Source organism: Eutrigla gurnardus, assembly GCF_963514095.1.
Source record: "Eutrigla gurnardus genome assembly, chromosome: 6".
Taxonomy (NCBI): domain Eukaryota; kingdom Metazoa; phylum Chordata; class Actinopteri; order Perciformes; family Triglidae; genus Eutrigla; species Eutrigla gurnardus.
The window spans coordinates 16074204-16133112 of record NC_139920.1 but is presented as its reverse complement, the minus strand read 5'-3'; the positions used below and the strand labels follow the sequence as shown (position 1 = coordinate 16133112).

Sequence of the window (58909 nt, the reverse complement as noted above, 5' to 3'; positions counted from 1 at the left end):
GCATTTGTTTCCACATAACAAGAGTTCAGCAGGCCCGCATTTAAACAAACCTTCATGACATTTTGACGACAAAAGTGTCAACGATTAAGGCGATGCATGACGTCAATCATTCATATCAGTAAGTCATTCGGTTTACAGGGTAGGGCGTTTCCCAATTAGACCCACATTTGCTAGCTCTTATTATAATAATAAAACAATAATCATAATAATAAAATAATAATAAACTATAATAATTTTAGAAATGGCTGTATCTAATAGATTTACTTTTTAATTGCTACTGTAGAACTTGAACAGTTTGTAAAAACAGGATATTTGTTCATTGTTCCAAGGCAACCCCCGAGGTTACCACAGCTCTATCCAAAGACGATGAGTCAATGATTTACTTAGTTGATCTTACATTCATTATACAAGCTCCTCAAAGTGTATCACCAATGAATTTGACATATTTCTGCTTTCACAAACTCATATGAGACTAAATTTCTCCTTCGTCTACGAGTAGCTTTTGGATAATATAAATATATAAACAAGTAATAATATATATAAATACACAAGGAAAGAGGGGAGGAGTGAGTTTCAGGAATGTTTTTACTTCCTGGATTGTTACACCACTGTTAAAGAAATTACATATTTAGAAACTCCTGGGAGTTTCAGAAAAGATGATGGGGAGAGTTTTTTTTTTTTTTGAGAACAAAATATATGACATATTGAATGTGCAGGTAAACAACAGTCTCTACACTAACACAAAATAAGGGAAACGATGGACGGGGAGAGATGCTTCTTCTCTGTGAACATGTTTCCGGGTAAGTAACAGATATAACACTACACAGTCACCCACTTATTTCAAAATTATTTTTCAACTTCATGCACTTTTGACGGCCAAGCATCTACATCTATATCTAGTAATTTAAAATTGCAGTATGTAGTCTTTTTCCTCAAGTGGTTAAATTAAATAAACTATTGGTTGCACATTTTTATTTTGTCAACTAAATGTGCTATATTTTTAGGTAATAAATAGAGCCCTTTGTGAGCCCTTTGAAAGTTGTACAAAAGCCTCTCAGAAGGAAGAGAGGCGACCCCCCCCCCCCCCCCCAAAAAAAAAGAAAGTTTGGTGTGAGCTACTTTGAATTGTTTTTGATCATTTTGTGAGACAATGTTTCTTCATATGCCAAGTGTACAGCATTAAGCTGTTTCTTTCCCCCCATGTGAGTGAGTGTGTGTGTTTCTGCCTATGTTGGTCATTTTCTATGGCTGATTAAGTGCAAATTACTGGCTAGTGACGTTGTGAGTGCAGGCTCATAGGGCCGGCATGACCGAAACACTCAAACACCAGCCCCTCTGTCTCACAAACATTATCCACGTGACACATGGGCTCCATCCTCCTCCAGTAAGCCAACCAGAAAGCCCGCCTGGAGGCCTGGTGCTCTGTGGTCCAACAGACCTAATCCCTGGGTTTACTCCCTCTCATCTCACTAAAGTCACTCTTTTGTAGGGAACACAACTCATCTGGCCAATGAGGCTCACTGGTTGTGCACGCACACACCAACATATCCATTCTAATCCCTCCCCATTCTTTCTTTTTATCTCTGTCTCCCAGTCTCTCGCTTTCATAAACACACTGTACAGTATAGACATGGGTAACCACGCGAATACCGACATTTGTGTGCGCAAACAATTGTCCCCATTCTCTTAGTCTGTCATCCTTTCTCTCACCCACTCAGCCATCAGTCGCACACAAGCAGTGGATATTTCTTTGTTCCTTGCTATTTTTATCTTCGAAAATGTGAAAGGATGGAGAGTAGTGGGAAGAAGGAAGTACAGAACAGCAGATATACAGTAAACATCAGGCAGAAAGTATAAAAAGTGACATGTGACATTTAATTGAGTATATGGATTTTAGCATATATAACTATAAGTCATAAACCACTGCAGACTTCACACAATGAGGATTTTGGACATCCGACTTCTGAAAGGTTAAGACCGACTCCAGTTGTTCTTCACTCTGTGTGGTCAGGTCATGATGGAAATCCCAGATGAGGAAAGGAGGAGCATCAGACTCACATTTAAGTGGACTCCACCTCTCTCTGGCACTCTAGTTAATCTGGTACTATTTGGTCTGCATATTCCTGCCCCTGTTGATGCTGATCGTATAATTCATCGTTCAGTCAGGTATTCTTTTTCACAGACCAGGAACAGAAACTCTGCGAGGAAGGTGTGCGTACGTGTGTGCGCGCATGTGAGTGTGATGGCATATCAGCAAGTGAGGGAGAGATATGGAGAATGAGGGTGAGAGAGAGAGAGGCAAATGTTGTTTTGCAAGGACATGACTTGTGATAGTTAACTCTTGAGGCTCATTTTCAGTAATACCAAAGCTGTTATGAGGATATGATATTGTTCATGTGATATTGTTATATTTAAGTCTGTGCAGGAGAAATTTGGGTCAGTCATATATGACTTTTACGGAATTAGGGAAAATGGCTATTGTCTGCCAAGTCTGGAGCACACAACTGAAAAAAGTAAGGAGATAAGAGAAGAAAAAACTGAAGAACTGTCTGATATGTTCTGTTAATCTACTCCATTCATCTCTCCTTATCCATCTCCATCCCATCCTTCTTTCCATCTTACCCTTATAGATGATATAACTGTTCTTTCTTTCTGTCACAAACATTTCCTCTCACACATGTCTTACTTCCTGTTTTCCATCCAAGCATACGTGTGATTTAGAGAGTTTCTGTGGAAATCATGGGACAAAAGAACATAGTGTTATCAGGCAAAATCTGGCCAATAATGACAGGAATAAAGGTCTGGGCCATAAATAATACAGTTGTGGTGGAGGGTTGGATGGAGGGCTCATGGGAAGTGGGAATGGAAGAGAATAAAGTATTGGCTTAGAAAAAATGGAGATAGAAGGGAGAACATTCACTACCAATGGCTGTATTACGCAATAAATACACTGTGTCCGTCTTTCTCAGTCTGGTTGTCTTCTTTTTGGATAAACCCACACACCTGCATGGAGGCAGTCCCCACTCATTCACACACACACATATGCACCAGAATATTATGAGAAAGCACACTTTATCTCCTCCGAACCCCTTTCTCAAAACATCTCCCACATCCCTCTGTAGGAACCTCTACCATAATCAGTGGATCTTGTGAGAATAAAGTCTTTCACAGCCCACAAAGTGTTCTCCTGACAAAAGGCATACTGTGTCTGCGTATACATTTATGTGTCTGTATGTAGAGGAACATAATGTCTTCAAACAGCCACCATCACAAGGAAGGGTCAGACAAAAAACACTCAAGTTACAGTAAGTCTCACTTCCCATGGCTTTGAGGAAGCTGGCTCGTGGGTGTTTATCTTACATAAGAGTACTGACTAAAATACTTAGTCTGCATGTTTGAAAACACAGGCTTTTTTATAGTTGAACAGAAACGTTATAAACAAGTTCCAGCATGTAAAATCTGTGAAACCAAGATTTCTACTAGAAAATCATGACATGAATGAATTCAATGAAAAACTTTGTTTTGATAGTTAAGCGAGGTCAGGATGTATTCCATTATGTGTGCTCTATTCCTCTATTTAGCATGTGAGTCCCAACACATATTTTCCTCCAGCCTCTCAACAGAATTGTTGCTCTGTGCAAAGCAAAATTAATATGTTCTCCAATTCAGTGTCTGCCATTATTTTTATTTTATTATTCTTAGAATTTGTCATTTTTATACTCTACCTGTAAAATGACCTCATACTCATACATAAAGACAGTTTGCCACCAAATTGTAAAACTAGGAATGAAATGTCACACAAAAGAAATGAAAGACGACTAGTAAACATCCATCCATCCATCCATCCATAGTCTACCGCTTATCCTGTATTCAGGGTCGCGGGGGGGCTGGAGCCGATCCCAGCTGTCATTGGGCGAAGGCAGGGTACACCCTGGACAGGTCGCCAGTCTATCACAGGGCCGACTAGTAAACAAAAAGTCAAAATGTTTTTTTTTAGTCTTGCATACTTCATTCTGTCTGGTTTTTTGGGCATTCTGTCTTGAACATCACATACAAAGAAAAGAAAAGAAAAGAAAGATGGCGGTGCACAGTAAAGCAAAAATTTGAAATGTTTTTTCTGTTATCAACACATCCATGGCCGAAACTATCATGGATAGGCCTAAAGGTTAAAATAAAACAATTATCGGTACAAACAATTTACCAGCTTCATTTCCATCCCCACAGGTTCTACATAAAAAAGAGTAAATATTTATCCTTGTCAATGAAAACAATATACATTCACAAAACCAAAGCAATAGTCATAATTGTCATAACATTCCCACATGTCCTCATTCGCCATATAATGTTACTGACAAATTATTTTAAATCGAAGTAGGCTATTGTTGACAAATGAGAAGAGTCAGTCACCATTATCTATGTAACTTCATGTCAAAATCACTGTAGAGGCAATCTCTTATCACTAAACACCTTATCTTTCTTTGCTTTGCTAGCCTATGCTGCATGGCAAAACTGCTTCTGTTGAAACCTTAATTAGCATACCTTATTAATGCTATTTGTTGTCAATCATAACTAGTATACAGGTGCTAATTGGTTTGGACAGATGTATAATGTGACTATTATGTTTAAGTCAGTGTGTGTTTTAAATCAAGGTTACGTACTGGTTCCATGTTCTGGAAAGTAATGTTATGTTAGCTGATTAGAATTAATAGTGAAAATATGCAAGCTGCAGTTTTTATTTCCAAATCAACTCAGTCATAGTCATTAACTATCAGCATTAATGTTTAATGACATGACATGACAAAGTATTATACGTGTTCTACGTGTCTTCATAATTGTAGTGGCAGTCTTTCACGGCCAAAAATGTCATAGCTAGCTGCACATGCTAACATGCTTGTTGTTGTCTATTACAATAAGGATACTGAAGCTACTGATTCGGACATGAATAAAGATGCAACAAACAATTATGTTAAAGGTTATATTTGACTTGAGTTTTCAAATTAGCTCACCTGCATGCATCCTTGAGGAAACCTTTAACTAATGATTGTTGCACTGCTCCGTTTGGCAGCCATAAAAATCTAGAAAACTACTACTAGTACTACTACAACTAGAAAACGAATATGGGACCTTAATAATCCTGGAAAAAAATGTCACCTCATTTAGCATATATCTGACAGGGAAATATATACATACAGAGCAAAAAATCCTGGTGAAGAGGCAGAAATTAGTTTGTTTTTATCTAACTAAACATCAATACACTAACGTGTATTAAACTGTGTGAGTGTAATGGAAAAACAAATACTATTCAATCCTAATCTCCTGTTTTCGCAAGGAAGTGATGGCAACCATAACCTGGAAAGCATGATAGTTCCAGCTGACCTCCACTGAAAACTGCAACCTGTTCTCAGCCTCAGCCCAGTGAGAACAATTTGTGTGTTTTCATTCTAACATGACAACAGCTTAGTGAGACCATTGGGTAAGCCAAAGCAAGGATTGTGATGATGTGAGTTACTGTTTTGGACCAAAACACAAGCTTGTGACCAAAATATCAACACTGCTCTTTGCTGGAATGTGATATTGAGACAAGCCACAACACAGGACTATTTTTAATGCAGCTGCTGCGTTTGAGGAGTTGTATTATTAATGCATCAACAAAAAGAGCTGTAAAATTCATCTTAAGAAGTTCACATCGCTCTCTGGCAGCGGCAACTCATCCACGGTCCTCTTTCTGATAGCTTTTAATAAAAAAAATACTTTCCTTGGACCAATAAGCATAAAACGAGTGACACATGATAAAACACTTTTTATCATGCTTCTATCTTACTGCCCTCTGAATTCATGTTTCCCACAATCCTTGCAACTTTACAGCAAAAAAATGCTAAATAATGTAATTATTTTTGCACTATATGTATGTTATCTAATATTGTTGAATTTGTTATAGATGATCATACACAAATGTGTGATTTTCCTAAAAGCAATGTTATTGTACCATGTTTATGTATATCCATGAATGCTAAATACAGCGAGACAAATAAATATTATGGTCTGGCATGGTGAATGTGCCTGCTGACATTTACAGTTGTTTGCTGGTATAACAAAAGACAGACAACAATGATAAAACAGAAGCTGCTGCAATAACACAGCAGCAGGGTGATAAAATGTTCCACAAGATATGCAGAAGGACATTATATACTTGAATGAGTACAGCTGTTTGGTCAAGGCTACCGTCTCCCTTTCTGTTTGGGCTGCTGAATTTATACAGGAGACATCAATGCCAGCTTGAACCCCTGCAGGCCTGTGTGTGTGTGTGTGTGTGTGTGTGTGTGTGTGTGTGTGTGTGTGTGTGTGTGTGTGTGTGTGTGTGTGTGTGTGTGTTTCCCTGTAATGTGTACAGTATGCAAAAGAGAGAGAACTACCACATATCCATCAACATGCATGAGCACTTCAGTCTCTCCACTCCACAATCTATTCACACGCTCAAGCATGGACTGTTACTGTCATGGCCTTTCCTGGTGCAACAATGTTCAGTAAGGAATCTGCCTGCTCTGCTTAGTTAATCCTCCATTTGAACAAATACACTGACATTGAGAAATCAGGTAATTAGCACTACATGGAAAAGTTAATCAAATGTCTAAGAGGCATACCTTATGTGTTAATGTAACTATGGTCAGATATTCTATCAAGCAAACATGAGGCATATTCAAATATGATTACATTGGTAAATAAATAAATATAAAGTTATTTCCAAAATTCACAGCCACAATGAAATCCAGCAGCCACTTTATAGAGAGTGCATATAGAAACCAGGTCAATTGCCTAATAAAGGACATGGATGCAAATGTCCAGACCTACCCTGCTTATTCTGCCACTTAGTTCCTAAGCTTTAACATCTAACTGTGACTATAGCCAGTTAGCCAGTAGCCATTTCTAGTTTATTGCGGGCCCCTCGACCCAGACATCTGAGCAGTTAAACTCCAGGGTAAACTCCAGGTAGAAATAAGATAGTAATGTGCAGCTACAGCAGTTAGATAGATTGCAATACTTACAAATCAATCTGTGTAAACAACAGGTTTGACTTGGTTTCTGTGTAAAGTCATTCTGGGGTTAAAAGTGTAGTGAGTTGTCAATAACTCCGGCTACAACTGGAAAAATGTGAATGGGGTCAAAGTGATGTAAGACTTCCTCTCAGGAGGCACACTGGTTAAAAGTTAAATATTACTGATAGCTAAACACCACTGTGTGTGTGCAGATGTCTATGAAACATGTGCTTGAGTAATGTGTCCCGGTTTCCACTAACTAAAGTTTGACCTATGATGTTATCTAGGTCATTTCATGTTTACCTGTTACCCCTTCGGTAAGAAAAAAACAAAAATATCCTATTGTGAAATTAGCAGCCCTGTTTGAAGCAGTTGTTAACTCTTCTGTGGAAAGAAGTAAAGCAACTTGCTTAAACAGTATTTAACTTTAAGTTAAAACAAAGAAAAAATAAAATAAAGGATTTAAACCCTGATTTAAGTGATACTACATTTTTTACAGTGAGTATGTTAGAGAAGAGAAATAAATGGATATATCTTTATATATCTAAAGCAACAAGTTTACCATTCACACAGCAGACTATCACTGGAAAATAAGTCGAAACAAAGAGGGTAACACTCAACAGATGATGTGAGCTTCAAGGTTGAGAGGGGAACTATTGTGTTTGCCTCCTTACTTACCTCAAAAGAAAGCATCTGCTTATAAATATCTTATATCCACAAATGTATTTTTGTGAAGAATGTTTTGATAATACATTGCCGTTGTTCTTGATTAGAAGCAGGCGTTGAGCTTTCTAAATTCAATGGTATTTAAAAAACAAAAACACAGCTCCTGGCTCTGTGTAACCTATGAGGTTTTATGAGTTCCACTGGGATAATCCTGTTTTACAATCGCGAGGAAAATACTCAGTGACAGATAGCATCAGATTCAAATAGAGGCCACTGATATCAATATACATGGATTCCTACTACCACAATTACATCAGTCAATCATTAGATGTGGATATGATATTATTTAAAGTCTTGTTTCATGTTTCTCTGAAATAGCAGTCGCTTTTTGCATGACATTTCCAGATGAACTTGAACCCCCTTGAAACTTGAATGACAAGAAGTATTTTTGCCATATTCTTATTCAGTGTGATTTATTGGTGTACTACTGCTATGACATGAGTTGAATTATAAAGAGAAGTAACATATGGAGGAAATTATGTCCATCATTTATGTGACAACATGAAAATCACTGTTTTTATGGTTTTACCCATACATCTCACCTGTCATATGCCTTAAGTGCATTATACATTGTTGACATTATTCTGAAGCTATTGTTTTTAACTCCAGCAGATGTGGTAAGTCTGTGGCCGTTCCATCCCCAGAGGGCAAGACATGATGCGGTGTTCAAGAATCATGACCTCTGGACCTATCTGTACACAAGACTTACATATCACAGTCACATGTGAGTGTCTTAAAGGTTGTGAGTATGTAGTCCCTTGAGTTGAAATTTGGTGGAAATGTGATGCTTGTGTGACTTTATATTCCAAACATATGTATTCAATGCAGAAACATTTTGCTTTTTGTGTATTTTGTATACTGTATTGGGTGCAATGGTTTGATGTTTGCTAAGATCATTAGAAAGTGAATCTGACCACAGGAGGATTCTGGCTGACCAGAGAAAAAAAAAAGAGGGTGCAGCTAATGCAGTGTTTTACTGTAATCAAAATACACAGGCCGTTGTTTCTGATTTAATTAGAGCTACTAGAAAATGCACACAAAGGCAGCATGTCCTCAGAGAAATCACACACAAAAAAAAACACTGCTGCTTACCAAGCCTTTTATTCCAACAAAATCTAGATTTGTGTGTATGTGTGTTCCATTCAAACTGAACTGACCCACTTCCTTCAGAGTGAGAGAGACCACAGGAGGGTGGAGGGTTTGAAAAGAGAGTTTGTGTACTTACATGGAACAGAGAGCTAGACTCTTGTGACACACTTGTGACTCTTCTCCTGTGGGAACGAGAGGAGAGCCGGGGCACGGATCTGTGGGAAAGATTAGAGGGTGTTTGACCATTGTGTGCCTTTGTGGGTCTGCTCGCACTTATCAGTTACAGCAGAAGGTGTTCGCTGAGTTTATAATCTAACTGTAACTGATAGCTCACTGTGCCGATTTATGCAGAAGAAGTTTGATGTCAATTTGAAAAGGTGACCTGTTTACAATGTTGTTGTTTTTAGCAAAATATGGCAAACACTGTTGCAACATAAAGTGTGTAAGGACTATAAGATGACTTTACATTGGATGAAATGAATATGAAAAAGTTATGTATAAAGTATTGTCGGATTTTTCATGAGCCACACAAATAAGGCGTTCTACTTTGGCTGCCATTCTCCTTTAAGAGACAGGGTGAAACAGAGGACCACAGATCATATCTGTGTGAACAGAACACTACGGACTGGATTATCTGAGGTCACATAAGGGTGTCCTCTCAGACCTTGCTGACCATAAAGTAGGCCACAAAAATAAAAAAGACTTAACATTCCCCTCACCTTTGAGCTGGAAGCTGAAAACCCACTGACATTGTTTCGTCATTGGTCTGTCATTAGAAGGTTAACTTGATGACTTTCACAGTTTATCATTACCTTATCAGATAACTATGTAACTCTACAGTGACGTGACTTTGTTCCATTTATCAGTGCTCCAGGGTGATTAGTCACTCCATTAAGGCACATACTGTTTTGATGATTGAAATACTGTTATTTCAATTCATTTTGGAGCAGTTTGCAGAGGCAAGTAGATTAGTAGACACTAGTAGTAGACAGTAACATGATATTTGAAACATTTAAAGAAAAAAAGTGTCACATTTTACTAAATTAAACATCCATACATAGCTGGTAAGACCATCACTTCCATTACAGGGTTGTTGTTGTTTTTTTTGCAATAGCCAAGATACAAAAGACGGTACTTGTGGCAGTTATTGAAACCAGTAAGACATCTATTGATCAGGTATGTTAAACCATGAGCAGATGTCTGCTACACACATAATTAAAAAAAAAACATGCATGTTGTTTAGGAGTGTAATGGTTCATTCGATGCATTGATGAATCGATTGTCAGTCCTATCGATTCAACTAAATCGATCTGCTAAAATAAATAAATAGAATGAATCGTTTTGGCTTCACCAATAACTGATAAATGCTTTTAATCGTATGAATCGTGATTCTTAATTATGATTAATGTTTTAATACGTTTAAGACACTCTACCAGCATGTAGTCTATTGAAAAATGATTAAAAAAAATAGCATTACATTTTTGTATTCAGCGAAAAATATTATGCAGGACTACTCTTTTTTATAGAATAAATAAGTAATTCTGTGGTCTGTTTATTATTTGACCTTTCAGAAGAATACAGATAGTCTAGCATTATTGCATGCTTATTTCATGAATATAGAATTTTGGTTACAAGTTACTGAATCTAATCGTGGTTTACAGAATCAAATCGTTACAAAAGAAATTGTCCTTGAATCGAATCACCAACTACTGTATCGTTAATCGAATCTAATCGCTGTGAAGCCAAAGATTCACACCCCTAGTGTTGTTTCATAATCCCAGCTGTTGAAAAAAACGAATCAATTATGACTCACATGCAACCAGAATGCACACGTAACCAATAAGATCACTTACAGATTATGCTTGAACACTTAGTCACGCGCTTTCCGGTGGATCACCATGCGACGTTCCATCCATCCATCCATTGTCTACCGCTTTCCCGGTATTCAGGGTCGCGGGGGGGCGAAGGCGGGGTACACCCTGGACAGGACGCCAGTCTATCACAGGGCCACCATGGGACGTTATTTCGGAAAAATATATGTAGTCAATGGCAAGAGTCTGAATTGTGACACGAGTTACACATATTATATTTCCCTAATTTAAATATATATATTTATATGTCAAGAAAGTCGCATTGTATGGCCTAACTGTTGAAGTATAAGAACATGGAAATACGTAATTAGAGAAACTACACACCCAAAAGTAGCATATAAACTACATATCTCCCTGAAACTACAATGCCTGCGTGTTTCGTATCATTATGTACTCACGCTAGCAACGGGTCTTGTTCATTATTTTGCTTCCCGGCTGATAAAAAACAAAGTCGCTGGATAAAACACAGCCGGCAAGATGACGTTACATTTGTGATGGAGCTAAGTTGTGTAGCTAGCTAGCAAGCTAAGTTTGTAGCTAGCTAGCAAGCCAAGCTAACAGCTGTGTTGCCGACCGCGATTCGAGAGGACGCGCTTTCACACAAACCCATTTTTTTAACGGCAAAAAAAACCTACCACAAAGTGCGACTCTATTGAATTCAAAAATACACGTTTGAATGGACAAATATATGTGAAATCCATGTTACTATTCAAACGGTATCAAAAAATGATCTCTCACCGTTGGCTATCAATCCCGGCCAATATGGGAGAGCGAGTTAGAGAGAGAGGACTGTAATATAGGCCTACTGTTTGTTAACAGTACAATACAGGGACTATGATCATGCCATCTTCAATTAAAGTAATTGTATCTGATACGGTTATATGATGAGTAATGAGAATGAACACATTTGTTTATTTCCCCATTGCATATGTGTTCATATTTACATTATTCTACATATTACCAAGCCAAAGACCATAGATGATATCAAGCACGTTAGTGTGCATTTATTTGGTGTTTTTTTTTTTTTTTAGGTTGTGATGCAAAAGAGAAATTTGTAAGAGATACAAAATATTTTGTGTATAATGCTTTTGTGTGGAAATTCGACAAAGAGGGCCCTAGTTTCAGAAATTACTGAAGCAATTGCAAAACGCCTAACTCTTACATCACTCTAAATTCTTCACACGATTTAAACCTCCTGCTTGCATCAACTCCATCCACACAGCAGTGCCAGCCACGTGTTACTGCTGGGCCCAGATACCTAAAATATTCATAGTGTCCTTGTCAGAACACATTTATGCAGCCTCACTGAACAAATCTCTGTAGAATGAAAGAATGGGGGGGGGCAGAATTTACAAGACAACTCAGCAAAATGAGGGCTGTATATCCTTTGTGTTGGAATCAAAGGAAGCCGACACAGACACACACAGTTTTTTTGTTTTGTTTTTTGTTTATTCAATATTTGACATAGAGAAAACCCATCAGCAAGAGAGGTTTCATGAACATGTTCGTCTTCCATATAATACCACTTGTTTTTACTGTTGCATGTCCAATAACACAGCCATACTGACTATTGTGGAGTAGAAATGCTGACTGCATTGATTCAACTGAGGGCTGGATAACTAGAATACAATTATAGTAGCCTAAGCTAACTTTAACATGTCTTTACATTATAATTACTGTAACATTTTTATATTACCATATGTGTTATTGCTATGTTTTTATTTTCTTGCATAATCATTTGATGGTATACTGTATTTGCTATTAATATGTAATGATTGTTCTAATTTGGGAAACCCCAATCAAATATTTGTAAAAAAAATAAAAATATTTTTTTGTAAAATATATAATAGTTTATACCATTCAATTCCTTTGGAAACTCCAGATGTACGTTTTTTGTTGCTATTGTAGGGTGTTGCCAGATTGTATTATATCTGATTGTGCTCTTGGCATTTTATCCACTCATATAAAAAGAAGCAGAATACCATTTACAATTTAAATACAGCTAAACAATATCACAACCTTCCACCTCAGAGTTAAATCTACACCTCCCTGCCACAGTCCCGACCAAAATTGATAACTGTAAACTGGTATTAATTCCACTTTATTTATCTGCCTATAGAATTAATCCTACTAAAGGTAATTTTTCATGTGTCATTTTTTTCATTCTCTTTCCCACTTCTTGGCCCCAATCCAATTCCTAAAAACACCTATGGAAACTAAATCAGGCTGTCGCTGGTTGACTGCACTCCATCATCTTTAATCGCCACTTCCCTGTCTATGACTCCAGACACTGCTGAGGTTATGGACTGACTCCTTGCCAGGAATTTTGATTCAGACAGCCCAATGGAGACAGCCCAATAGAGCTATTGTTAAGACAAAACTTACAATGATTAATAAATGAAAGTCACCTTGAGATGATGAAAACTGTGCTGATTTGGGGTTTGCTCTCTGTAATTTATTTAAAGCCATACATATTATAATAGGTTAGGTAATAGCTAAATGGTTTAATGTTTACATTTTTATGAGCATATTTTGCATGGCAACCACATGGAAGTTGCATAGTTAAGTGTCAGTAAGGGTATGTACTGTATCTGACTCCAATTTGAAAACATCCTTGGTGATATGACCTTAAAGCCGGTTGGTTTTCTGGCCCCTCTGTATGGTGGCTCTCCCTCTACTCCAGGCACACATATACAGCTCTTGTAATGGGAAAATGCATAAAGGCACCACATTCCTTAGGATGAACAGATGTCCTTCACCTGTTGGATGTCCATTTGAGGGCTGTGCCCTAGTGTCAGACAGACAGATAGGGAAAGATTTACGGCGTCACGACTCTCAGCCTTTACATGTAATGGGAATGGTTGTGTGTCCATCTGCAGATGTGAATAAAGCTCGGAAAGACGCTCTTGTTTGTGACTCCTCTCTTACGAAATGCCTCCACAGCTACAAAAGAGAAATAGGGGTGAAATATGATGCAGGTGACCATCCTTGGAAACCAGCCAGTCACTTTCTTGCCCATGAGCCAGCAATAACTTCTTTCACCTTGTCAGGAATGTCACCCACCCCCATGGATGGAAGCACAACGTGTCGTGGTAATAATACCACCACAAGGGCTGTTATGAAGAGATGATTACGTTGTGTTGATAAAACTAATCCGCGTTGACTGGAACCATGGCTTTGGTTGTTAACACACTGGTTTTCAACACAATGGACAGTGTGCAATGACATATGGCTAAATGCTCTTGTGCTGCTGTTCCCTGTTGGATTCTGTGCCAGGCTTTCACATACAACTTTACATACAGACAATTCAGACGTGCACATACACACACGCACACACACACACACACACACACACATGCAGGTACAGAGGCTGACACATTGGTATTGAAGCGATTCTTATCCTATAATCTAATTACTGATAAGCTCCATTAAGTCAAGGCAGGTGAATGGGTCCTTCTTCCTTCCAAGATGACGTATGTGCAGTAGTGGAGAGAGTTGAGTCTGGATGTTCCTAATTAATAGTTATCAAATGCCTTACACCGGTGTGCTGTCATGACTTACAGACACATGTAGAGGAGAATATGACATAAGTCAAGTACATGTGGAAAAGTGGCAGCATAAATTGAATGTCTAATGCTTTCAGACTCCCCTTAATAAATTACTTCCATTGTACTTCATACCTCTATTTTTACTATTTAATTATTTGACAGCTACACCACAAAATGCCCATTATAAAATATGATGTATTGTTATGGTTTTAACAATTACTACACTGCAACAGTAATGCTGATCACACACCCGCTTAAAAATTAATAACCGATAAACTGTAGGCTAAACTAACACTTACATGAATGCTAGACCTTTAATTAAGTATTTTTTTTACAATTTTATTTATAAATTAAGGATTAAATCTCACCTACCTACTTCCACCATTGACTGCCATTTGTCCTACTATATCGTCATCAATAGAAGGCTGATGAAGTATGAGAGGCTACCTGAGAATTAGATCATACAGAGGGGGATTTTTTTTTAAAAACAAAGTACGAGCTACTCACTCATCCACTATACTCTGGATTTCATCACTTTCAGAGTAGGAGTGGGCGTTGACGGACCGCCCATCGTTGTCACGTCATAGGTGGAGTGGCGGTCGCACAGTTTTTCTCGGGAGCGCGCTTTCCCGTCACCAACCGGCCATTCTGACAGAGCAAGTCCAGACTAGACGAAGAGCGGACGTGCTTCTCCTACAGAGAGGGAACAGACATCCACCACTAGCCCAACGAGCCGTGCCTGTAGTCGCGTTGCGTCTTTGCTTTAACCCGACCAAACCAACTCTGAATTCGCATTAAATATGTCTAATATCGTTTGCTGTCAAACGCCTCAGGTAAGATGTTTTCTCTCTTAAAAAAAATCAAAGAGGAAATGCTTCTGTTTGGCGTCTTTGTCAATAAACGTAGCGTTTACGTGTCTATACAAATATGGAGAAACCGTTAAATCGGTCACTGGTTAAAGCTGAAAGTGAAATGATTTTTTTTAAGCTATTGCTAGATATTTAGTTTGTACCTAGAATGAATGCTTGCCGCTGTCTTTGCTCAGATTGGGTGGAAACGGCTGTTAGTAACCATTATAATGTTACTGGCGCTTACAATGTCACAACCCGCTTTAATGACGGTTAACGTGATTTGCCTCATATCAGTTAACGAATTTGTTAAGCTAGTTATCGTGTCGAGCACGGACCCGGTCAAACGACCGAATATAATCGCCATGGCCCAATTTAATTAATTCAGACGGTGTGGCTGTCTCATGGCTTCCCATCCTAGCTAAGCAGCAGGTTGCCTAGCTAGAAGGCTAACATGCTTTAGCTTCCGAGCCTTCCAGACCTCTCCATCTCGTCAGGTTGCTAGCTGCTTGGCTCCGGCTCGGTGCCAAACGTCATACCCCCGCTTGCAAACGCATATCTGCTTTTGTAATCCGCCTAAAAGTCGAATTAAACAGATTATTGAGTGGGGCTCTCATTCTTGACCCAGTTTCTGGTGGCGGGGTGTATGTACTAGCTTTATGATTTCTGGCACACCGCCAGGCATCATGGCCTTGGTACTTTACTTTACTGGACGAGGAGGCGGGCGGATGAATGACATTGCTTTGCAGCGAATAGACAAACGACGTATTGGGGTGGCCAATTGTAAGACTTACCCACTGGGGGGGTGGCAGTGGGTGAAGTAGCATGGGTACATCCTGTCCTTTACTCACCCTCCATTTAGTGCCATATTGTGACAGATGTTATGGGCTGTGACCAGTCTTGGCATAATATTGATGCGCCACTGTTTCTGTCGACGTTGAGCATGATTGGTTGCACGGTATCGATTATCTACTAAAAGGAAATGGTCTAGCCGATTCGTAACGTTTCAGATTTCCTAAAGAGCTCCAGTGTGTAGTGTGGCTGCATTATGTCATGTTTAGTATTTGGCCTGCTGTGCTTTTAATCCGGTTCTGAAGCTAGCAACCATGTGGGAACTGTTCAAATTAGGTACTGTAGATTATTGATTTTTTTTCCCTAAGAGGTGGGGGGAATTACTATGTTCTTTAAGATTCATCCAATAGATGATTAATAAAACATTACTGTCTGAATGGTCATGCTTCTGTTGCTTCCTTTAGTTGTATTGGAATGAGTTGCTCGAGTATTTGAATGTGGGTGTTTTCTAATTTCTCAAAAAACATTTGACATCTTCCTCATTTTCATTGTTCTGTAGAGTCTGTTTCTGCATTTTGAGGGACTATAGATTTTATCTCAGTTATTCTAGTGCTCTGACCAATTTCTGTATTTTAGTAGACTCACAACCAATACACCGTTTACGGTTTGCTTTTTTTTTTGTCATACCTTTTAATAGATTTCCTTGTTCAAAATGTGCTAAATCTAAGCAGTAAATTTCCACACATTTAAACTGGGTAAAATGTCCAGCAATGCCTCTCTTCACCACTGGAGGGAGGTCTAACAAGCGTTGATTGTTCCGTGTCAGGCCTGCACTTTTGTGACTGACTAATCAGATGGAAAAATCGAGAGAGAACACATTCAGGGCTTCCCTTTCTGACAAAGTTGTGAACAATCTCACTTGTTCTCTTTGGTGCCTTTTTGTTCTTTCCTTTTGTTGCCTGGTTTGCAAGTGTAAGCCCAGATACCCACATTTACAGCCTGTCGAAGTCTGCCTGGCTTTTTTTTGTCTATGCATAAATTCCTATATGCCCAGTCACTGCCCTAATCTCATCACTCTTATTTCCGCATTCTAACTCAAGTTTTTGGACAGGAATCTTGTGTCCACATAAGAAACCAAAAGGTCAACAAATTCTCTAGAAGAAGTCAGCATGTGATATACTTAACATAGCAGTTCAGTTATTATAATCTTGCTGGTTCCAAGAGCAGTATTGACCATGGCATAAGAATTTTATTAAAAAAGTTATGAGTGAATTATTTAAACACACTTGCGATAAGGTGGCAGATCTGTATTAAAGAATGATCCAAAGAGCTGAGGGCGTGCCCTGCCTGGCAAGTGTTAGGTGGAGAAAAGTGAGGGGAACAAAGCAACAGGCGAGCATGGTGGACCCAAACATGTGGAGGAGTTGAGCTTTTGAGCCTTCACTAGGAGCTTTCTGCCAGATGTTGCATAACTCCTTAAACTGGGTCAGTTTTCCCTCCATCCATGCACAGAGAGTGAATTATAGCTTTCCATGCAATACAAGTGCCACCATGCTTGAGCATTAACCCATAAAAATCTCTTGCACACTTTCCAGCAGTCTTAGCTTGGTAGCTTAGCCTTTCATGCGTCTTTTCATAACCCCAAACAGTAGCAGGTTGTACTTGTACATGTACACTGCACATGGTTTGCATCTTTTGTAGATGGAACACTCTCCAACACAACTCACTTGATGGTGACTGTTAAATACCGTGAGGTAGTTTTTCAGAGCAAGGAAATTCAAATGTTCACTTTGTGAGCGTACGTCTGTGTATGTTTTCATAGTGGTCCTGGAGACACCTTCTCAGGAAATGAAATCAGATCCTGCCAAATACAGGGGAAATGTTGACTGTGGTAGGTAAGTATTTCACGTCACCTGCCACTACAGCAGAAAGGTTTCCCTTATATTAAGAAATATATATATATATTTTTAAAAGCATTTCCTTAAACTTAGAAATTGTGGTGGTGGTGTTTTTTATGTGTCTGTCTGTGGACATCATTTTTGTCAATGTGATAGTGTCACAACCACTCCAGATACAGTAACACATCTTTAGTTGTGTAGTTGAGATCAGTATGAAGGCAGAGTTTGAAGGTGGGTGTGGTCCAAGCAAGGGCACTGGAAATAGAGGGTAGGAAGCGGGTAAGGGGACGTTGGACCTCCCACGTTACGCCCTTAGCCCGAATTGGCATTGCGGCTGCTGTGATACCATTGCAAGATGGTCTCTAGTTTCACAGTTTGTTCCATTTATTCTTACACTACATTTTGTTTGTGTCTTTATTGCCTCCTTTACCCTTTGTATTATACTCAGTCTGTTTTCCATTATCATTTGACTACACTGACAGAGGCCAAGTAATCTGATCTTAACACAATTCCTTCTTTTGTTCCTTCTGATACTTGATTTATGGTTATTAAAGTAACTGTGTCATTTTGAGTTTAGTAGGTCACTGGATTAGAGTATTTTGTTTTTCGTGATCTAGCACAGTAGTACACACATGTGCTTTGTGTCCGGATGTAAATATAGGATTGATGTAGACGCAGTAGTCGCTTCAGATGGTTGAGCATACAAATGACGAACATCTTGCATAACGTTTATTCTGGGAAGGAAGATATGTTCTTAGTTCTAGTTCTTGGCCTAACCGGTATTGTGGTTTACTTGTTCAACAAGTTGCTTGACAGCTTTCACACATGTGGTTGTTGTTGTTGTCATGCAGTATTTACTGAAACGCATAGCTCAGGGCAGCAGAAAATGGCTCTTGCTTAATTAAAAAGTGCTGATATTTTCCACTCTAAGAATTTGTTTCAGCTGAAAACTAATGTTACACAAACATTAATTTAGTATAGTAAAGTGCCATTCATACATGACCTTGGGTTTGCAATAATGTGTTCCATCTCGACTGTGAATACGTTTGTTTGTCTATTATGCTAGCAGTAGCTGCAGTCTACCAATGGATTAGTCACAATGCAACAGTTAATAATAATGCTCCTGCAAGGCTAAACAATATTTGAAAAAATGAAGTTTGCTATGTGCCTGAGGAGCTTGTTTCTAGAGTAGAGGCCTGCTTTTATGTTGCAGGGTTTTTAGGCTTCACCACTGACAAGTACTAATGCTGTAAGTTCTGCACACTAACGAGACAATTTAACTGGAAAAATCTTGCACATTGATTCACATGAGGCTACTGAATGTGCCACTGACACCAGCTAGTCACAAGTACATTATATGTCCCAGTTGAGTAAATCACAGCTTTTTATATTAAGTTGGAATCTCTTGCAAGTTGGTTACACGGCAGTTGCAGAAAGCTGGCCTAACCAGGAAAGCCTTCTCACATGAAGTGTGGGTATAATTTCAGACTAGGCAGCTGCTGTGGTCCGTCATGTCCTCCCTCCCCATTTGGTGTAGTGATAAAACTGTTGTGACAGCAGTGCAATTTATTTATTGAGCTTCAGACTGCAGATGGCACAGTGGTGGGGGTGGTTAGGCATGGAATTACGTTCGTTGTATTTAATTTTTTCTGTGAACATTATTGGTACAAGTGATCTGTGTTTTTCATGGCTAAGTGTAGGCTGTCAGAAGCTTTAGAGGTAGTGGAATCCAAATTCTTTAATAGCAAAATAAAATATCTTGAGATAGAGATTGGATGATCTCTTTTGGATGTGACATGCATGTGGGTGGGTGTGGCCTGTGGATTACATAGTACATGTAGAACTATGATAGCCAACCACAATTCAAAGCAGCAGATAACAGACTATGACTCTCTTACTTTCTAGACTAGCTGTGGAAACGAGTAACAAGATGTACCTCCCAGCGTTTTCCTTTTATGGGTCATTGCTTGAATAAAACGCTTCCTATAGGGTGGAGCCAGTTAAAGGGGCTTGTCACATAAGAGTGGTGGGATGGACTTGCGTCAGGGACAGTGGAGGCAGAGCTCATGTCATGAGATGGATTAGTCGGTTGTGCTTGGCCTGGTGGGATGCATCAGCAGGTGTGGAGATTTAAAACGATATGAAGGCTGTTGTAGGGAGGAGTATCGAAGGCATGGGCTTGGCTACCTTTTTTGATGAGGATAACGTAATCGGATGAAGTGACCAATGGATCCTGAATCGGATGATCTATTCTTGAATTGCGTATGCATGTGGGGGGCATGGAAACATTGTGTACTGTACTGGGGGGGGGGGGCTTCCACATGGGTTGGCAGGGGGGGTAGAGTAACCCCCCCTGCCAACCCATGTGCAAGCTTTCCTTGAAACTGTAACTGACTTGATTCATGCCAGAATCTCCAAACTCATGTGCTTTTTTTCTTCTCCTTTTCTTCTAGGTTATAATGTATGACCAACACAGAATAAGTACAACTCTATAGCCAACGGGATCCCAAGGACTTGATTACAGTCGCTTCAAGCCTGATAGTTTGTCCGTGCGGCTGCTCCCCCTCTCCCTTCTGCTCACGCCTGTTTAGTCAACTGGCATTCCTTCTAACAACTTCCCGTACCTCTCCTCGGGTGAAGAAGTCTTGAGTTCCACTGTGATCTCAGTCTGCTTTGCCTGTTGCCTACCTTCAGTTCTACTCTCAGCAGTGGCGCTTCCCTGGATTTGCATTATTCTATATTAGGTAAGGCCATGACTAATGCATAGCCCAGATTATAAAACACAATGCACATTAAAGGCACCAAATCCTAATCCTCTCTCGGGTCATCAATTAATAAAAGCAGCTATTACAGTGTTGCATGGCTAATAGCATGCTGGATGGAGCATCCTGGGTATTATTGCTTTACTTTGCTAACACTTTTTTTTATTTAAACATTCCTCTACAGGCTTACCTTCACAATTTACCAAGATGATTCCAAACGGTTATCTGATCTTTGAGGATGAAAGTTTCCTGGATTCCACTGTGGCCAAAATGAATGCTCTGAGAAAGAGTGGTCAGTTCTGCGATGTTAGACTGCAGGTATGGTTAATGCAAAATATTTTTTTTTTTACATAGATACAATTACAAGGTGTAGTTCACTGGGTCTGAGTAATGTATGCTAATTATGTTGGTCAATTGTGTCACAGATGTGAGTCATGCCACCCTTAGTAACAAGGAAAAGATTGAGCATGCACTTCAGTGTTTCCTGTTATGTTTCCGTTGCCCTCATACCTCAAGTGTGAGAACCGGTTCCCACCATTTAATACAGACCTCTGAGAGAGTAGAGCCAATCAGGAATTTGATATTTAGATATTGCCATTTTGAGCAGTTGTTTCCCTTTGACAAACTCTCAGACATCCTAATTATTTTTCTCCATCTTTCCAGGTGTGTGGTCATGAGCTGATGGCTCACCGTGCTGTTCTGGCTTGCTGCAGCCCCTACCTGTTTGAGATCTTTAATAGTGACATTGAGTCTCATGGAGTCTCACATGTCACTTTTGAGGACTTGGACCCGGAGGCTGTGGAGATCTTGCTCAACTATGCCTATACAGCCCAGTTAGTAGCATTTTTCTTTTTTGGCTTTTGACCTTTTGCCTCCAATCATATCACAACAAAATTCTTCATTGATAACCTTATTATTTGTTGTCTTCTGTGTGTATCACAGGCTAAAGGCAGACAAGGAACTGGTCAAGGAAGTTTACTCTGCAGCCAAAAGGTTCAAGATGGAGCGAGTCAAACAGGTATCTTTTTACTCCTTTTGCTTTTTAACCACACTTACTTCCCCAATACTATGATTTTGGTTACACTTTTTTTTTTTTTTTTTTTTTTACAGTTACAAAGATCTTAACTTTTCATTGACTTCTCAGATTTGTGGCGACTACCTGCTGTCTAAAATGGATTCCCAGAGTGCCATCTGTTTTCGGAATTTTGCCAGCTCTATGGCAGATGCCAGAGTTTTGGCCAAGGTGGACGCCTTCATCCAGGACCATCTACTGGAAGTGTCTGAACAGGAGGACTTCCTCAAACTTCCCCGCCTCAAGGTACTATTACATTTGTGCCATTATGTTTTTTTTTTTTAGTGATAAAGTTACTATTAAAAATGAACACTACATTATTGATCATGAGTTCAAGTGGTACAAGTGAGTAATATGATTTGGCGGAGTTGGAGCTATACTATACTGATCATGAAGCTACAATGCATCTCTGATTGCTCCTGCACTAAAACCAGTCAGCGTTGGTAGTCTTCAGTTGAATAACATGTATTTTTACCTTTCTGACATGAGATTAACAATACTTATATTATGAACATGTGCCTCTTATAGATTTCCCTACTGCTAAAGCCTGCTCAGAATGTATTTAGGGCAGGGGTCTTAAAACCTGTGCAAAGGTAATACCTAGTGTAGGTGGATATGTAGGTGTACATGTCTCAGTTCAACACGAGGTGCTGTGGTGGCCACTCATGTAACTGGCGATCAAGAGCATGACGCAGCCATGAGGGAGCAAAGATGTTAATCGCTGTGCAGTCGCTTGGTGTACATGTGGAAATTTAAAAGTGATGATCCCACACCGCAGCACAATCCTACAGTGAATCTCTGACAAAGCTAGCGGGAATGTGAGAATTATTCTCCACTAACGGTGTTGTTGATCATTATGAGAAATTTTGATGATGACAGCTATTTGGCCCTTTAACTAATTGCTCCTGTCCTAATTGAGTCACTTGTTTCTACAAAGGAAATTTAAGAATTTACATAAAGATTTTTTTTTTTAAAACAGCACATTGTGGCAGGATTCGCCTCAGTATCACATTCATTCTAAGCCAGTAAGGTCAAGTGTTTCAATCAGCAATAATGGTCATGGTATGAATTTCTTCACTTAAGCAGACACTTTATTTCTACGGTCTGTATACCTAACTCTTGTGTCATCCCCTTTGTGTGTTTCTAGTTAGAAGTAATGCTAGAAGACAACCTGACCCTGCCCAGCAATGGCAAGCTCTACTCAAAGGTTCTCAGCTGGGTGCAGCGTAGCCTTTGGGAGAACGGAGACCACCTGGAACGCCTGATGGAGGAGGTCAGTACCAGGGCGTGCAGTCTACACCGACTTATCTTCATTCCTACCCTGCCCCTTCCCCCTCCCTCTGACTCCTGTTTTTGACGTTAAGAGGTCATTAAGGGGGCTGGAGTAGAAATAGCATGCCACTGTCATGCTGCCATGTCAGGATTGTTCTTTTGTTTTCCTCTGATTTGTTGAGGTTTTTGCAGTAAGAATCTCTGTACCCCTGAACCATACTACACGTTAGAGGTGAGCCGAAAAGAGCCTCTTTTTGCTCTCGTTTTTTGTTTCCACTGTTGTATTTTGGGTATGTGGTTGGTTTACATTCAACCCCATCGAAGTATTACAGTGCTCTTTTCCTCTGAAACACAAAAACGCAGGTTCTCAAAAGGTGTGACCCTTGATTCTACTGTCTCACTGCCACTTTACTTGCTGAACAGGTGCCTGTTTGTTGCTCCAGCACTAACAGACACTCCTCCCCGTTGATTTATCTCTCCTGTAGGTTTATTAGCAGCAGCAGGAGACCAGACTGAAGAGCCAGGACTGAGCCACCAGGGTAATGAGTCAGAGAAAAGAGGGAGGAGAGGAGCACTACTGCCTCTCAGCAGCCTCTCTTTGCAGCCAAGCAACACTGTGCTCCCATCTGTCCATGCCACATAAACAGATGCATCCCATTTCTGCATTTACAAGAATACATCGCTCACAAACAAATGCTTTAAGCAATTAATACATCTAATTGAATGTCCCTTCATTGCACATAGCAAAATATTCTCATGCAGGCTTACTCATCCACTGGTGCATTCAGGAACTACTCAAATTAGGCATTGGACAGAAGTCAGCATTGCAACATAAGCATAGACTTTTGCGCAGCAGAAATATTGTTTTTCACTGGACTTCAAATGAATGATTAACCATCCAGGTGAAAAAATAATTTTCAGCAACCTTTCTTAAAATAATTGGGAGCTTCTTGCTCCCCCCCTCCTTGTGTGTATGGGCAAGTGAGTGACTTCAACACATTCTCATTGAATTATTTGGTTAGATTTATTTCTTAGGTTTAATCTAATAATGGCTAATGTTAAAGATTAGCCTGATGGTTGTTACAATGTCTTTGGTCATCTGGAATTGACTGACCATTGGGGTTGCTATCACAATGCCCAACTTGTTCAGCTAGAGGACCGGTTTCCAAGCAGCAGAGGTGGAAAGAGGGCTACATGCAGCCCCTCCTCCTCCTCCACCGCCTCCTCCTCCTCCTTCTCTTCATTCTTCACAGAAGATCTTTCCAGATGCAGCCTCTCATTCTTCACCAGATCCCTTTTTTTAGATGCAAATTAAGGAAAGCCATTGTCGGACACCTTCTTGAACTCAGAAATGTATCCCACTCTATGCAGTGGCAGCAGCGTGTGTGTCTTTTTAAAGGAAGCTTTCCATCCAAGCCACTGAAGATCCAGGCTTTTCGTACCTTCCCCCTCTTCCTCTTCACAGCAATGCCCTCCCCCTCTTCCTCCTCCTCCCCCCTCCCTCCTCTCCCCCTTATGCTGGGGTTCTGAGTGTGTTGCCATGGAGACAGCCACATGGGTGTGTTGTTCCTGTTTGTCTTTCAGGTGCAAACGCTGTACTACTCACCTGACCATAAGCTGGTGGATGGAGGGCTGGTGATTGATGGGCACAGTGAGGTGTTTGGTGGCGAGGAGGACCACCTCCAGTTTGTGCAGGTACTCAACAGCTTGTGCCTGGCTTCACTGTAATCGCAGGGATCTCAACGACATTTTGCTTGGCAGTGTGTAGCTTTTATTGTACAGCTTGTGCCGGGCCATGCAAACAAATACTACACAGCCTGTGCCTAGCAAGAAGTAGATATGGCTCATTTAATACCAAAATTTAGCCCCAATGAAAAGACTAATGTGAGTAGATTAGCAAGACATAAGATACGATGCCTGCCTGGCTATGCTGTTGAGTGTTTATTAAAACCACACTTAAATTTATGATCATCTCAACCAGTTGAGTGGGCAGTAATGGCTGTCTCAGCTTTTTACACTATTTTTGAGTTGTGACTGAACTGTGTGCCGTTAGATCTGATTGTAGTGTGGTCTGAGCCTGTAGTTTGCAGTGCTGAGTTGTTGGTGTCAGATGGTGTGAGATTTCAATACATCAACATTACAACGGCTGGATCAAATCGTAGCTTGGGGTATGATTACCTGGTGTTGTGGCCACTGTTGGGCCTGTGGTGCAAGCTTGGCTTCTGTAGCTGCGCTGTGCTCTTGCAGAAGAAACCCGTACGGGAGAGCACCCAGAGACAGATGAGCTGCAGCTCCTCAGGAAGCCTGTCACCCTCCAACCAAGCAGCAAATGCCCCGAAACCGACCAGCAGGAGAGAGTGGAAGTACATCGCCTCTGAGAAGACCACAAGTAAGTGTGTGCATGGACTATCTCTTTCTTACAAGTCCCATAGATGCTGTGTGAGATTAAAGTCAGAAGTCTGGTGACTTTATGACTTTAAAACCAATCTCAAAGTAAAAGCCCATAGCGTCTGGATTCTAAGATTAATCTGAAAACTTTTACCCCCTGAAGTGGCTCAAACCATCTCTCATCTTACCTCTAGACAACACCTACCTGTGTCTGGCTGTGCTGGATGGTGTGTTGTGTGTGATCTTCTTGCACGGTCGCAGCAGCCCCCAGACCTCTCCCTCTGCTACCCCCTGCCTGATGAAGAGCCTCAGCTTCGAGGCCCAGCCCGAGGAGCTGGAGGAGCAGCCGCTCTCACCCATGCATTATGCTCGCTCTGGCCTGGGTACCGCAGCCCTGAACGGCAGACTCATCGCAGCAGGTTAGCACTAAACATGGTTGGATGGTTGGAGTAGACTACGATATCATGTGTAAAGATGGTTGGGATACATAGAAAGCCACATGCTTCTCTCTGAGTAATATTTCATGGACAAACTAACCTTGGGGCACTCAATATCTTTGTGCAGCTCACGTGCTATCAAGGCCGACATCAGATTTAGTCTTGTGGGATTTGGAACTGTTTTAGTGAGGCTGACCATGAATATTAATGGCATCTGGACAGTATCTCAAATAATCACTGTTTAATAAGGGAGTTATGTTAAAAAAAAAAAAAAAAAAGCAGCATGAAAGGGAAAAGGCATGGACTACTTGATTAATCTCAATGTCCCTGCAGGAGGCTACAACAGAGAAGAGTGTCTGAGGACTGTGGAGTGTTATGACCCCAAAGAGGACCGCTGGACCTTCATTGCTCCCATGCGGACTCCAAGGGCTCGATTCCAGATGGCTGTGCTCATGGTACACTTAACCTTTAATCTCAGATTTATGAACTCCACAGTGAATAGGAGTACACTTATCCAGTGTTTAAACAATTTTCAATTTTCGTGTCTAAACATTTGCACTTAATTTCGGTAGGTCCTTGTATTTGCAAGTTTATGAGCCAACCAACGTTCATATTTGAGTGTTTGTCAGGTTTCTATATAGTCATCTAATGAGTAGCTCATTTGCACGTCACAGGGTCAGCTGTACGTGATTGGAGGTTCAAATGGACATTCTGATGAGCTGAGCTGTGGGGAGACTTACGATCCACATGCTGATGAATGGGCTCAAGTGCCAGAGCTTAGGACAAACCGCTGCAATGCAGGTCAGTCTCTCCTGCAAGGATTTATTCCGCAATTTATTGAATTTAATGATTTTTTTTTATATCCAGAAAAAACACTTGAATAATGCATCCCCTGTTACTGCCTTTAGGCTATTTTGGCTAATTCCTATCCTCTCTGTTTAAAGGTGTCTGCTCATTGAACAACAAACTCTATGTTGTGGGAGGGTCAGACCCCTGCGGGCAGAAGGGCCTGAAGAACTGTGATGCTTTTGACCCTGTGATCAAAACCTGGTCCAACTGTGCCTCCCTTAACATCAGTATGTGTCCACACAATTTCTCACACACTCAGAACTTTCTGTTTGATATGTCTAACCTCAAGCATAAAGCAGAATAATATATTTTCCAGTGGGCAAACAAATATCTTTTTCTTATCAAGTTTTAACTATTTCCTCTGGAAAATTGGATTGTTGCAGCAGAGAGTACATTATTTTTAAGAATCCAAAAATATGATGAAGGTTAATAAGAGAAAATCTCGTCCTCTTGTGATATTTTCCAGCCAGAGGGGAAATTAGAAAGTCTTATTCATTAAGTAAATTTGTTTTCAGGGAGGCACCAGGCAGCAGTGTGTGAATTGGATGGCTTCATGTACGTGATTGGAGGGGCAGAGTCGTGGAACTGCCTGAACACTGTGGAACGCTACAACCCTGAGAACAACACATGGACCCTGATAGCCCCCATGAATGTGGCTCGCAGGGGGGCCGCCGTTGCTGTCCATGCAGGTGAGCACACAGCCACAAACCGGGGTGTGAACGGCGGAATCGGCTGCAAATCTATTGCAGCTTCTTTAGTGTCTATGTGGTGCATGAACATCATGTTGTGTGGGGAAATTCGCTTCTTATCAACATATTAAAAGGAATCAAACTTAAGTGTTCAGAATTTAAATGTTGGTGATTCAGTTTTTGTCTTTGTTTTGAAACTAATGTCTCTCGCTTGTGTCCAGGCAAACTGTTTGTCGTTGGCGGCTTCGACGGCTCCCACGCGCTCCGCTGCGTGGAGGTGTACGACCCCGCCCGCAATGAATGGAGGATGCTGGGTAGCATGACATCTTCTCGCAGCAACGCAGGCGTGGCCCTGCTGGGAGAAACCATCTACGCTGTGGGCGGCTTCGATGGCAACGAGTTCCTCAACACAATGGAGGTGTACAGCCCCGAGACGGACGAGTGGAACGACTGCACCAAGGCCCTGTCTCCCCTCTCCGACTGAAGAGGGGGGAGACAGGGAGATGAGGGAAGGGGGTTGAGGGGTTACACAGTGCTTCACCTTTTTCCAAACTAACAGGCTTAGTGACGTAATCGTGTTTCGTGATGTTCTGTATGTATGCGTGTATGTATGTGTGGGGGTGTGTATGAGCGGATATGTGTGGGTGGGATGGGGGTTGGGATGAGGGGTCTTCAGTGAAGACTGGCTTATATTTGGCGGGTGGGGAGGGAGGGTGGGGGTTGTTGCCTAAAGCAACATGACGCCTTTGCATATTGCATAAAACTTTTTTTTTGTGTTGTATATATTTTGTTTCTTCCTCATTTTTTGTCATATGCCAACATTTAATACACATTTAGTGCTTTTCGTTTCTCTTAGTTCAAAGTTTGGCCACTGGTGGTTTTCAGATGAGCGAGTAGTTATTGGAACGTGGCCGTATGGAGTGGTGACAATTGACTTTTGAAGGTTTAAAGTTTTATTTAAGAATATTTCTGTTGTGAAAATGTAATTTTGCTCACATATTTAAAAGGTCAGTGGTCTGAAGCCTTACTCAAGAGTGCGAGTTGATAAACGCCTCATGGCTTTGTGTCATTTTAAACAAGCTGGATTGCTTTTTGAATCTTAAATGATGGCCTTTTTTATATTTTTTATACACTGCTGATTTACCGATAAAAATAGAAGTAGTAGCAGACAGCTTAAAGTCAATGAATCTAACCAGTGCCAGTTTTAGTAACTTTTTTGTGCACACACCACAAGCGCACAACCATGCTTCTGCTAACCACTTTTGTTATTGTGATTTAACTAATTGATGTTTGTAGAGATGCAGTTTACTGAGGATCCTTTATTTCTCTTTTGTGTTTAAAGTGTCAGGCATTGGCAGATTCATCTGGAAGGAATGTTAGAACAAGAAAATTATCACATTTGTAACATTTCTTAATTAATAAATCATTTAAATCCATTTTTGTCTCCAGCCTACTTTGTATATGGATGTCAGTAAATAATAATTTTAATTTATATAGCGCTTTTCCAAACACAAAGATGCTTAGATGATGATTATGATAATACAGTGCATCTGGAAAGTATTCACAGCACTTCACTTTTTCCATATTTTTGTATGTTACAGCCTTATTCCAAAATGGATTAAATTCATTTTTTTCTTCAAAATTCTAGACGCACAATACCTCATAATGTCAAAGTCAAAAACGTTTGAAATTTTGGAATAAGGCTATAACAACTGATGCATACAACAACAAAATGTGGGAAAAAATGAAGCACTGTGAATACTTTACAGATGTATTGTATCTAGGTTTGTACCTTTTTTCCAGGACTTAAAAAAAAAAAAAAATTTAAACCAAGGAGGGCGTCTGGAAATGCAAATGCTGAAGATATATCTGGATGTGATTTTATAATAGGCTTCAGTATTTTTAAGTCATGGATCAGCAGCTGGTGCTTCAAGCCTCGACTAAGTTTCCAACAGCTGATTTGCTGATACTAAATTTAGTCTTTACTGCCACCTTGTCTCACCCACGTCCTGTCGCGTAATTACCGTCTCCTGGTCACTCCCGTCTAAGCTTTCAGTGACACCATTTTCCTCAGGGACTACCACACTAAGCCAAGTTCTTTTTTTCTGGTCCTCTAAGTGACTTTTAGGAGAGATTATACTAAGCTGGCTCACAGACCTCAGCAGGAAGGGATGGCGACAGTCACTCTCAGGGCTGCAGGAGTGTTGAGAGGGGACCAGCAGCATTTGCATGACCTCAGACATCACTGACAGCCAGACAGTTTATTTAATCCCTCACCTGCACTCATTGACAAGTTAGCCTGTGATAATCTCTGCTGACACACCTGACAGTTGGGCCATGTGTTAAAGGAAGCTGCAAAATACTTGGACACGGATGAGTCTGTGGATGTGACAAGGCAAAGACGCACTGCTCCCATATATAGTTAATTAGCCAAGTCTTTGGATTCATGCAGCCCTCAGATGGCAGAGAGAATCCAATAAATGGTAACATAAACGATGTGGAATGGTATCATACTGTATGTATTTAGTCATTTTGGACCTTTACACATTCACAATTTACATCCAGCTCAGGAAACCAAATTTACACAAAACAAAATGTAAGAAGAAATAAAATTGCTGGTTGTTCCACTGGAAGTTCAGGGGAAATGACACACTAGCCAGGCGCTCAACTATACAGTATCTGATGAATGAAACTCGAGGTGTGATTTTAAATTATTTTGGCAGAGAAATGACGTAAAACATTAGACAGGACATCGAAAATTCAGAGCACTTTTATAAATGATTATGTGGGTTTTATTGTGACAGTTAAAGAAAAATGACGCAAGAGGTACATCTGGAACAAAAAGTCAAGGCCGTAGTCCAACATAGTGCAACTGAACAAAATGTTCAATAACAGCTGCGTCTGAATAGCATCCCACTCTGCAATGATTTAAAGAGACAGGAAGTCCGGTGACTTCAGATCATCGCTGGCCTTCGTTACCTGTCCTCTCCTTCTCCCCGTAACTGTGTGAGGTCTGATGCTTTAGCCTTTGTGTGTGTGTGTGTGTGTGTCATGGAGGCTGTGGGTGTAATCGCAGCCTGTCTGCTGGCGTCACCTGCACTCTAATCCCCCCTCTAATCACCCACATGCACTCACACTCAGGCCATCAATCACAGCACACATACCATCATATGTGAGCCTCTCCTAAATAACTCTAGGAAATACCACAAAGAAACCAGTTATACAAGATTTAGTTACTGAGGCTTAATTTGGTTGGAAATCCCTTCTGCTCAAAGATCAATGGAAGCAAATGATGCATTCAAGAAAAATAAATCTCTAATAAGTCAAAAACTTCAAAAAAGGTTTAATTTCTTGTTATTTTATTTGACATTTTTACATAAAATATATTTTGTCTTCTATAATTATTTACATTTCAATTTAAATATAAACTGAAACTAGGAAAAGCTGAAAACTCCCTGGTCTGTCTTGAACCTTCATCATTTATGACTATGTGCACAACCTCACCAATAGCTTTAGTTATATTCTCTTAGCTACATTTGCCTTTAGTTGTGTAAAGTCTAAAGCATGGTTTGTAACTATTAAATTGGTAAATCAGAAAGAACAGGAATTTACATTTTTTTTAAAACGATATTGTTTTTAAAGGCCTAAACAATATGACCTCTGACCTCCCTTTAATCTAGTAGTTCAACATTTTAGGAAATATGCATATTCACTTTCTTGCTTAGACATCACTTTATTCAGATTATCTGTTGGGCTGATGTGGTGTCTCCCTGATTCCGAGCCACTCAGGGGGATGATGTTGTCATGGCAATGTGTTGACCCATAGTCCCAGCACAACGATCCAGGGCCTCTTTGAGCTGCATTAACTGGGCCCCTCCAAATCTCAGCTTCTCCCTGGGAAGTAAAGAGATAAATTAGATACAAAGACAGGACTGACGATTGCCTTAAAGACCCTATTTTCAAACATTACTGCGGTCAATTTAAACCCCAGTTGTGGGGGCATTTGCACATTTCCCACACAATTCTGATACTGCACAGCAGATTAACCAAGTTTTTATGTTACAAGTTTTTTCTTTTCTTTGCAGGCACCTCCTGTCACCAATATCAGGATAGTTTCTATCCTAACTGGAAACACTCGTTAACAGTTTCCTTAAGTGTCCTAAGGAAATACAGCATCTATGAGCTAATTTCATCCACTAGGGTGGATATTGCGGCAATAAAGTCCATCTACTTTTTCAAAGCCGCGGTAGGCTAAGCAAAGGAACAAGGGTCCACTATCGTTACACGCCACACAAAATCCACGACGACTTCTGATGATATTCACCACTTTATTCTTTTGTTCTTCCCGCTGGTAGTAGCAAACAGTCAGTCCAGAATGTTACATTGTATCGTTGTTGCGTTTGCGGTAAACAGAAAGTGTGCCTTCCCTGAGCTCACCCTACACCACTGACAAACATTTCGTAGGCTACACAGGTGAGGCTGATCAGTAGATTCCCTCACACTGGTACACGCCTCCCTCACACACCCACAGCCCAATTACTCATAGAAAAATACATTTCATGGCTCCTACATTCCGGCCCCTAATTACGAGAAGACCGTAATTATAAATGACTGAACATGTAGGAGACAAACTTCGGCAGAGGAAATTCATAACATATACCCATAACACAGCAATAGAACAATAACAGATTTTTTTTTTTCTTTTTTAACCATAGCCACATGGAATCAACACTATGTGACCAGTAATCGTGTTCATGTCAAGAGTTAATAAAAAGCAGTCCAGCCAAAAAATAAAAAGGTTATAATCCACAAGGAACTTGCGAAAAACCATAATCCACAAGGAGCTTGCGAAAAACCATAATCCACAAGGAGCTTGCGAAAAACCATAATCCACAAGGAACTCGCGAAAAACCATAATCCACAAGGAACTCGCGAAAAACCATAATCCAAAAGGAGGTAGCAAGGAACTCAGTCAGAGAATACAAATCTTCATGGATCTTCCGCTTCCTGAAGAAGACAGACCTTTGTGATTGGCCTGTCCAGGAACCCTGTTTTTGTCATGATGCGAATCCGCCGAACATGTCCCTTTTTATCCTGATCAGCTTCGGTGACTCTTCCAGTGAGCCACGAGTTCCGTGGAGCAGAGTCATCCAGTATGATTACAAGGTCTCCGGGGACAAAGTTCCGCTTGGTGCTCTGCCACTTTTGACGCTCTTGAAGTAGAGGCAAGTACTCCCTGACCCAGCGCCTCCAGAACAAGTCGGACATATACTGAACTTGTCTCCAGCGTCGACGAGCATATACATCCTCTTTCTGAAACACTCCTGGTGGTAATGAAGGTTTGGACTTAAGGAGCAAGAGATGGTTGGGTGTCAGCGCTTCTAAATCGTTCTGGTCAGTGGAGGCTTTGGTTATGGGACGGCCGTTGATTATGGCCTCAACCTCACAGAAAACAGTTTGAAGACCTTCTTCGTCAAGGTTTTGTGTTTTCAAGATGGAATTCAGCACTCTTCGCACAGACCGTATTAGTCTCTCCCACACACCACCGTGATGAGATCCAGTGGGGGGATTGAAGATCCAGTTGATGTTTTTCCGGAGAAGTTCGTTGCTGATCTGCATGTGATTCCAACTTCCGATCGCTTCTCTCAACTCGCGTTCAGCACCAACAAAGTTTGTGCCGTTGTCTGAGCGCAACTCCAATACTTGACCGCGCCTTGCCACGAAGCGTCTGAGGGCATGAACGAAGGAATCGGTGTCCAATGATGACAGCACCTCCAGATGTACAGCTCTCACAGCCAGGCACGTGAAGATGACTCCATACCTCTTGATTATGCATCGCCCCCGCTTTATTCCAAAAGGCCCGAAGCAATCCACTCCAGTTCGAGTAAAAGGAGGCTCATCAGGAGAAACCCTGTCAAGAGGGAGATCTGCCATACGTTGGTTTCCCGGTGCTGCATTCAGTTTACGACAAACAACACACCTCGACAGGATTTTCCTTATGGCCATGCATGCGCCTGGGATCCAATATCTCTGGCGAAACTGTGATAACATGTAATTACGCCCACTGTGTCCTGTGGCTTGATGTATGTGCCGGAGAACAAGTGTAGAAATGTGGAGGTCTTTGGCCAATAGGGCAGGATGTTTAGCTTCTTCTGGCATGGCTGCACGGCCAAGCCTACCTCCAACTCGAAGCACACCATCATCAAGAATCGGGTCAAGCCTGTAGAGGCAACTGGTTTTCTTCACATTTTCCCCTTTCCGCAGACGGGCTATCTCATCAGGAAAGCTCTTCATTTGACAAAAGCGAATAATCGCCCTTTCTGCCTCATCAAACTCTTCAACCGAAAGAAGACCTCCTGCAACCTGCGCCTTGATGTTCTGCATCTCCTCCTGAAGCCTCATTCCAAGCTGCTCCCCATCCAGGCCAGACTGAGCGAGAGTTTCCTTTAACTGTGTCCGCTTTTGTCCAAGACGCAGTAGCAGCCTCTTGAACCTCAGCAGCCAACCAACCATCCTTTTCAAACGAGTCCAAGAGGAGAAGTGACTGATGAAGCGCATAAGTGAGTCAGCCTCTTCAACTTGGATGGCATTCACAGACACCGCTGCCTTGATCTCAGGGTCTTCTGAAGAGAGTTTCCCAGAAATGTCAATGTTCACTGGCCACTTCACCTCAGGTTCGATGAGAAATGCGGGTCCTAGCACCCAAGCCTTAGCTCTCAAGAAAGTGTTAACCTTAGCTCCCCTTGAAGCCAAGTCTGCAGGGTTACTTGACGTGTTCACATACCTCCATTGAGATGAACTTGACAATGTGAGTATCTCTGCCACGCGGTTTGCCACAAAGACCTTGAACCTTGAAGTCTGGTTGTTGATATACTTCAATACAGATGTACTGTCTGTCCAAAAGACAGACTCTCGTAGTGGCATCTGCAACTCCCTTTTCCACAGCTTATCCATTCTGCTCGCGACCACTGCAGCTGTCAGTTCCATGCGAGGGATTGTTACGGACTTTAACGGAGCCACACGTGACTTCCCCATCACAAAAGCGCAGTGGGCCTGCCCCTTGATGTTATACTGCAACAGGTAAGTCACCGTGCCATATCCTTCCTCACTCGCATCTGCGAAGTGGTGAAGCTGGGAAGAAGAAACCTCTCCAAAGTCAGGAGATTTGAAGCACCTTTCAACTTTAAACTTCTCCAGCTGATGAAGCTCCTCTAGCCATGCAGTCCACTCTTGGGCAACAGCGACCGGCAGAGCATCGTCCCAACCCAGTTGACTTCTGCACAAACTCTGAAGGATTCTTTTTGCAGCAAGGACGACGGGTGACAAGAATCCCAAGGGGTCATAGATTGAGCTGGTGACAGATAAGATCCCTCTCCTTGTCAGAGGCCTGTCCTTGGGTTTGACTTTGAACTTGAATGAGTCTGATTGGACGCACCACTGGACACCTAAAGCCCTCTCCACTGGCAAAGCATCATTATCTAGGTCCAGATCTTTAACTTCCAGGGACCTTTCTGCTTGAGGTATGGCAGCAAGCACGTTGCGACAGTTGCTACTCCACTTCGTTAGCTGAAAGCCTCCTTTAGCACAAAGAGCACAGAGTTCGTGGTAAAGCGACACTGCCTCCTCTTCAGTGGCGACCGACACAAGGCAATCATCCACATAAAAATTATGAAGAACAGTGTCAACAGCCCTTTGACTGAAGTGGGTTTGGTTGTCTTCTGCACACTTTCGCAAGGCAAAACTTGCACAGCTTGGAGAAGATGTAGCCCCAAACAGATGGACAACCATTTTATACTCCACCAGATCCTGACTGTAGTCTCCTTTGGGCCACCAGAGGAATCGTAGCAAGTCTGAGTCTGAACTTGGTACCCTGACCTGGTGGAACATAGCTGTGGTATCTGCCATGAGTACGACAGGCTCTTTCCGAAATCTGCTTATGACACCAACCAGCGAGCTAGTGAGATCTGGGCCTTGAAGAAGCTGGGCATTTAGAGAAGTTCCCTGAAATGTTGCCGCACAGTCAAAGACAACCCTTAACTTCTTCTTCTGTGGGTGGTACACCCCGTGATGTGGGATGTACCAAACCCTCCCATCACAACGGTCCAGATCCTCGTCAAGTACCCTCTCAGCATAGCCTTTTGAGATGACGTCGCTCATAAAGTTGGTGTAGTCAGCGTGGAACGAACGGTCCTTCATGAACCTTCTTTTGAGACTCAAAGTGCGTTGAACTGCAACATTCCTGTTGTTGGGCATTTTGACATTGCTTCTTCTCAAAGGCAAGCCGATGCTGTAATGCCCATCAGCTAACTCAGCTGACTCGGTAACGGACTTCATGAAGTGGCAATCTTCTCTAGACAGCCCTTGATGCTCGTCCTGGACACATTCAGGGAAGTCCGCTTTTGTCTGCTGCCTCCACAGCTCTTCAAGCGTGGCAACCGAGATCCTATTGACACAGACCCTTTGTTCTCCACTGGCAGAGTCAGTAATACAGTCTCCTCTCAGTGGACCATTCACCGTCCATCCCAACATGGTCTTTACTGCATAGGGGCCTCCATCTGCACTTCTGACAACTTCCCATGGCTCCAGGGCTCTAGGAACATTGGTCCCGATGAGCAGATCCACCTCCGAGTCGATCCCACTGATCTTCACTCCTCTTAGGTGCGGCCATTTCAGAAGGTCTTCCTGTCTAGGAATGTTGCCTTGATGAACAGGCATGCTTTTTTGTGTGAAGATCTCAGGAAGTTTACAGAAACAGTCTGTTCCTAGTCCAGCCACCTCCAAGTCTGTCACAATGTGGCTGCCAACGACCTTCTCTTGACCCATTGTCCGGAGTAGGATGCCAGTCTTTCTCCCAGTGAGATTCAGCCTATTCATTAGCCCTTCAGTACAGAATGAAGCAGAGCTCCCAGGATCAAGAAAGGCATAAGTGATGACTGTTTCACTTCCCTTTGCAGACTTCACTTGAACAGGTAATATGGAAAGTGTACAATCACGCTCTCCGACCCCAGTAAGTCCACTGGTTTGTACAGAGATCAAAGCACCATCACCTACTGGTTTTGCTCCTTTTTTGTTTGCTTGTACACTTGATTGCACTGAACCAGTTTCAGTTCCTTTGGAGCGAATATGCAACATGGAGGGATGCCTCAGATTGCAAACCTTACAGAAAAGACGGTTTTTGCAGTCCTTACTTCTGTGTCCAATACACAAACAGCCGTAGCACACCCTCTTTTCCTTCATGAAGGACATTTTTTCACTGTGTGACCTCCCATCAAATAGAAGACACAGATCTAAACCGTGTCCTGCTCCACAAAACAAGCAGTTCTTTCCAGCAGGTGAAAACTTCCTTTTAGCTCCATCAGCCGTTTTCTCTTCATGCCTTGTCCCTTTTTCCATAGGGGTGACAGTAGTTGCAAAGCTACTCCCTCTAGCCTTTAAATATGGTTGGGATTTAGCATGTTTTGCATCCTTTTTTCCTGTAGTTGGAATATCATTCAGGTCTCCAAATAGAGGGTCACTTGCAATTTTGACTTGCCTTTCGACAAACTCAACAATGTCCTGAAAGACAGCTCTGCGGTTAGACCGTTCTTGGACATTACAGGCAACCTCTCTCCATCTTTCCTTGAGCTTGTAGGGCAGCTTCCTAACAACCATCTGCATGTTTGTAGGGGCATCAAGCTCATGGCTGAAATGGACTCCTCCAAGAGCATTACAACATTGTCGTAGGAAGATGCTGTATGCTCGTAAAGCTTTCACATCTTCGCCTTTTAAAGCTGGCCATGTGAAGGCTTTCTCCATATAGGCAGATGCGATCTTCAGAGGATTGCCGAAGTGTTCTTGAAGCAATGACTTGGCCTTGACATATCCTTCCTCATGACACATGTGCTCACAGCCTCTAACCAACTCCCGAGGCTGGCCTCTAGTGTGTTGTTCGAGGAAGTACAGGCAATCCTTGGCACTGCGAGTTCTTTGTTCAATGTTGTATTCAAAGGCCCGTATGAATGTTTGAAACTGTATCGGGTCTCCATCAAAGATTTGAATTTCTCGTTTAGGAAGGGATGAGAGAGATTGCTGCTCTACCAACATAGATGTAATTTCGTTTTGTTTGTACAGGACCGATAGCAAGGGATCAGAGTCAGCACGAATCTGTATTGAAGGTGCAGGTTGGGATGGCTCTGCTTGAAACTGTGGATATGCCTGATGGTTCTGTATTTTGTGGTGCAATGACTTGGGCTGCAACTGGCTCAACTGCGTAGCTTGTGGATGCAGCTCCATAGCATGTCCCAACACTGGAGGCTGCCTAGGCAGTGCGGAACGAGTGTGCGTCACCGTGCTTGGCTCCCACGATGGCGGCTGCCTAGACAGTGCAGATCGAGGATGCAGCGCCGCACTTGGCTTCAGTGGTGGCGGCTGGCTAGCCAACATAGCGCGAGGATCAATCTCAGGCAACTGGCTGGACAGCGTTTCCTTTGGATATGACACCTTCACTTTGGGCCTAGCATCCAACAAATGAGAATATTGTTCCTCTGCACCATGCCAAGATGGCTGCTCTGCTGCTGCCACAGGAACAAACGTCTCAGCATTCCAATTCAATTTTCCTACTTGGGTTATTCCTTCTTCCAGATAGGAATTCATTCCATTTGCTTCACTCCTTCCCGCGCCAGACGCATGAGAGCCTCCAGAGTCTCGGAGCACATTTAATTTAGCTTCTGATGCAGCAATTTCTATATTCAAATCAAGCTGCTCTTTTCGTTGTCTGAGCTGCTCCTTTTTCCTTCTGAGCAGTTCTTCTTGCTCTGCCTCCTCTTCTTCCAAGGCATGTTTGTCTTTCAACATCCTTTGGCGGGCAATGAGCGCAGCCATCTCCGCCTCGACCTTGATGCGTGATGAGCGAGTGGATGAACCAGTAGTTCTAGTTTGATTGGTTCCAGTTGAGCTCCTTTTCTGTGATGCTCTAGGAGCATTAGAAATGCTGTCATTCGGTCTAATGTCATCGTCCACCCCCAATGTAGCGTTCAATGTCACATCAATGTTTCCCACATCATCCTCCGTCAGGCCAGCACCATTCTGAATGTTTTCAGTGACATCATTCGGAATGTTTTTAGTGACATCATTTTGAGCGCTTTCTGTAGCATGTGGTGTTTTATTGTCTCCCACCGCATCCAGGAGGTGTGGCTTAGATGAAACAAGAGGATCATTTTGTTCCGAGTTTTCAACCTGACCAGCCTGGCCAATTACATCAGAGAGCCATTTTTCCACATTTTCAACACATGCAACATAGTGATTGTGTACACTTGTGAACCAAGCATTTTGTTTCTCCTGCTCCTCTTCTGGTAGCATTGGAATCACAACATTGTGAAGCTTTGTTGCATCGTTAAACAATGCGTGCACATTTTTGAGATGAGACTGGACACTCAGAACATTATTTCCACTTTGAATTTGCATCAGCTCTTTCATCACTTTCATGACGCCTTTAAGTTTGTTAACTTTTGCTTGGCGATCCTTTTGAAGGCCTTCAATTTTGAGAACCAATGCCTTGGCCGTCAGCTTAATTTGTCTTCTCTCTGACAATTCATTTTGATCGAGACCCTTTGTAGGGCCCAATTCTGAGGTTTCAGACTCCATTCTCAATTGTGAATGATCTTATCCAATTATCGTGTATTCATTTTCACAGCCACCTTTTTTAACCAGTTCAGTATCAGTCTGACTGCGAGCGTATGTGGTACCTCGTTTCCAGCGGAGAGACTGATGAATGAATGAAACGCCGTCTTCCTGTTGTCGGCGTAGTAGATGCGAGCTGGGCTTGAATGAATGAAACGCCGTCTTCCTGTTGTCGGCGTAGTAGATGCGAGCTGGGCTTGAATGAATGAAACGCCGTCTTCCTGTTGTCGGCGTAGTAGATGCGAGCTGGGCTTGAATGAATCAAAGGTGCCGACCGTGTGTAGGCTATAGCCAATCGTGTAGCTCCATTCTCTTCCTTCCAGGCATGAAGCATTCAGGATATTCCACGAAGAATAGCGACCAAATGTAGACCAATCTTCCGTGAATCCTCTTCAGATAGTTGGCTTTTCTGTTTACAAATATTGCGGCAATAAAGTCCATCTACTTTTTCAAAGCCGCGGTAGGCTAAGCAAAGGAACAAGGGTCCACTATCGTTACACGCCACACAAAATCCACGACGACTTCTGATGATATTCACCACTTTATTCTTTTGTTCTTCCCGCTGGTAGTAGCAAACAGTCAGTCCAGAATGTTACATTGTATCGTTGTTGCGTTTGCGTTTGCGGTAAACAGAAAGTGTGCCTTCCCTGAGCTCACCCTACACCACTGACAAACATTTCGTAGGCTACACAGGTGAGGCTGATCAGTAGATTCCCTCACACTGGTACACGCCTCCCTCACACACCCACAGCCCAATTACTCATAGAAAAATACATTTCATGGCTCCTACAGTGGAGATGTATGATGACCATGTCAGGTTGTTTGTGATGCTGATTCCCAGGAACTTAAATCTCTGAGAAAGTCTATGCATGCTTTCGTATTTTGATTAAAATATTTCTGCTCTCTTATTTGGGGTTTTAGCAAAAGCCAAAGCTTGCCGGGTGGATCAAGACACCCCGGATTTCTTTTAAATCACAATAACTTGTACCAGTGGAGAATTGTACAACTTCATGCCGTCTGAATCAACCCGGATGAGTCAGCTTCCTATGTGCTGATCGTGTTGAGCACAGAATGTCCGTAACACACAAACAAGCCTCTGTGTCGGCTGCAGCTTCTAGAAGCCCCGCGGTCTCAATGACAGCTATTTCTGCACACTGTTGTCCAGGTGAATTACTATTTTTTGGGGGGTTGTCACATATATCCACGCAGTTACAACAGCACAGCACGGAGCACATGACCGGTCGCCACTGTGAACACATAAACAAACTGGCTGCCAAAGTCTTGGCAACAGCTGCCTAGCAGCGGAGACACTGAGGGAGCTTGTTGCTTGTTTGTTTCCGTCTCGGCTTTGTTTCCATTGGAACGTTATGTATCTACCGGAAGGAGAGAAAGAGGAAAGAAAGTATTTGCTGGCAGTTCACACCCCGTGTTACTTCCACCCATCCATCCGTCGGCCCTTCTTCATCCAACAGTGTGTTGTCACAACTTGCGGAAATCGGTTGTGTGAGATTCTTGTGGGGTTAGGCTACTACCAGAATGCGTTGGTCCGTCCCAAATGATCTGGTTAACATTCCAGCATGCGCCGTGGACAGAGGGCCCCGTGTGAAAGGCTTCCCGTCAATGTGTTTACTTTGCCACGACGACGGACAAAGAGCATCAAGCTCTTGCAGGAAGGATCTCTGAACGCAATCAGACAAACCCGTGACGCACATGATTTGTGCACAGAGTCACTGACCCAGATCGACATTGTATACACAAAGAGGGAGAGCTGTGTTGCTCCTGAGCGTTACATAACAGCCTATATGTGCCTGATGGGAAATGAATGGATATCCTCGGTAGCGATTTGCACCGAAATTTAATATAGAACCGCATGACATTGAGTTATTGAGATGACATAACTGATTGCTTTTCTCCTCCAGCCAATCGTGTCACGCTGCTGCGGACACATGAATCGTCTCCAAGGCGACCACATCTTGGTCTCGACAATCAGAAGTAAAAGAAGAATAGCAGGCAACAATGCGTAGGAGGGTCAGCTTTTATACAAGAAAGGATATATTAGCCGTATCTTGACATTTTCTTTTCATACTGAACAGCGTTCACTGCTGTGTTGGCTTTTGTGTTGAAATCCTACTGCACACATTGATTATCATGTTTACATATATAGCTTTTTTAAAGTTGTTTTTTTCCACGTGAATTTAATTTGAGAGCAACACCTTGACCGTGCGAGTATGACTCAGTCTCACATAAAGGCTCACAAGGAAATAGCTGTTAATGATAACACGTTGGCACTGGGTTTGCGTGTAAAATGTTTGACCGTCAAGGACGGGAAAAGCAGTTGAAATAAATGCTTCTACATATCTGCTCCTCCATTCTAACATTGCTTTATTCACCTTTTCTTTGTTGAAGGTAGGGTGAATGTTCTGCCTAATAAAACACAAAGCAGGTTCTCTTCAGCCTAACTTTTGAATAAAGAGAACATCAAATGAATTGACAGAAGGCTTTAGGCAAATCAGCTCCGTGTTGTTCACTAGAAGATTCATGAAACAGCAGTTGGTGTTTCCTCCTGGCAATTCCTCTCTGACTGAGTTACGTAAAACTAATGTGTTCATATTATGATAAAAGATAATGCTGAAATGGGTGGCAGCTATGGATAAGGACTTGGTGTTTGAGGTTGTGTGTCAATGAATTATGTAAGACATGATATGCAAGTTAAACACTGATGGTAACAGGCAGGCTTGACTTCACACACATACAATGTAAGAGATACCTTACAACTGAGGGGTACCAGCAGTGATAACATCGCACCGTATCCAAACACATCAGGCATCAACCCCGATGACATCCACATATGAAAAGAACAGTACATGACTGAGAGTGAACAGGACGACTGAGCCGGTACAGTCTAAAGAGATGCAATGCTGCATCCATATATTAAAACAGGTCCTGAATGTATCCTAGAAGACGGCAAACAGAACAGTCTGTTCTGCTGCATCTGTTTTGTTCTGTGCCATTTCCACCCACTCTCCTAAAAACACAGTAAAATCAAGATGGCATTTAGAAAAGGGCTTATGTAGCACACACGTTCTTTCCCAACGTGCAAATCCTGTATAAGAGTGTACCATACTCCTTCCTGCTAAACACATAACAGCTCTCCTTACTGTATGCATGTAGTATGAACATGCACATACATGGCTAAAGTGTCTAAAAGGTACAAGGCTCATTAGATTGGTGTACAACAGGGTTGCCCAACGAAATGCAGACCAAAGACCAATTTTTAGCTACATAAGAAAATAGACACACAAAAAGCAAGTTTTTTTTATGTATACCCATTGGAGAATAACTAGTGTTTCTATGCCTGTAGTTTTATGTATACATATATAGTTTTTAATTACCTTTTTATTTAGTTTTTATTGCAAAGCCAACAGGAGTTATCAAGAATGATAAGAAACACAGAACACATTCTTTCTAAAATCTTATCCACTGCTGAGGCCCACTTGGACTGAAAGCTGTCTGCTGATGACCGAACATGCTCCTGGAAAGGGCCTCCCTCAGGCTTTATATAACTGATGACATCATACAACCACACTGAGCACCGGAATCAAATATTTAACACCGCAGATGATGCGCTCACCGAGTAAAAGGCCTACATCACTTCACAGTGAATGTACCAAATCAAATATTTACAATGGCAACACATTCAGCTTAACTATATCTCTCCGATGTGACCTGTTGTAACAAAGCTGGGTTGACGGGACTCTTAAGTGCCCGCAAAGCTCTTCCACAAAGTGACACAGCAGATGTTGTCTTTAATACTGAATAAACCGTTGCTTTCATCATGGTTTCACATCACTATTCAAAGCAAGAAAGCAATTCAAATGTTACCGTTATTTATCTGATGATCATACTTACTTTGGTTATGATCAAACAATAATCGTTATCAATATAACAACAGCCACGGTACTAAATCAGAATGATCGCTTTCGAGTGCCGAAGAGCTGTAAAATCACTTTATGGTCTTTATCTGTTAGTGAAAGTCAATATGGTTGAGGGGGTTATAAAAGCATCAGCCACATGTCAGGAGAAAAAATTATCTGCTGAATACATAGAACTGAGGCTTGTTTCCACAGAAGCTGCCGCGGCCATTCTACAGTATCATGCAGCAGCAGTTTCATATCATGATGGACCTGTTTTTTTTGTGTGTTTTTTTTTGCAAAAATGAAATTAAAGCACATATTTAGAGCTGTAAGTGACTATTAGTTTTATAATCAATTAATCTGTCAATTTATTTTAAATGTATTGCTTATTTGTTGAGTCCATAAATTGTAGGAAAAAATGAAAAGTCTATAAAACATCAAGATTAAAAAAATGTTTTTCCTATAATGACATAAAATACAGCAAAACCACAAATCGTTGTATTCAAGAAGGTGGGATCTGTGTTTGTTTTATGCTTTTTCTTATACAACATTACTGTCTATAAACTGTGGTCATTATTGACTATAAATATTGGTGATTCATTTTCTGTTGCTCAACTTACCAATAAACTGATTTCAGCACGACAAAAGTACAATAGTTTAACAGCATTTTAATTACAAAATCATTTAACATTTAAATGAAAAAAGCATGTAGTATATAAGCACACAATGTCAGTGGGCTCTCGTGTCACAGCTGTTAACGAATCAAAAGTAGGAGGTGCTTTATGTTACACGACGTCATATTGGAAGTGACAAGCGGAAGAAAGCAGCCAAGAATAAACAGGATGAGTAGGATAACTTTTACTTGTATCTGTTCTGTTTAGTCTTATGACAACCTTAGAAAAGGTGTAAAAGTAAAGCCTGTGCTACATGAGCGAACTCGTGAGAGAAAGGATAGGTCACTTTCTGTTCCACAATCAGGCAACTATTCCTACCTCCTTTGAAAAGATTATTCTAATTTACCACCTAAAAATAATGAAATAATAAAGACAGATGACAATCGCCTGGTGAAGAAACGTTTCAGCTACGCTTGGTACGTCTACACTTCTTTAACTTTTGAGATTTAATGGGAGTGCATTCAAGTATACCATTTAATCTCTATGGTCAACCAAACATGTATTTCACATTCACAATGCCACATGAGCTTAGTGAAGGAGCAGCATTCATTCTTTTCCATGCAACAGATAAATGCTGAACCGACAAGACAATGTGTGCGTGTGCGATTATGTTTCAACAGCTAACAAAACAACTGGTTTGTGATCCAGGGAAGTGAACATGGGCCTCGCTGTGTGCCAGCCTGGTGATTCATATGGGGTGATTGGATTTCAAAAGTAAAAAGATCGATGAGACATTCCTTCCAAGAAATATGTTATTAACGAGCGGCACAATTGTTTGGACTTGTTGACGTGGCCTCAGTTATTGCCAGGGCTCTGCTGGGGATATTTGTATGAGAAGGGCTATTATGACATCGTGATGGCTGTATGACGCTGGATAAACTACACACACACATACCTGCCCGGGCATGTTCCAACAAAGAGCACAACAATTTGGAGAACTTGAGATGAATGAAACTGTCATTCTGGTCAGAGGAAATTGTTGCTTAACCCTTAAAATAATGTACGGACACTTAAGTTGAATCACCGGACAAAGACGTGGAATTTCTCATCTCTGACCTACACAATCACCTTGATTCACAAGGAAAGAGAATTCATTCTCTGGGAAACAATTTCAACACATGGAGGTTGAGTTGGATGCCCAGGAAATGAGCAGAAACAATGTATGAATCCTCATCTACCAGAAGAGGATCATCGAGATAATTTAACTGATTATATGTTCAGGCTAACAATCGGCAGAAGTAGGAGTGAAAATAACTCCAGTGGACTTAGAATGAAGAAGAAGAAGAAGGCCAAATATCCACACATGATGATCTTAAAGTTATACCAGACTAAAGTCAATAAGCTAAAGGCACACAGTGACAAATAATTAAACATCTGCGAGCGGAAGATCTGCTTCATTCATCCTGTCTGCTAAGTTAAGGAGAGGACACAAGAAATACCTGCCAATAAGACAGGAACTGGATAAACAAGGGATTAGGTCTTAACTACAAGAGGGTTCGATTTTCAAATGCAGGAGAAGCTAGCTAAGCAGAAAAAAACCCTAAAGATATTGAGACATTCAGATTTTTCTCTCCTTTTACGAGAAGTTCAGGGTGTACACAGGAGGCGATGCATTTAGGAATTTAGAGGTGAAGAGTGTGGAGGATAGTAGGATTTAGTCAGGTGGGGTGAAATAGAGAAGGAGGGAAAATTGTGTGTGTGTGTGTGTGTGTGTGTGTGTGTGTGTGTGTCCCCTACCGGTAGTCTTGTTGGGAGAAACAATCAAGAAGGTCTTCGGGTGTCAGTCTGGAGTCCATATCCACAATCTGAAACACAATGCATATGAGCTGAGCCAACAATGAACATGACAACATGACAACGTGGCGGAAAAAAGGTCAAAAGACCCGTCTAATTTCATACCAATAACTTGTGAAATGACACCAACCTTATAAGAGAGGATGATACCAATCAACGTCTGGACTTCCTCTAAACCAGGGGTCGAGAACAAGATACTGGGATGAAGGAAAACACACATTTTAGAGATAAGCTTTCATCCAGGTGAAGCTTGAAAAGCTGTGTTATTTGAATCTTTTGACACAAATATACATTCATATACATGTACACAGTGACACTTAAAAAGAAAGTTTCTTTTCACCACAATGACTATGTATTTAGTTTATGTCAAATTCATTCTTCATCTTTACCTATTCATCCATCTGCACCATGCACCCAGACGAAAAGAACACAGGCAAACACAAGAACACACCATTGTCAATAACTTAATTATAGAGGGCTACCCTGAAGGGAAGGAAACAAAGAGAGTGAAGAATGAGAGAGTAGAAGCAGGACATAACTTATCCATAACTAGTGACTAAAGAATGAGAAAAATGAGTGAGAGGGAGACAAAGAGGGAGAGCCTGTACGGAATGAGTCATAGCTCTGCTCAAATATGTGAAAATGAGTCTCCTGGGCAACTGTACTTGCTCAGCCCGGTACACACACGCATTTGCATAGATACTGTAAGCTGTGATGGCCTCAGGGGCCTGCTGGCATTGGTCCGAATGCCCTGGTACTGTGTGCTTGTGTATTTTGTTGGGTGCAGCTGAGGAGTCATCAACCTTCTTTAAAACATATTTTGAAAAAGAAATACATTTAAAAAGAGGATATGGCAGAACCTTCACCAGCTCTTTCCTCAGGTTATCAGTGTCAGATCAATAGAGTCTGCACACTTAAAAGTGCCACATTAAAAAAAACAGGACTGAGGACTCCTCTTTAGACTTAAACCACACCCTAACACATGTATAGTAAGAACGGGTGTTCGGTGAAATCGAAACAAAAAGAATAAACAGGGGAGCGATGGAGGCCTAGAGGGTTTGAGTGGTAATTAAGTGCACTTGGGACACATACTTTAGTGTTTAGTGGGTTAGGACCAGAAGCTGTTCTGTCTGTTTTGTAGCAACTGTGCTGTGCATCATTTTCCTTTCCTTCTCCCATCATTACAGAGATAGATATCTAAAAAAAAATGTTATCATCATTTTTAAATGATAGTACAGCTTCTGCACTCTAAGTTGTTTCTTGCACAACGCAACATGTTTACAGATTCAGAAGGGATCACAACTGATAAATAAAACCTAACCTGGAAAAACAGCATCGCAATTATTATGATCAACTACTGCGGCGTGGTTGGTGTGCTGTTTAAATTAACAAAGTGAAACTTTTATTTTTTTATTTCATGGTCGTACAACATATTTTTAAAGTCATTTTTTTCGAGCATATCACATCAAAGGAAAAGTCTTCTAAACCGGCTTTGCAAACCTACAGACTACAAAGTAGGAGTTCATAGAGACACCTGGATGAAAAACACTAGACACTTTACCCATTGGATGAATGTCAAGAGTGTTTTTGTTCCCTGCCCTCAAAGAGACCCAAATGTCACAGTGACTCCAATCCGGTGAATAAATAATGTCCTGACTCATCACTGGACCCTATATTTGTGTGATGTTGGGGTAAAACATGCTAAAAAGAAAAGATATATTGAGAAGACTTGAGAAACCAAATGATAAATTAAAATCTAGTTTGTAAAGAAGCTGAACATAATGGGGAACATAGGTGTGAGTGCTGCTGATGTCAGCTTGATAAACATAGTCAAAGAAGACAGAAGAAGAGCGCAAAGCCCAAAGACATCTACAGATAACTGTTCTTGCAGTGCCATCAATTCTTTATGGAGGAAATTCATTGTGCTGAACATCTCGGGGATAACTGTTAACTGTTTTCTTCTTGACGGCATTGTGAGAAACTAAACAGTCCTACAGTGTAGAGCTATCTGCTGCGTCATGGGAAAGGTGATAAGGTAAAGCTACAAGGTTCAGTAGTGTAACACTACCACACACACACGCACACACACACACACACACACACACACACACGCACACACACACGCACACACGCACACACACACACACACACACACACACACACACACACACACACACACACACACACACACACACACACACACACACACACACACACACACACACACACACACACACACAGGTGAAGGACAGTTTAAAGGGGCTTCTTAGAGGGAATGGCTGTTGAGACAGGCCTGTGAAGGCATGAGGAAGGTTACGTTTTGATGATTTTATGAAGATGGACACGTGGGGACATGAAAAGAGATCGAAACAACTGTTATGCAGGAGAGGTATTCAGAGGCGCCACACGAATTCCTGCTCAGAAACATCTTTTCTAGACTTCAAATTATTCTCATGCTAAACCCACCAAGGATTACATCTGTAACACATTTTGCACCATGAATACAGCTATGGCAATCAAGTTTAACTTATATAAAGGTATAACTGCAAACAAAGTAGTAGTAGGAGTTTTTGTTGTTGAATTGCCTGTGTATGTACGTATACACGTTTTTGTATTGATCTTTTTTTTTTCTTCTGTCTCTTTTCTTTTTTCAAATTCATTATTAGTGTTTAGTTTTTTGCATAATTTCTCTGTTATGTATTGATTGTGTTATATGTTAGGACCCCCTCAAAAATGAGATGGTAAATTTAAGTCTCTCCTTTTAGCGGTTTGTGGTCTCCACCATCGGAGGGAACTATGCGGTTGTGTGGCTGCTAATTGCGGCATTACGTTCACCATCTACTTGCTAACTTTGCAGTCAGCTCTTATACACTGAAAACAGCTGCCTTCTGCAGCTGAAAACAACACTATGTGAGCCGTGGGTTTGAAACAAAACGGTAAAAGTGCAGGCCAAGAAAAAAAAAAAATAATTAGCTCCAAGGTGACAAATCTTTGTGGGTTCATCACCACAAGTGAACTCCTTTCACATAAAACTTGATCCATTATAAATATAAAAATACAGTTGAGCCTCTTTAACATAAATTACTTAATTGAGTAGAATGAATATACAATTGACACAAATGGAATCGTGGCCAATAGGCAGAGAAGCCGAATGTCTGGTAGTATGTTTCGACTGACAACAGTGATATGAGCGGACTGACATACCTGCTGAAGGCTTGGAGCAGCTGTGAGACCATGGAGGACAGTTTGTGCAAAAAGACCAAGGCGTCCTGTGGCGGCGGTGGACCGCCCACTGGCTGAGTGCTCTGCATGGTGTGAGGGTCAAAGCCCAGAGCTTTGAACACTTCCAAGCTGAAACATGGCAGAAAAAAAATGACTGTAGGGGTCTGAGGAATGGAATATTAAAGAAAATAAACAACCTCAACGTGTTGTTTTCCCAGCATTGCACAAGACCTCATTTACTGTACAGCATGTTGTCTTGTTACTGTGAGAAACAACTTTTGAATGTAAGATGACCAGGTTAAAACAAAGTGCTTTGCTCCTTCAGGGGGAAAAAAAGATTTTTTTTTTGTGAAAATCTGTAAAAACACATCATCCTCAAATGTTCTCTGCAGTATAAACATCCCAGAACTGCAACAAATTCCTCTTACACCCACCTCGTTTGACACACAGAAGACCAGATGTTCTCAAACAGGGCCCACACTTCCTGGTGAGAGACTCTAGCAGACGTGGGTTGCTTGTCTCCATCATTGTCATTCATGACAACGTCACAGGCAGGAGATTCCCACTACACACACAGACACACACACAAACAGAGATGTAGCTAGAAAATCCAAATATGTCAAATAAAAGCCTGTGTATGGGTAATTATTGTTTTTGTAATCATTATCACCTCTTTCAAATCTAAAAGAGAACAGTTTTTCCCCAAGAGAGTAAAGTACTAGAGAAGGAATTTACTTTTTGAACAGTTGTGATGGTATCAAACACCTAAACTTAAAATTTGGTCCTAGCTGACCTGCGGTTGTAGCTTAGAGTATATGTTGTCCATTGTGGAGAGGGCACTGGGAACATGGCTTGAACTTTTCCCAAACACTTTCACAAGCTCCTTAGCTTCTCGGAGGGCTGTTGAGGTAGTTCTACGGTCCGCTGTTTCACCTGAATAAACACATAATAAATAGATATGAGCCATCAGTCATGTGCCAGGAGATGCACATAAAAAGGTATCATACCAGTTTTTTGGGGGTACACATAGCCAAAAAGGGTTACAAGGATGTTTGAGTGTGCAACATTGTGAGAACAACTCTTGAAAAAAAAAGATGTAAAACAAAACAGCCAGGTGCTGAAACAGTCAGCAAGGCCTGACTGTGAGTTTGTGTGTCTTATGTGTCTTCCAGACGTTTGGAAAACTGACTGCTTGAAAGGATAATGTATGGTTTTAAATTAATTCCCCAAGAACCTTGACCTTACTCTAAACAGACACATACTTATCCAATAACCCGAACCCTCATCATAACCTAAGTAGCTAACAATACACAGCCACGTCTACCGACAGTTGGAGAAGCATTTTCATTGAAGCCCAGTATTTACGATAAATTATGTTTTGAGTCATCTGTAGTGGTATCAGGGCGTGTCGTCATACATTTGTGAGTCACCAAGAACTCTTGTTCAAAAATGAGAGTGACTCTTTGGTTGGCTGGGCTGTGTTCTGGCAACCGGCGCCAGGGGACGTGTGCTTCTGCTTATTTACAAACAGTAAGTGACAACTCCTGCATAGCACGTCTTTAAAAATCAGCTTTTGTCACATTTTAGGAGGCTCGGAAATGTCAGTCCTCATGAGTGTAGCTACAACTGACACAAATGCACCCACACACGTGCACACACACACGCTCACACACACTATGGAACCCCATACACACGTGCATGCACGTGCGCACACACACACACTGCTTAAGTGTGACCAGAAAATCGTCGCCTGCAGTACTTTTCCACTCCTCGATTTGTTCTTAGTCTCACATACAGTTTCTCTCCTCCTCCTCCTCCTCCTCCTCCTCCTCCTCCTCCTCTCCCTACTCTCACTGTCCTGGCAGAGAGCCAGGCTGCGTGGTACCAAGAAATCCAGACTCACGCTAGTGTATCAAGGATACAAAGAGCAAGGAAAATACTCCATTGTTTTATCTATTACCAATCTTGGAGGGATTCAAATTATTGCGTCTCACTCTCTCTCTCTCACACACACACACACACACACACACACGTGCACACGCACGCGCACACACACACACACACACACACACACACACACACACACACACACACACACACACACACACACACACACACACACACACACACACACACACACACACACACACACACACAGCGCTGTAAGCGGAATGTAATTAGATCAAGTGCTGCGATCAAGAGCAAGAAGTGCTGCGGTAGACGACTCAGCATCTTTCTGACACACATTTGAGTGTCCTGTTTTAGCAGATGACCTGATTCTGTGTGTAGTTCTGTAGGGTTATAGCGCAGTGCAGGGCAGACAACGTCATACCCCAGTGGAGTAAGGGTTTTAGCAGGGGGGGATGACTCAGTATCTGCTGTGCAGAGAAAAATAAAAGGGAATCTTTTGGCTTGGCTTACAGTCTTAAAACTGTTACAGTGGAACAAGGAATATCGTTGCACCTTTTGACACCTCTGGGAGCTCTACAAAGAGTTTCCACAGATGTGAAGTGTTATGCTCTCGTATCTCATGCAGAATCGCAAGTTTAATCCTTATTTTTTTCCAAATCTATTGTCAGCTCCTAGGAAACTGGCATTGCATTTTCATCTCTGGTGTTAGAGTTATCAAGCCTTCCCAAAACCTAGCAACAAAGAATGTGCCTATAGTAAATAAAACAATGTAAGATTTCGATCGGCCCTGCTGATTATCGTTATCAGTCATTTTCAAGCCGATTTGCGTCATTTTAAAATGCGCTCTGATTCAGCCGCAGTCACTACTCTCTGGTCTTTAGCAATGTCCCGCCCACAGCAGTGCTACCGGATTTGTTAGATAGTTCAGCCTATTAACATATATATTTAAAAATATAACTACATATAAGCGTTTCCACCTCCATACCTGAGCTGAAAAAGTGGATGAGGTTTAAAACGGTTTGCAGCTTATGCCGTGGGACAATTTGCCCAAAGACAGCAATCCAGTGCTTTTTCAAACACTGCAAGACATCTTGAAGAGTCCAGGGTGGTTTTATGTAAACTATCTGTAAAAAAAAATAAAAAAACAGCAAACATTAAAAAATAAATATATATTGCAATGTTCAAAATGACAGTCAATCTGGCCATCCAGCCTCCTGGAAAGCACACAAGAAGAGATCCTTCATTTTCTACCACACAACTCACAAATTCTTAACCTTAAACCAATGCAAAGATGAAACTTAATACACTACTTTTATCACTTCATGAATACCAGATATTATATTAGGTCTCCATGTTATAAATGCATTTAGAAACAGAAAATAAAAACATGGTCTTAAATATGAAGTGAAATTACAAAATAATTCTACCTCTAGCCAGAGCTCATTGAAAGCGGCCTTCATCTCCACCTCTAACACATCGGACAGCACCTCTTGCAGGCAGTCTTCTAGTTCAGAAACACTGCTCGGGTCCCATTTTGTCTCCTCTTCATTTTTTCTTGTGCACAGTTGCTTGTTATCTGTGATAATTTACATACATACATATTATATGAGTGGATACACAAAATAAACCCATAATGCATGACAGCAGTTATTCTTTACACAAGATTATGCGCATATAAGTGCAGCGGGAGAGAGTGAGCAGGAGCACAGGACGGCACAAAATACACACATGGCAGCGCTTTCAGCACAAATACACTCTCCAGTGTGTTCTTCCTTTGTTAAAACTGCTAAAATGTCACTTAAAACAGATGGACTTGAAGCGAGGCAAAACATGGAAATTGGAAGGGCTGGGAAGTAATGGCAAGTGCATGGATGGTAGGTGCTGTTAACTATTACACCATGATGGAATATGGCAAGTAATTTCCTGTTTTGCAAGAAGCACACAGTAATTCCTGGCTCACCTTTCTCTACAGAAAGTCCTGTTCTCCCTTGACTGTGCGGCTGGACTGGTGTATAGCTCCTGCTATGCATCAGTGATGAGACATGGGGGCTGATGTTGGGCACCATGAGAGTCTTAATGTTTCGCAGAGGATGAGAGCCATTTTTAGATCTTCCAAACTCTGATTCCAAATCACTCTTGCTGAAGGATTCCACTCCACTCAGGATGGCCTTACTGCATAGGTTCTTATCGTTACTGGAGAGGAAAGAGGGGATAACATGTCGTTTTAATTAGGCAAGTCTATATGGCAGTGATAAAACAAACACCCTTAGGACACATTTATTTCACAGCAGCCTTGAGGTTTGGTCGCTAACATTAAATCCAGAATTATCTGACCAGAATGCCTAATCGAATGCCTGCCCACTCATTTCTCCCTTTAATATAGCAAAATCACCAAAATTAGCTTCTCGAAAGAGTGTCATTCAGAGAAATAGGTCAAAAGAAAAAAGAAGGTGAAACAATGAAGTGGCCACCCCTCTATGCAAGCCAAAAAAAATATCCCTGAACTAAACTCTCTCTGCTCAGCACATCTATTCTTGCCCAATTACTCTGTCTGGCCCTCTCTCTCATCAACTGGAACTATCTGGCTGGACCCACTCACAGTCACATGCATGTGCATTATTTGCAGAGGACACACTCTGCAGCAGCAGCAGTATATGCCATAGGGGGAGGGGGAACTCACGTGCATAGAATGTGAGCACTCTCTGGGTACAGACTCTGGTATTGCAGGCAGCACTGCAGCACCTTGTCATCGTTATTCTCAGTAGTCAGACCACCTGGGGACAAGGAGGTACAAAGAGAGAAACATGACAGTCTGTTCAAGATACCTGATTAATTTAGGACACTGATAGCTCATGGTAAGCGTGTTACCACACTGTACCACCATTCAGAGATGAAGAACACAACATGGGGATTTCAAGTGTATTTCAAGAGATTCATGCTCCTTAATACTTAATAGTGCTGTAAATATCCTTCATTCTGAGTCTTTTTTGAAAAGAACACGATACCAGCGTTGAAAAGAAAAACAGCCGTCTGATCAATATTATATATATATATAATAATACCTTGTGTATGGGTGAAACCTGCGCTTGAGATTTACACTATGTAAGAAATGATGTTGAATTCTGGAGGACTGGATGTGCTAAGTGATAGTGCCACCTAGTGTTTATGTTAGTGCTGGGCATGAGTGCACGCCAGCTCCTTTTGCAGTGTGTGTAAACTTACCCCAAGTGCACAATGCAATGCTGTCAACAGCACACCTCAAACAATGAACCATATTTCAATAATACTGGCTTTAATAGGGAAAAATAAATCATGCACGAATCGTAAAAAATTAGAAGTCAAAGTGAATGACCAGGCTCTCACTAATTTTAACAGCCACAAGTCCCACAAGGACTGGAGTGTTGATTTGAAACACAGACTGTTCTATTGTGATGCTTTTCCACATTGAAAAAGCAGTGAACGTCCCCCTGAAGTGCTCATTCATTTCTGTCGTCCTTTGGTGTGCTCGTTCATAACATCAGTAGAATCAGTGGGTTCATGAACAGCTAATGCAGACAATAACCATGCTTTCAGATTCCATACTTGGTTGTCATACATTATAACTACTCTCAATGCACTGAAAATTCCCATATTTTCCCTTAACCAGCACTCACCGCTGCTCTCAGTGGCCAGCTGCATAGACTGCCCCCACAGGCGAGGTCCCCGATTCTTCAATGAGTCGTAAATGTATGAGATGGCAGGCGTTGCCAAGTGGGCCACAGATCCTGACAGGCCTCTCCGGCTTTTTAGGGAATCCAGCTCCTGAAGCACCACCCAGGGGATCAGGACTGTAGGGAAGCACAGGTCTGAGAGAACATAAGGGGGGAGAAAACAAGGTGTGATGATTCCATATTTCCCAGGGCATTTCATCATGATTAGAAATAAATCCCAAAAATGTGGAAATCATACTTTCTTGTGATGTTTTTTTTGTGGTAATGCCCCAATGATAATTTCACTTTTTTCGTTTTCCTGATTAAATGTTTTCTTTATGAGCAAATGGTTGTTAAAGCGATCTTTGCATATTGAAGGTAGGTAATCAATACTGATTGATTACCTACCTTCTCAAATGAGCATTGTATCAGGACTAGACATGTTCAAATTAAATAAGGAGGGGCAAGGACAGCTAAACATTGTACTGGAAGAACTTCTAGCATTTAGCTCACAACTGGATGAACTTCCTTTAAAAAATGGCACGTTACATCATTATATAACATATAAAGTAAGCATTAATCATTCTACAAGAAGCATAATAATATTAAACACCTCCAAGGCCGTGAGATCTGATGTTTTTCACATAATCCAGGTGACTGAGTAGAATGTTGGTGTCCAAAACAAGGATTAGGTCTTGCTGAGGGGGTTGTTTACCTGTAAAAAGCAAGTTTGTGCATAGTGAGTCGTTTGTTAATTTCCACAAGTCAACAACTGAATCAAGGTAACAGGTAAGGACAAACTGATTTCTGATGTTTTACATGGAACTATTATTTTCTTCTGGGTAACTCTTTACTCTTCTGAACTTCTTCTTGTGATAATGTAACTTGACTGATCCTATTTTGTAAATGTCTTCATATGTCATTCTGAGGCTCAAGCTTATAGAATTATGTATCATATTTCAGGTAAATAACATGAAGCTAGAACATTACAAGGCATACACTTCTGAACTCAATTTATAGTGGTCATCTGAGATTACATCCACAAAGAGTTTATATTTTATACTTATGATGAGTGCACATATGCAGATGTGCACGTATCCTAATACGTATAAAAATAAAAAAAAATAAAAAAAAATACGGACCCGGGGGAGCGGGGTAATATTTCGAGAAAATGTCGCAGATTTATGAGATTAAAATTCGGCTAAACGAGCGTCATAGAGAAAGTAAACACGTAGCTTGACCCGGATGTTTTCCGTTGCTATGACAGCAAGTGAAAGCTACAAGTGAAAGCTAACGTTAGCTAGCATAACTGCCGGTGTTAGCATCGGCGTCTGTGGTTGTGTTGAGGTTGCTTGAAAAAACAAAACACTATTTTTCCGACTTTTTTCTCGTAAATTTGCCACTTTTTAAACTCGTAAATCTGCGAGTTTTTTCTCGTAAATATGCCACTTTTTAACCTCGTAAATCTGCGAGTTTTTTCTGCTAAATTAGCCGCTTCAATCTCATAAATCTGTGACATTCTTTCTCGAAATATTACGCCGCTCCGGTCCGTATTATTATTATTTTTTAAACTTGGCCCTAATACGTCGTCGTACAAATTCAAGCAGCTCTCAAAAAAAAAAAAAAAAAAAAAAAAATACAAAAATTAAACACATTAAAAATAAAACATACTGTCATTGTCGACGGCGCTCTCTTCTGGAGGGTCTATGTCCATACAGGTGAGGTCCCCGTAGCTCGCCATTACATTCACCTCCAATTTCTTCTCAGAGCGGGCAAGATGAAGCTCTTCAACTACTTGCATCTACAGAAATAAAAAAATAGAAAATTAAAAAATTACAAACATTCTACCATTTTGAACAATTACAACAACAAAAGTATGTAACATATCAGCTGACCAAATGCTTTAAAAAAAAACAACGATTTCCATGTGGGGAAAAACGGTGTTAAGAAAAGCAATAAATGTAAAACAAATATTGGCTTGTTCAGATTAAATTGATTAAATGATTATTACCTGGTCATACCACAGCTCAGTGATGGTATGAGACGTAGCAGGGAGTTGGCCTGACAAAGACGACCTCTTATCCTGCTCTTCAGATGAACAACCAGGTGTAACATCCAAACAGCTGTGAGCTTGCTGCGAAGGAGTTTCCTTTACAAAGAGGAAGTTGCTCTTTGAGGCCCCAGAGTCTGAACGCTTAGTCTCATATTTGAGATTTCTGTTTGTAAAACTTCCATTATGATCATCATTGCTTTGTACTGGCCTTGTTTTAACCTTTTTTGGTATCTTATAATGAAGAGGCAGAGGTGGTGTGTGACAGCATATTTGTTGCTGAGCAGGTGATGACTTAACTTTCTTATGTGACACTGATGTCACGTTCTTCACCACATCTGAGCTACTAACTGGGGTATTCTGCTTGGCTGAAGTGGAGGAATGCATTGTGGTGGAGACAGAGGGAGTTTTTGCTTCTGAACATGGACTCTTTCTGGCCCTGTTTTCTTGATGCCTTTGGCACATCTTCTTGACCAGTTCCCTTCTCTTCTTCTGCAAAGAATCCTTCACGACAGCGGAGGTCCTGCTTGGCCTCTCTTCTTTCTGTTCAGCAGAAACCAAACTGGGACTCATTCTCTGCTTTTTTATTTTGGATGGACTACTCTGGGAAGACCTTTCACCTGAGCTGAATTTAAATGTCTTCTCTTTCCTCTGATGAACTGTACCTCCAGTGTTTGAGGGCTTCGAGGGTCCCCTTTCCACAGTCTTACACACATTGGCAGTATTATTTCTACCTGAAATATCACTTTTTGGTTTTCTACATTCCTCTTCCTTATAAACAGGATTCTGGTCTGTTGCTTGTGTTTTTGCCAGTCTGTAGACAGGCTTTTTGATATGGCGGGTGCTTTGGGAAATGTCTTTTGGAAAATCACAATTTTCCTGTTTTCTTGCATGGCTACATGTAGAAGAACAGAAGAAATATCACAGAGATAATTAACACACATTAATTATGTAATAATGATGTTCAAATACATAATATTACGATACATGTATTGCTAAAAGTCAAGTGAACGGTATCTAACCTCTCCTCTCTGTTTGAATCTTGCTTCCTCTTGCCACTTTTGTGATGCTTGGTAGCGTCATGATCCTTTGATGACTGAAAACATGAAGAACAGAAAATGAATCTGAGGAAATGTTTTTATTTAAAAAAAAATCTATATACATCAATTTCTGCAAAAAGTATGTTCTGGAATTTTATTGACAAAATAATGAATTGTGAGCATAATCGTCAAATTGAATGAAATTAAACTTGAATGAAACAGATACATAACAGTGTACATTTGTCTACAGACAGAAATGTTGCCATTCCATCTATACTGTTTTAGCGATATAGTATATCTAGTCTATTTTGGCAATATTAGATTTTCTCTAATTATTTTTACGTGGATTTTTGACACACTTTGATTTGTCCAGTATCTGTATAAGCATTGTTGTTTGATTCATTTATCCACAAATAATTACTCAAGTGATTTTCTACAAATTAATGTGGATATTCTATCCCAATACGTGTCGATAAATGAAATATATTGAAATAGAGGATTTTATCCACATCAACAGCCTACTTCTTACCTTATCATCTTCTTCACTTGAGGATGACAACTTCTTGTGCTTTCTCTTTTTTGACTTTTTAGACATTTTCCTATGGATGTAATTTTGAAAAGCAGGTCTTCAGTGACTGTGCATTATCCTTACACAACAAACCATGTCATCTTCAACATGACACCACCTACTTTGGCTCTGCGAGTACGAAAGTAAAATTGCATGTCTTAATGTGTCACACAAACTGCTTAGTCCCAGTTTGTATCCCTCGTTTAGCATTACTTGTTAGCCAAGTATGTAATCATCAAATCCAAAATACACATTAGACACACAACTCACAACCAAAAGATAACGTTTCCATTCACTTAGCTAGCAGTTCGTTTGACGTGACGCTAGCCGATGAAACATTAAAAAAAAAGCAACCGTACAATCAAATGGTCTCGTATTTAGTTCTCACTACACTATTTCAGCTGAACAAAGCCCGTTTAGTAGGAATAAATGTGTAATTAATTCACAGCCAGCGATAATGTACTCTAATCTGACAGTTTCCGTAAACATCCGCTGCGCTTCCGCCTCTTTCTTCTTCTACGGTTTCCTTTTCTTCTTCTTCTACTGGTTGCTCATTAGCGCTACAGGCTGGACTGGACATCTGCGTGTACATTTGAGTTCGCATGTATTTTTTTTGTTGTGGTGAAACTATTTACATTGGCAAAACATCTATTATGTGGAAATAAAATACACATTTACAGCCTAGGTTCTCCATATTTAAAATGTATTTGTTTTGTATTTAATTACTTTGTGGATATTTAGAAATCACAAATACAAACGTACAAATTATTGCGCCTCACATTTGTAAGGTTTATTCTACAGATCCGTGGTGGTAAAAGTTGGACAAAATTGTGCAAATAAATAAGAAAGACGTCAGAAATGTGACGTTGCTCATAAATTCACAAAACCCTGTGAAGTTAGAAGCGACCAAGCACTTCCACGTTGTCCCTATTTAAATACGGTTACGTGAGTAGTTACACGACCCAAGTTTGGTTACACAAAATGAAACATGCCAATTTTTCTAAGCGGATAACAAGGATAACTATATAGTATGGCAGAATAACAACTGGAAGCACTTCGACGTCGGCGCAGTAATATCATCACTCCGCTCCCCCTCTTACTTCCGTCAATAGAA

At 41.2% G+C, this 58909-nt stretch overlaps 2 protein-coding genes across 6 annotated transcripts; one reads left to right on the top strand and one right to left on the bottom strand.

Annotated features, from left to right (window-relative positions):
- The first annotated feature begins 14918 nt into the window (after positions 1–14918).
- Positions 14919–28712, top strand: ivns1abpa (influenza virus NS1A binding protein a). The gene is made up of 15 exons (XM_084010884.1): positions 14919–15101; positions 20260–20550; positions 20753–20886; positions 21232–21401; positions 21511–21586; positions 21713–21886; positions 22788–22913; positions 24497–24607; positions 25160–25301; positions 25495–25719; positions 26071–26192; positions 26412–26538; positions 26682–26813; positions 27102–27275; positions 27497–28712. The coding sequence occupies exons 3-15, from the start codon at positions 20776–20778 to the stop codon at positions 27757–27759; spliced, it is 1953 nt and encodes a 650-aa protein (XP_083867010.1). The 5' UTR covers positions 14919–15101; positions 20260–20550; positions 20753–20775; the 3' UTR covers positions 27760–28712.
- Positions 28713–29992: 1280 nt separating this feature from the next.
- On the bottom strand, positions 29993–58300 carry swt1 (SWT1 RNA endoribonuclease homolog). 5 transcript variants are annotated; one of them, XM_084011926.1, is made up of 17 exons: positions 57918–58300; positions 57757–57826; positions 57210–57283; positions 56149–57082; positions 55809–55938; positions 54751–54852; positions 54102–54293; positions 53129–53222; positions 52409–52641; positions 51876–52024; positions 51434–51572; positions 49331–49470; positions 48972–49102; positions 48520–48666; positions 45446–45512; positions 45259–45326; positions 29993–31169 (listed from the first exon to the last, which is right to left on the bottom strand). In XM_084011926.1, exons 2-17 carry the CDS (start codon positions 57820–57822, stop codon positions 31061–31063), a joined length of 2775 nt encoding a protein of 924 aa, XP_083868052.1. In that variant the 5' UTR covers positions 57823–57826; positions 57918–58300; the 3' UTR covers positions 29993–31060. The 5 variants fall into 5 exon arrangements, with proteins under 5 accessions (XP_083868052.1, XP_083868053.1, XP_083868055.1 ...); XM_084011927.1 differs by having other exon boundaries at positions 58155–58294; XM_084011929.1 differs by having other exon boundaries at positions 57210–57274; positions 58155–58294.
- Between the last annotated feature and the right edge of the window lie 609 nt (positions 58301–58909).

Excerpts from the sequence above, each read along its gene's own strand:
- swt1 (XM_084011925.1), bottom strand. The coding sequence starts at position 57,822 with ATGTCTAAAAAGTCAAAAAAGAGAAAGCACAAGAAGTTGTCATCCTCA. Across the intron at positions 54,853-55,808 it reads GAGCGCCGTCGACAATGACA|GTAAACAACCCCCTCAGCAA; the intron begins GTATGTTTTATT and ends TGCTTTTTACAG. Across the intron at positions 52,642-53,128 it reads AGTGCTCACATTCTATGCAC|TAACGATAAGAACCTATGCA; the intron begins GTGAGTTCCCCC and ends TTTCCTCTCCAG.
- ivns1abpa (XM_084010884.1), top strand. The coding sequence starts at position 20,776 with ATGATTCCAAACGGTTATCTGATCTTTGAGGATGAAAGTTTCCTGGAT. Across the intron at positions 21,402-21,510 it reads AACTATGCCTATACAGCCCA|GCTAAAGGCAGACAAGGAAC; the intron begins GTTAGTAGCATT and ends TGTGTATCACAG. Across the intron at positions 27,276-27,496 it reads CGCCGTTGCTGTCCATGCAG|GCAAACTGTTTGTCGTTGGC; the intron begins GTGAGCACACAG and ends GCTTGTGTCCAG.